At 44.1% G+C, this 72,089-nt stretch overlaps 1 protein-coding gene and 1 long non-coding RNA gene across 2 annotated transcripts; both read left to right on the plus strand.

The window, feature by feature from the left end:
* The first annotated feature begins 7,980 nt into the window (after positions 1 to 7,980).
* On the plus strand, positions 7,981 to 9,583 carry LOC123723979 (uncharacterized). The gene is made up of 3 exons (XR_006758867.1): positions 7,981 to 8,025; positions 9,202 to 9,302; positions 9,471 to 9,583. It is a non-coding gene; the product is annotated as an uncharacterized lncRNA (long non-coding RNA).
* Positions 9,584 to 16,816: 7,233 nt separating this feature from the next.
* si:dkey-288a3.2 (protein phosphatase 1 regulatory subunit 37) lies at positions 16,817 to 46,478 on the plus strand. The gene is made up of 6 exons (XM_045694903.1): positions 16,817 to 16,886; positions 17,698 to 17,853; positions 18,301 to 18,413; positions 45,610 to 45,751; positions 45,927 to 46,093; positions 46,473 to 46,478. Exons 1-6 carry the CDS (start codon positions 16,817 to 16,819, stop codon positions 46,476 to 46,478), a joined length of 654 nt encoding a protein of 217 aa, XP_045550859.1.
* Positions 46,479 to 72,089: the final 25,611 nt, after the last annotated feature.

Genomic DNA, 72,089 nt, shown 5'->3' on the forward strand with positions numbered 1-72,089 from the left:
TTGTACTTGTTGCTGGCCATTTGATAGCTTTAGAACAGATTGGGTTTCACTTGCATCACATGGCACTGGCTCATGAATAAGATATGGACACATGAGTAGCCCTATCTTGTGTCTAGCCTGAGCCTCTCACTGGAAGTGTTGCACTGGAAACCTAAACTTTGGGAGAGTTTGAATCCTGTTGTCACTAGACAAGGAGTTTATTCAATGCCATCGCTTTTATAACAAAACGTGTAGTTTGATGACCTGTGAGCTACGACTGTATAAAACAAGAATGGCCCTTGAGATGTCCAACGATAAACGGATAAAACTCGGAGCGCTCTGGTGACTCGAATCCAATTGCGCCCCTATCCAAAAAAGATCCTCCCCAACCGGGAAATTCATACTGGACGTTTGGAAGCGGAACGAACGATGACTAGACGCAGTGACAGCGATAATGACGGAGAGACTTCGTCCCCGTCTCCGTCCTGGCGCCCAAAGAAATGTAAAGGTGAAAAGCGTGTGTCTTTCCCTCCGGATGAGGAGATAGTGTCAGGCTTCGCTGAGCGCAAGGACACGATCAATGGTGAGCTGATGTCCTCTACCTCTTCTCTCCCTTGATGGCTCTGAGGGAATAAGGGAGGGATAACTTTTAGTGATTGATACAGGCCAACTTAGGTATGGTATAGGCCAGTCGGCATAGGCTAATGTTGTTCTGTGTAGTGTGGATGGCTGATGTAAGGTAGACCTAGCACTAATCAGTTTCATACTCCGCTCATTGGACATTTTGACATTTTACATGGTCTCAAGATCAAGTCTCCTGATTTGTATTCTGGTCCTCCCCTCTTTCCCTCCCTGATTCCCCACCCTCCTATATTTATTAGTGATTTGCATAAACATGGTAACCAACACAGAATCACAGCAGTATCTCCTAGTGACCTAAATGTTTTGAAGTAAATTAATTAATTACTGTAGATATGTTTTAATTAATGGCAAGGATTTAAGCATCCTGAGGGCACACACACACACACACACACTTTTCTAATCAGATTCAAGATAAGTGTTTTTATTGGTTTAGAGGGAGCTGTCATTCTCTGGATATACTTACATGATGTTTACAGAACCATTGGAATGACTATGGAGGCCATTATCATGTTATGGTTGTAGTGAAGAGTGGTGTGAAATACATTGTTTGTGAGCAATATAACTTTAGTGTGACACAAATGATGTATCAAGTTTGAGACAGTCAGTGAGTCAAGTGTTTCCATCTGCAAGTCCTATAGGCCTAGCTACACCTGTTAGGCTCACTCCATAAGGCATCTGGGATGAATTTGATCGCTTGATTGGTTGATTTATAAGGCAGATAGTCATCCTCTCTGCCCTTCCCACTTCCAAATGACTGACATCTTCTCCCTTCCCCACAGTCAGTCAATCAGAAGTGCACAGGCTGCATCCAAAATGGCACCCTATTCCCTATAAGTGCACTACTTTTGACCAGAGCCCTATAGGCCCTGGTCAAAAGTAGCACACTAAATAGGGAATGGGGTGCCATTTAGGATGTGGGACAGTTTACCATCCGTATGGCCTAAGCACTTTGGAGTGGGAGCTCCCAGTTCATTGGGACAGAGAGACATTAAGGTGGGTAATGAGTGTATTCTTCTATTTTAGTTGACAGCCTCACCTTGGCAGAGGTAATTGAGGCCTACAAGAGGAGCTGCGACAAGCACCAGGTGGAACCTAAACCCAAGATTCTGGAACAACTTGAGGTGCATTCCACAGAGATCCTATTAAAAGATTAGTTTCATGTAATTCTATGGTACATCCGTAAAAAAAGATGCTTCTAGAACCAAGACTGCTTCAAAGTCATATTTCATATATATTGTCCCTAAAATCTTTTATTTCAACCCATTTTTGCCAGTAATTGAAACCTGGTATGGGGTCTTTTTAACCTTCCCAAAATAATCCCCAAAGAATCATATATATATTTTTTTTACAGATACAGTACATGTTGCACTGTGGTACATTAGTAGTGAAAAAGAAAGACAATTCTCATCAGTTCATATCGGTATAATACCCAGTGATATGAATAATCTCTGACTATACTGATTTGTGGTGAGAGGATACATTTTTTGTAAAGTAAGACAAGATTTTACCACAGATAGGCAGAGATACTGCGGTCCCTTGGCTTTATAGCAGACACTCACAGTAGTAGACACACAGTGTGACTGCTCATATTAAAATTCCAAGGGTAATTTGGATCAGTTCGTTCAATCAGCCTCAATCAGGCTTATTGCACAAAAAAATTAGAACTGCATCTCTTGTGCAAACAAGAGGCTAAGAGCAGGTTAACTACTACATTGGATTTAAGTTAGTGGCTTTGTAAATAATAGCACAGCTGTAAACAAAAACAAATAAACATGGGCTAGTGGGGGTGTACACACACACTTACACACACACACGCACACACACGCACACACACAAACTCCGACATGTATAATTTATTGTATGTACTTACTTATTATACTTGGACCAGCAATGTTAAGAACATCAGTTTCCCTCCTGCATAAATGTAAGATTAGATCAAGGAGAATTCTTTGTTGGAAATTAGAGACTTAGCAGTGCTTATATTAAGCACACACACTCACACATTCCCACACTGTATTATGTTGGACGCACTAATGAACCCAATTGCGTTCGAAATGAATGTAGGTGGTCCTCCTAAAAGAGTAAAATATGTATGGTTAAGGAGTAGCTAAGAGGAGAAATATTTAGCCGAGAGAGAGAGAGGGCTGAGAGTGAATTCATAATAAGAGTATGCAAAATGAGAGTGTGAGCTTAAAGAGCATATTTATTAAATTAGGTATTTTCAGCAGGGTAATCCCCCTGAGGTTGGCCGTTGAAGACTATTTAAAGCTTTTATTGTACCCGTGGGCTTTCGCTGTTTCTTTGAAATGTTTTAAGTGGATAAAACAGTATTGCTTTTGGTTACATCTTCATAAACAATAATGGGTTTCAGCTCAGGGCCCAGGGCTGCTTTAGTTAAACACAGACTCTCTTACTCTTTCATTTCATTTTCCCTCTGAAGTCTGGAATTTCATGAAGCTTTATTTTCTGGGTTAGATCCTGTGATTATTTACATAATTCTGATAAGTCCTATCAACATAGTTAAGCCCTATTTAGGCATGGGGGAGAAAGGTTCACTTTTCAAAATGCTGCAATCATTCAGATTCAAATTGAGACACTTGACTTTAACATGAAGGACTGTTGTAATTTTTGTTTGAATGGCTCAATGGCAGCCATGTTTGCATCAATAAAGTACCTTACTCTAATAGATTTCCATTCAAATTTAGCAAAAAACTATTTCTCAAGCAAGAATTTTGCTAGGACTGTCTGGGAGTGGTCTGAGTGGGGAGGGGAAACTTAAAACTAGAAGTTATTGGCTGAGAGGTTTGGAACTCTCTTTGTAATTGGTCGATTAACCAATTTATCTCATGGTGATGTCATCATTGATGCTGAAGCCCCCGCCCACGCAAATCTGATGATTAGATGGTCCTGTGTAGATTATATTTTCAACCAGAAACTATCAGGAAATAACACTGAAGACATTTCTTCTCACTTTTACAGTGTTAGTTTTATCAGCTGTTGTACAATATGATACAAAACACAGGAACAACCGAATGTTGACTGCACTTGGCCTTTAAAGTATGATTTGTTTACTTTTATGTTCATTCATTTCAAAAGCACCTCCTTTTATTAGTGTCCTGTATTCATTTGGAGCTCTCACCTACAGTACAAGGGTGAAATTCAGAAATGTTTTAATATGATTCCAAAATACTATAAGACTCAAATCACATTGACCTAAATAGGATTTAGTATTCTCTCTGGGTTGTAGGCACCAGGTGGAGTAGCCTAAGCTAGGAATTAGTTGCTTGTTGTTGAATCATTTAATGAATAGATATCGGTTATTTCTCTTGCAGATTTTTCAGTTGAGTGGACTGAGGAGAAATCAATTACCTCGACATAAATTCCCTATTTATTGAAGGATGAATTATCCCTCCCGGTGCAAAGCTGCCAACGTGACATTCTATTGCTGTTAAATTCATAAGGTTTAATTCACAGAAATGTCGTTTTTGTTGTGTGTGTGTGGAGCTAAATCCATCCCAAAAACATCCCCCCCCTAAGGAATTTAAAGACAAGAAAAAATATTTGTGCATTAGATGCAAACCCTGCTGGTTTCTCATTCTCTTGATTAGCGTTAATATTGTTCTGCTGTAGCGGCCTACCTACAGTACGGTACGGTAGCGTTACAACATAATCCTTGGCTGCTGCCAGCCAGTGAGCCTCTCACAGCACAGAGGGATCTCTCTCTCTCTCTTTCTCGCCTCATGTAATTCTAAAGAGAAACACATTAAAACAATTAAATGCATTAAATGATTGTTATTGTGTCTCCCCAGGTGTAGAGAATAGGCAGATGAGAGGTAAATGTCACTAAGTAAGTGTTGCACTATTTCCAAGGCTGTTGTTAGTGCTTCAGATGCAAATAAAAGCTGAGAGAGGTGAAAGGGATTTGAATGTTTCCGACTGAATGCAGGCTTATCAAAAAAGAAAACAGGGGAACCGGACATATGTCTCCTCGCTCATTACAACAAGCGATAAGAGGTGACGCTTACTGGGGCAATGCCCTAACCACAGCTATCTGAACGCAGGAGTGGGAGAGCCTGAAGAGAAGAGTGCTTCCTTTCCTTAGCTGGGCTGGAGGCCATTGGGAACCTACACAGGCTCACACTCAAGATTGTAATTTGGTAACGCTCAGACAAACTTTCACTAAAACATCCTTTTTTTTAGAAGTGAAAGGATCGGTGCCTCCTCTCAATACACATTTTAATTTGAGGGGAGCCCTCTAATATGGTTCATTTTGGTTAAATTAAAATACATTCAACAGCGGACAAAATAGCTTTGAACATTTTGGAAAATAGATTGTGATTTTATAAGTAACCAAAAATGTTATATAAGTAGTATTACTCCTATTTTAGAATAACAGCAGTATTAGTATTAGTGATTATTGAATTTATTTGCAGTTGTAATATTGCTGTTGCAGCAGCACCATCTTGCTAAGATCTGACACATCCCGAGATCAGGCATAGGTTTTGTAAATAGCTTACATTTCAAACCAAACGGTTCCCATTTGAGTCAATTCTGTCATCTGTGTGTACCCATCTCTCCCTCTCCCTCCTGTGCTCTCTGTCTCTCTCTCTCCCTCTCTCTCTCTGAGCCCTGTACCTCAGCATCCATCAGAAAAGCACAGCGTCTCTGATATGCAATAACCCTCTGTCTGCCCAGCGATACGATACAAAGTCAAAAACATCTAAACACATCTAAACACCATCCAGTCTAAATAACTTCCCAACACACACCCTCTGGACTTTACTGATACACACACCACACACACAACCCCCCCCCCCGGGGACCTGGCTGATGCTGTGCTTTCTGTAGTATGGAGATGATATTTGTGATGATATTTTTAGCTCTGCTACACACCACAAAAACACCCTCACACACATGCACGCAGGCACACACACACACACACACACACACACACACACACACACACACTGGAAGAGCGGAAGCATGCAGAGTCAGGTGGTGAATATAAACATTATATTTTACATCTAGCATTTAGGGATACAATACATAGGTACTTTACATGAAGACTCATTAATAATGTTACCAAATGTACTATCACACATTTCAAAATCATTACAGATGAACAAAGAAAGACAGTGGGAAATATTTTCAAAGTCAATTAGAATTTTGTGTACTGTACGTTACATTTTTTTTTAATGATAAATGAAGTTACTAATTTTGTCTCTTCTCTTTCTAGACACTGCAGGTTTAATTGCTAATTGTTAACTGTGAATGAATACATTTGCATATTAATTAGCTCCCAATTTACATTTTTTATTTGCTGCCTTCAAAGGGTGTGAGATAAAAGGTTGTGTTATTTTAAATAATTTATCCTTTATTGCAGAAAAGATGCTGAATGGAAAATGTGCTGGTGATTTTAACCCCTAAGAGCTTTAACTGTAGAAAAGTGCTCAGAAAAAAAACTACTTTTTTTCCAACTAATTAAATGAGTTTAAAAAAAAGAGCTCCAGTGAAACATTTGTTAATACAAAGGCAGAGCGCGGGACTGGGATTCCTGGACCGACGACGGAGTGATGAATGGCAAATGCACCAGAGATGACTTCGCTAGAAGTCAAGTTTATAAACCATATCCCTCTCTGCCTGGGAGAGGGAAAGCTTTTCTTTTTATCCCTTCATTTTGTCCCTCTCCCTCCTGATACATCAATAGGTTTGGCACTCGGTCCCTTCGTTTTTCTCCTCCACGCTAGGCAGCACATCTCAGCAGCAGAGCAACAGGGAAAAGGAAGGGGGCTCACAAGTTCAGAAATTCATTAAGATGGAAAAAAAGCAACTACTCTCTCTGTGTGTGTGTGTGGGTGGGTGGGTGGGTGGGTGGGTGTGCACTTGCACTTGTGTGGTTGTTTGTGTGATCGGTGGGGTGGGCCGGTGGTTGCACAGCCTCAAATTATTTTGTCACATCGCTGTACTCTATCCCAAACAGAATATATACAGTATATTGACCGACCACACTGTATAATACTTTCATGTCTCCTGCTCATCAATAAAATCCTCTCTTCAGGTTATTCTGCCAAGTACTCAGAAGAGATGCTATCATAAAGTAGAACAATATCATAACTCATACTGCTATAATGTTATATCAGGGGTTTTAATAAATTGATATGCATGCTTTGTTTTGTGGTGGTGGTTCCTCTATAAATAAAATATTTCTCAGAGGGATACACATTTCAGAGACAGACAGATAGGGAGTACTGTTTCAGGGCATAGCAGGCCTACATGATGCTGTTCATTCCAGGCTCTAACCTATTAGACTGTGTGTGTGTGTGTGTGTGTGTGTGTGTGTGTGTGTGTGTGTGTGTGTGTGTGTGTGTGTGTGTGTGTGTGTGTGTGTGGCCTTTTCTGCCGCCAACATTGTCTTTGGCACAATATGTGTTGTACGTTATTTTTCGGCGAATGTGACACGTCACTCATGTGTCTTGCGTTATTCCTTGTATTGTTTTGGTGTGTTTCTGCACACTGACAATTTCAAAGGAAATGTGTAATTAGAACAAATAATACGCCTCTATTTACAAAGTGTAATTTATTCATGTTATATTGATTAATGTAGTTTGGTTCTGACTGAGAAAATTTTTAAGGGGTCTATTGTCTCTCCTCCCTGCTCCTAGACAGAAAAATATAGGAAATCATTCCTTCAAGGTATTTTGTACTCTCATGTCCCTTCAACAATGAATCATATTTAAGGATTAAATAAAACAGGCAGAATATGAGAATAAGCCGGTGGCATCTTCACACAGTGGGATTTGGCAAAACGAAGACGGCGTGCGTTCGGTTCCTCCACTTGATGTGAGGGAGAAACAGTTGAAATGATCGCATTCCTTCCTTTCCAGAGAGAGAGAGAGAGAGGGAGAGACGAGGGAACATGCTATCACATTCTTTTTTAATCTGCATGTAAGGAGAGATTCTCTTTCGCTCCTTGGCTGTTGTGTTCTGGTTGTCAGGAGAATAAAAGATGACAATTTCCACGATACACGCAATTATGTCACCTTTGGAGATTGATGTAGTCAAAACAGATGTATGTGGAACAGTGGCTTGGCAAATGAACGCCTCAACAGATGACCAGCTGTTGCTAATTAATATACACTGGTTAATTAGGACATGGTGTTGCCATCAATAGTAAACTGTGTGAAATCCATAATTTATGCTCTCATGTTGCTGTTGTGGTGGTGGCAGTGGAAGCTAGAGCTTCTAACTCTGAACAAAGTCAGAGAGCCATGGAGGGATGCAGAGGCCTCATGTTAGAGGGGTACATTAACTGTATTGTTTATGTTAATGAGAAATGCTAAATTTTCTCTCTCCATCAGCAGGTTACCAGTTTAAATGGCAGGGCCCCATGTCTGGATTTGAAAGGTAAGCTAATGTGAAATGTTTGTTCTAACTTTATTTACAACATAGGATATGATTAATATGATATTTTATACAGTGAGTGGTATAGTGCTTGTTGAATGTAAAATGAATGACTATTACAGCCATTACAACAGTGTAAGATTGCAATATTACAATACTAGAAAGTTAGTAGCCCGAAAGACATCACATTCCAGTACATTATACAGATTATTTCTAAGTAGCCATCGGTTTACTGTAACATACATTTACAGTGCCAGTAGAATTTAATCACTCCTCTGATGTTGTGAAGCTTCAGTTTGGGGTTAACCCCTGCCCCCCTTTGATGAGTGTAACAGGAGAGCTGCCACCCCAGTGGGGATGTGTGATTCCAACATGGGGTCATCTTGTTCCCCCCCCTCCTCAGTTGTCACGCACTGATGACATCACACTGGGGTGATGACACCCTGCATTAGTTATTATCTTCCCCAACACAGAGGGGATTAGATAGAGGGGATTTCAGTTCCTCCCCTTCCTTGCGGTTCCCCCTGTTCCTACGGTACTGTTAAGTGATCATTGTTTAAACAATTATTATTATTATTTTTTTGAAATGATTATGCTAATGATGAATAAAGAAGGATGTGTGAGCTGTGAGACAGCGATGTGCTGTTTGCTCCCTCCCTCCGCGGTCATGGAGATAAGAGTTTATGAGGGGAAGGAAGGAAGGAGCTAGGGCCTCTAAGAGAGGCGGACTGATGCTGCGGCCATCAAAGTCTCTCTCTTTGTTCAAAAGTCATCTGGTGTTGAATAATCAGACACCCTTTGATTCATGACTGGGAGGGAGGGAAGGGGACAGTGGATGGGATCTTGTTAGAGAGAGACCGTCTTTCGCCTTTTAACTCTGAGTCGTCGCATCACACTGTGCACTAACTACCAGTCACATAATCTGTGGCGACGCTTTTCTTCTCTCAGAGCTTACTGTACAACTTTAATTCAGAAAGTAAACAATTGCACAGATAAAGAGATGATTTACGTTTTCTAAAGGAGGGGTAGGAGGGGAAGGTTGTTTTGTGTGCTCTAGCCTCCCTGAGTTTCCTAAAATTCCAATCACAAAATAACATTGACTCCTGACTGGGGACATGGCAATCTGACTGTTAGCAAAAAGTCCCAATTATCTTCTGTTTGATTGCTTTCCCTACTCAGGTGAGCGATTAGACCACCTTTCCTGCGAGGCTCTGGAAGTCATACTGAAATCACTGAGCTTTGATTTCATCAATCTGCAAGCGGCAGAGCTGGAGGAAAATGTGAGTTTTATGAGCAAAAACTTATTTTTTCATTTTTTCTTTCCAATTGGGTTTTGTATTCAGCTGTCCCTGTGTATCGGATTTTACTCTCCATCAAAGGAACTGGGAACTCCATTACTATGTTGCTGTTGAATTTAAACCTCGCTCCCTTTTCTTTTTTTCTTCCAGGGAGCATCATCCTTGCTGGATATGATTTTGTATTATGAATCTACCCCCCATCTTGACATCTCTGACAACACCGGCATGGGGATATCTGGTTGGAAGGCCCTCTCTCATTTGATAAAGCAGGTAAATGTAGTTCAGTGTAATGTGTTTCTATGTGTGGATTTAGGCCAGGGGTGAGAGAGTGCACATACTATAGGAGGGAATGTATTCTAGAAGTAAGACGAGTGAGTATTGAGGGCAAAAAAAAGTATATTCAAGTTCAGCAGTTCCCAGAGAAGCTGCCTAGCTTTGTTAGCTAACACACATGCATGCACACAATCGCGCACGCATGCACGCGCCATTACCCACAGTCAGTACCTCAGACTTCATTACCATGGGCATCTGATTAGCTAGCAGAGCCAGGAGAAATGATCCTGCAGATCCCAAATGCTATTTTTGAAGGCCTGCCTGCCAGCCTGGTCGTGTCCTTGGGGTGATAAACCTCTCAGGGCCCATGTCAGGACTCAAAGTATGCAGGGAAAATCTTCGCAAGCATCTTACGTTAGCTGACTGTGTCTGAGAGACAGACAGATAGACAAACAGATGAGGGATCTATAAGTAATTTGCCAATGACAAAATAAGCCCAGATGACAACCTCTACCATTCCTTAGAGTTTCAGAGTGCTGGATGGAATTGGATAGTTATAGTGTAAATTTATTTCAATGTTTGTTCAATTAGTGATAGTTCTTAGATGAAAGAGAGGTGAGGTTTTGCCGCGTGGTGAAATGGACTTCAAGGGTGAGACCAAAAGCCGGCTCTTAGGCAGTATTACTCAAGATCAATCAAAATCACCTTGGTGTAGAGCGAGAGATGGAGGATGCAGCAGGAGAGAAAAAATCTGGACACGTTTGATGTGCCGACCAGACGGACAGAGAGATGGTGGGGGGGATGGAGACTAACAATGGCCCCCAGACCTGCCGCTCTCCCTCCGTCACTCAGGACTGTTTTCTTCTCATCCTTTTTTGATATTCCCCCTCTCCTCTCCTCCTTCAGACAGGCTAGTGGTTGCTGAGGAGAGGTGATGCATGGAGGCCAGTCCCCACCAGGGGCACAGCCTAGCCCTTCAGCCACACTCTCGCTCTGTCACTCTCTCCACCGCTCTCTTTCTGTCAGTCAGTGTTGTTTTGCCTTACTGGCATTCCCCTCTTCCTCTAGTGTTTGAAGGTGAGGTAGAATACGGAGTTCAGTCCACACTTAGGGCACGGCCTAGCCCTTCAGCCTCTCCTCCTTCCCTCCCTGCCATCTTTTTCTGACAGGTTCTGGAAGTGTTTGATCAGAAGTAAAGTACAGAGGCCAGTCCATAACCTAGCATCTCAGACCCTCACTCTCTCTTACACGTCTCTCTCGCTCTCTGTCCCTGTCGTACCCTGTCCTTCCCTCCATCTCTGTTTTTCCATCCCCTCAGTTTTGCTGACTTTCTCTCCCTTTATCTTTGTCCTCTATCTCCCGTCCATCTCTCTCTATCTCTCCCCACCCCACTCTCTCTCTCCCTCTGTCCCCCGCCCTCTCCCTTTCTCCCTCTCTGTGATGAGATCCTTGTGTTTGTCTCTCTGTAGAGTGTGTGTCTGTTGAGGCTGGATGTGTGTAACGTGGCCCTGCTACAGTATCCAGCCCAGGTCCTGTCAAGAGCCCTCCTCAGCAGCAGACTCACCGTGCTGCACCTCCAAAGCACCTGCCTCAGCGGCAGACCCCTCTTCACGCTTGGTATGCCCTGCACGTATGCATAAACGCATACACACACACACAGCTTTGTTTTAGAGAATTATCAGGACTTTTTGGGGAGTAAAAATGTTTTCCCATTCAAAAATATATTTTCAAAACTCTAACCTTAATCCCTAACCCTAACTCTTAAACCCAAACCCCAAACCTAAGACTAAAATAGCATTTGAAGAAATCCAGGACATGGAAAAAAAGTCCTGACTTTTCCAAAATGTTATTATTTTCCTACCTTGTCAGGACATTGTGGTGACTTGTCAGGACATTGTGGTGACTTGTCAGGACATTGTGGTGACTTGTCAGGACATTGTGGTGACTTGTCAGGACATTGTGGTGACTTGTCAGGACATTGTGGTCCTGATAAGGTAGCGAAACATATACACACACACACACACACACACACACACACACACACACACACACACACACACACACACACACAGTCTTGTACAACTAACCTTGTGGGGACACACAATTCAGTCCCATTCAAAATCCTATTTGCCCTAACCCTAACCTTAACCCGAAAACCTAACCTTAACCCTAAACCTAATTCTAAACCCCCTAGAAATAGCATTTGACCTTATGGGGACCAACAAAATTTCCCCATTGGGGCGGCAAGTAGCCTAGTGGTTAGAGCGTTGGACTAGTAACCGAAAGGTTGCAAGATCGAATCCCCGAGCTGACAAGGTAAAAATCTATCCTTCTGCCCCTGAACAAGGCAGTTAACACACTGTTCCTAGGCTGTCATGGAAAATAAGAATTTGTTCTTAACTGACTTTCCTGGTTAAATAAAGTCCCCAGTTGGTAACATTTTTGTTTGTTTACTATTCTTGTGGGGACTTCTGGTACCCACAAGTATATATAAACATGTACACACACACACACACACACACACACACACACACACACACACACACACAATCTGTTATTTCTGAGTTCTTCCTCATGGCCTGATAGGGCTCAGTAGTATCTCCTGTGTGTGTGGGTGTGTGTGTGTGACTGCATATGTGTGTTTTTGTGTGTCTGTTTGTATTTCGTGTGTGTATGTGTGTGCACTCTGTGTTGTCCATGCTCGGACGTGGCCAGCAGGAACAGATGACGGAGGACAAGGAGCGGAGGAGCAGATTTTGGCCCTGTGACCCTCACAGTGGGACTGGCCCGGGATTAGATGTCCTAATCTTCAGCCTGTCACTTTACACACCGCCGCACCGATCCACACCGTCACCGCGGCCAGAGACACTATCCTTTCTACCTAGGACTTTCTGTAGCCAGATACGAGGACCAGTAACCAGGCCTCAGAACAGTTATTTCACCGGGCATCAGGTCTTTCACCAGAGATGCTAAACACATTTTGCCCCGCATTTGGTCTTCACCGAGGTCCAGAGTGCCGCACTTACGATTAATTGTATTTCCTCACTGTTAAAATGTGCAAAAATAACTTTATCCATCGCTTTTTTTCCCTCTAAAAGCCCCATATCCCCAAAAAGTATAGTGTATAAAATATTAGGAACACCTTCTTAATATTGAGTTGCACCCCCACCTTTTACCCTCAGAACTGCCTAATTTTGTCTGGGCATGGACTCTACAAGGTGTCGAAAGCATTCCACAGTTGTGTCAAGTTGGCTGGATGTCCCCTTTGGGTGGTGGACCATTCTTGATACAAATGGGAAACTTTTGAACGTGACACAAACCGGTGCACCTGGCACCTAATACCATACTCCGTTCAAATGCACTTAAATCTTTTGTCTTGCCCGTTCACCCTCTGAAGGGCACGCATACATAATCCATGTCTCAAATGTTTCAAGACGTAAAAATTATTCTTTAACCTGTGGATTTAACATGTGACATCACTAAGGGACATAGCTTTCACGTGGATTCACATGGTCAGTCAATGTCATAGAAATCTCAGTTTATAATGTTTTGTACACTCAGGGATCTCACCATAAGGTCAATGGTGACTTTAAAACAGAGTTTAATGGCTGTGACAGGAGAAAACTGAGGATGGATCAACAATATTATAGTTACTCCACAATACTAACCTAAATGACAGAGTGAAAATATGGAAGCTTGTACAGAATAAAAATATTCCAAAACATACATCCTGTTTGCAATAAGGCACTAACATTAAACTGCAAAGAATGTGACCAAGAAATTAACTTTATGTCCTGAATACATAGTGTTATGTTTGGGTCAAATCCAACAACACATCACTGAATAGCACTCATCATATTTTCAAGCATGGTGGTGACTGCATCATGTTATGGATATGCTAGTCATCGGCAAGGACTATAGAGTTTTCTTTAGGATAAAAAGAAACAGAATAGATTTAAGAACAAGAGTTGCTTACTAAGACGTCATTGAATTTTCTTGAGTGGCCTAGTTACAGTTTTGACTTAAACCAGCTTGAATATCTATGGCGAGATTTGAAAATGGCTGTCAAGCAATGATCAACAACCAACTTGACAAAGCTTGAAGAATTTTTGAAAGAGCAATGTTCAAATATTGTACAATTCAGGTGTGCAAAGCTCTTAGAGACTTACCCAAAAAGACTCACAGCTGTAATCACTGCCAAAGGTGATTCTAACATTTATTGACTCAGGGGGTTGAATACTTATCTAATCAAGTATTGTTTTGTTTTCCATTCATATTTTACTTTCTTTTCTTTCACTTTGACAGATTATTTTGTGTAGATTGTTGACAAATGAAATCCATTTAACTCCACTTTGTAACACAACAAAATGTGAAAAAGTCAAGGGGAGTGGATACTTTCTGAAGGGACTGTGTATATATACAGTACCAGTCGAAAGTTTGGAGACACCTACTCATTCAAAGGTTTTCCTTTATTTTTACTATTTTATACATTGTAGAATAATAGTGAAGACATCAAAACTATGAAATAGCACATATGGAATCATGTAGTAACCAAAAAAGTGTTAAACATATCAAAATATTTATTATATTTGAGATTCTTCAAAGGAACCACCCTTTGCCTCGATAACAGCTTTGCATACTCTTGGCATTCTCTCAACCAGTTTCATGAGGTAGTCACATGGGATGCATTTCAATTAACAGGAGCACCTTGTTAAAAGTTAATTTGTGGAATTTCTTTCCTTCTTAATGCATTTCAGCCAATCAGTTGTGACAACGTAGGGGTACAGAAGAAAGCCCTATTTGGTAAAATACCAGGTCTATATTATGGCAAGAACAGCTCAAATAAGCAAAGGTAATAAGAATAAGACATGAAGGTCAGTCAATAAGGAAAATTTCAAGAACCTTGTTCTTGAAAGTTTATTTTAAGTGCAGTCGCAAAACCTATCAAGCGCTATGATGAAACGCCACAGGAAAGGAAGACCCAGAGTTACCTCTGCTGCGGAGGATAAGCTCATGAGAGTTAACTGCACCTTAGATTGCAGCCCAAGTAAATGCTTCACAGAGTTCAAGTAACAGGAAAAATGGTTTAAGGACAACAAAGTCAAGGTATTAGAGTGGCCATCACAAAGCCCTGACCTCATCCTATAGAAAATGTGTGGGGAGAACTGAAAAAGTGTGTGCGAGCAAGGAGTCCCACAAACCTGACTCAGTTACACCAGCTCTAACAGGAGGAATGGGCCAAAATTCACCCAACTTATTGTGGGAAGCTTGTGGAAGGCTACCCAAAACGTTTGACCCAAGTTAAACAATTTAAAGGCAATACTACCAAATACTAATTGAGTGTATGTAAACTTCTGACCCACTGGGAATGTGATGAAAGAAATTAAAGCTGAAATAAATCATTCTCTCTACTATTATTCTGACATTTCACATTCTTAAAATAAAGTGGTGATCCTAACTGACCTAAGACAGGGACTTTTTACTAGGATTAAAAGTCAGGAATTGTGAAAAACTTAGTTTAAATGTATTTGGCTAAGGTGTGTGTGAACTTCCGACTTCAACTGTATTATACAGTATTGTGCAAAAGTTTTAGGCAGGTGTGAAAAAATGCTGTAAAGTAAGAATGCTTTCAAAAATAGACATGTTAATAGTTTATATTTATCAATTAGCAAAATGCAGAGGTGAGTGAACAGAAGAAAAATCTACATCAAATCAATATTTGGTGTGACCACCCTTTGCCTTCAAAACAGCATCAATTCTTCTAGGTACACTTTTTGAAGGAACTCGGCATGTAGGTTGGCCCAAACATCGTGGAGAACTAACCACAGTTATTCTGTGGATTTAGGCAGCCTCAGGTGCTTCTCTCTCTTCATGTAATCCCAAACAGACTTGATGATGTTGAGATCAGGGCTCTGTGTGGGCCGTACCATCACTTCCAGGACTCCTTGTTCTTCTTTACGCTGAAGATAGTTCTTAATGACATTCCCTGTGTGTTTGGGGTCGTTGTCATGCTGCAGAATATATTTGGGGCCAATCAGATGCCTCCCTGATGGTATTACATGATGGATAAGTATCTGCCTTTACTTCTCAGCATTGAGGAGACCATTAATTCTGACCAAATCCCCAACTCCATTTGCAGAAATGCAGCCCCAAACTTGCAAGGAGTGCTTCACTGTTGCCTGCAGACACTCATTCGTGTACCGCTCTCTAGCCCTTCGGCAAACAAACTCCCTTCTGCTACAGCCAAATAGAGTCGCTTGGCCTTATTTCCACGTCGGAGGTATGGCTTTTTGGCCGCAAGTCTTCCATGAAGGCCACTTCTGACCAGACTTCTCCGGACAGTAGATGGGTGTACCAGGGTCCCACTGTTTTCTGCCAATTCTGAGCTGATGGCACTGCTGGACATCTTCTGATTGCAAAGGGAAGTAAGCACGATGTGTCTTTCATCTGCTGCAGTAAGTTTCCTTGGCCGACCACTACGCAGTGGTGGTCCTCAACGTTGCCCGTTTCTTTTCTTCTGCAAAAGAGCTTGGACAGCACATCTGGAAACCCTGTCTGCCTTTACATTTCTGCATGGGAGAGACCTTGCGGATGCAGTATAACTACCTTGTGTCTTGTTGCTGTGCTCAGTCTTGCCATGGTGTATGAATTTTGACAGTAAACTGTCTTCAGCAACCTCACCTTGTTAGCTGAGTTTTATTCCTTCTACACAGCTGTTTCTGTTTCAGGTAATGCTTTTGTTTCAACCTACATATTGAATTGATGATTATTAGCACCTGTTAGGTATAATTGTTTAATCATATGCCTACAAAATCCCTGACTTTGCAGCATTTTTTTCACACCTGCTTAAAACTTTTGCACAGTACAGTACATTTTTTACTCACACCAGCCACAGGCTGGACTGAATAGGCTCGCAGGCCGGAGCAGTATGTTTGATACCCATGTGCTACACTGTGTTCGTACCACTGCACTCAGGCACAAGAGGCCAACACTGCCCTCCAGCACACAGCATTGGACTTCCAATAAAGGACTGGACTTTCCCTTACAGTAATATTACCTTGGTCAGGAGCAAGATATACAAATACCTTAACTTGTAAAATTCTCAAAAAGAAATTATGTTGAGGGGTATTAACATTTACTTCGGTCATATTTCTGTAATTTACTTATTTGTTTTTTATCATTTTTACCACGAAGCCTTTAGCCAAGTACAGTTTAAGGTTAAGATGAAAGCTTTCACCAATGTCACACTCTACGGCTCCATGGTGATGGCTTTGGTCCTGCTGTCCTTGAACGGTGACCTTCATTGATTGGCTGGTGTTTCATCTCTGGGACGTAACCTTGACGACCGAGGGAGGTGTTCCTCTTCTGTAAGCAGCGGGGGGCTGGGCCGGTGTACTCTAGTGATCAGGGAGGAGACAATGACCTGTAAATCTGTAAATGAGCCAGAGGAAGAGACAGGCACATACACGTACACGTACACGCTCTTCCTTCTCACCACTGAGACAGAGACCCTATCTCTTTAAACCCTCCTGGATCCTTTTGATATTTTTGGGCCGTGCATCCAGCCTCGTCGCCCCTGCCTACCCCCCTGTCCTCCCCCGTTCCCTTCCATCCTTCTCTGCGGGGGGCCCAGCTGTGGATCATTGCCTTCGATCGAAGGGGCCCTGATTGCGGCGCTCGACGGGCCGCGCGCCGTGGAGTCGTCCAGATCAATCCAGCGATCCCTCCATTTGGTTCCCACTGTGCATGATGACAATGTTGGCATTCCACATGCAGCCCAAAGGGCCTGATCAAATCTACTGCATCGATCCGCTAAGGCTGGGCTGCGTGACAACCCGCCAATGCACACACACTTCACTGTACAATTTACTGAGAGATAGTGTGCAATAAAATTATGCTTTGAAATATTTTTGGTAGAATAATGGGAGATTTGTGCTTTTGAGAAACGCTAGTTGACTCTTGAGAAATACTATAAATACAATAAATACAATGGTTTAGTCTCAAACGTTCTTAAGCTAAAGTAGGTTATTTATTAGACTAGCATGATTCTTTACCATCAAACTTTACTTAAAAAGTAATATTGCTTTGGTTTCTTTGTCCATAGTGGCTGCTTTGAAGAGCAACAGAGCACTCCGGGAGCTGTACCTGTCCAACAATAATCTGAACAGCGAACAGGACTCTATGCAGTTAGGAGACCTGCTCAGACACAACAGCTCAATCACTACTCTGGACCTCAGCAACAACACCATAGCAAACTCAGGTGCACTTAAAGAACATATTCAGTATGAACCAGATACAACAGTACCAGTGGAGGCTGCTGGAGGGAGGACGGCTTATAATAATGGCTGGAACTGAGCGAATGGAATGGCATCAAACACATGGAAACCATGTGCTTGATGTATTTGATACCATTCCACTAATTCCGCTCCAGCCATTACCACGAGCCCGTTCTCCCCAATTAAGGTGCAACCAAGCTCCTGTGAACAGTACCATCACTACCCTGGACTTCAGCAACAACACCATAACAGACTCAGGTGACGGTCCTGGTACTGTCAAAGAACAGGACCATTTTCACTCTGTATCACTCACAGAGATTGAGGTAGCAGTAAATTGTTTAATTCCCCTTGTCATTTATGTAAGCCCTTTATGACTAGCCTAGTGCACTGTAGTCTTAAGTGTTTCATTTCTCTTTTCTGGTCTTGTGCAGGACTGGAGGAGATCTGTGAAGGTCTGAGAGTTCAGACAAATGGACTGAAGGTTCTGATTCTATGGAACAACCAGATCACTAACAATGGACTGGTCCATCTAGCCAAAGTTCTGGTGAGGAACACAGATCTTATGTTGATCCTGTATCATAAATTAGCTGTGTTTATACTGATTGTAATTTCACTGTGTTGATCCTGGATTACCATTTTTAGCTCAACCCCAGCCTTAGCCTTTGACTCAGATTTAGCCTTTCCCTTTGGCAACATAAACTGCACCTTTGTCATTTGAGTGGTGGCGATTTGGAAATCAAAAGGGTATACATTAAAAGCCTTGGCCCACTGGCATATTCAAAGAGAACTCACCCAGGCCAAAAATAAAGTGCCTCTCTCTCTCTCTCTCTCTCTCTCTCTCTCTCTCTCTCTCCGTTCTGCACCACCAACAGTTTGATTAAATAATAGATATGCGTTTAGAAGTGGCTATCATGCTGCCTGCCACTAAGAAGGAGAAGTAGAAGTCTTGGCAAACCATAATGACGATAATTAGACCAATGGCTGGTCTTGTCAAATATGACACAGGAAAAGCTGTTATTAACCTTTCTCGTTTGTTGTATTTCTCTTTTCCTTTTGTCCTCTGGGCTGTCTCTGTTGAAAGAGAAAGAGAACAGAGTGAGAGCGGGTTATTTGGGTCGGACATGGAACCACTTTGGTGTCACAGAATGTAATTGGGTTGTAATGTTATCCAGAACACACATTTAGTGTAGTGACAAATCACTATACAGTATAACTCCCTTTTTCTGTGAGTTTTATATTTGTTGTTGGTATAGGTACTCCGGTTTAAGTTCCTCCTTTTATGCATTTTTAGTCATTTTTTGCTACTTAATGGACTAGGTCAAGGATACTCTACTACTTTTTGAGAAGGTTCGTTCACACAAATGTCCTATCTGGCAAATGTTCTGATGGATATTGTCATTTATCGGCGTAGCAACAAACCACCACCTCACGACCCAAAATTTTCACACCCCTCTTTTTGGCGGAGTGAATTTTTTTAACGTTTTTAAGCAAATTTCTTTCAATTCTACACATTTTTTCATGTCTTATGTGTGTTCATATGATACCTGAGCGACTCAACAAAATCAATGGGAATCGAAGCTGGCCTTGATAACTACAAGATTTAGATAGCTGGTTAGCCTAACTTACCTAACTAACATTGGCTAGTTATACATAGATTATAAATAGCTCTCTAAAGTAATGTCTTAATGACATAAGAGGAAAGCTGCCATGCACTACAACATTTAAAAATTGCACCTTGTACATTCTACTAGTATAACTCTCAATAACATTAAATTGAAAGCCCGACTGAGTTGTTAAAAAAAGTTGTTTTTAAGTTGGGACCTGCGGTCCGTACCAACCCCGTTCTGGGTCCAGATTCGGACGGCGGTCCGCCTGTTCAGTATGGCTGGACTACATCTTCACAATTTATAGTTCTGGGTGTTCACTCTGTTTATTCCATTTGTTTTGTCATCTGAAACGTCAAAATCTGTCTTAGAATTTTTGGTTTTAACTGAAGCCCTGTATTGTGTTTTCCCCAAAGCTCTCTTCTCCAAACCTACAGTGGTTTACATGCGACAGGCCTCATCCATGCTTGACTCAAACCCTCAAACAACCAGTCAAGTCTTTAATTGGTCGCTATTATCCCCTGCGTTCCCCTTCAAGCATCTCCTCTCTCTGGGAAAGGTTTCAGTCGTCCATCGGACGTGTCGTGCCTCTGTGTATCCCTCTCCCCTCTGCACATCTCTGAGCTGGCATTAGCACAGACACAGCAAGGGCCTCTTGAGTGTGCCACACACACACAGCGAGGGGCTCTTGAGTGTGTTTGTAGTCACCACTGTACAAATTAACTCTGAAGACGCACTTCCTCAGGTCTGCTGTTGCCAGCATCTTTCCACCCCCGCATTCATTCATTACCTCCTCAGCCGGGTGACCAAAGGAGTGGAACGGGGGGTGGCAATGAGGTACGCTGGTGTATCGCTCCTCACTCTGACTGTAGTATACTATAGTATTCGCTGTAGTGTGATTGCGGATATGACCGTAGTATACTGTAGTGTTTTTGCTGACATGACTGTAGTATACTGCAGTGTTTACAGTAAATACTGTACAGACATGTCTGCAAAAACACTACAGTAGTCTCATGATGCCATACCTCCAGAATCACGTCATGGTCACGCCTCTCTTGGAGGTCTGGAGAATTTGTTTTGCAAAAACATTTTGAATGGCCCACTGGCTCCCAACGGCAAGATTTTGATTGGATGTGACATTTCAAGAACCCTCCCCCCACACACCCGTAGAAGGGGTGCTGTGTGTTATGTGCACCACTGTTTACCGTCTGGGTAGTTGTTGCCTATGCTAGTTTCATTAAGTGCTAGTTTTTAAGTTATAACTGTGGGCGACAGTCTGCGATTTATATTTAGTGAAATTGAAAGTGGATTACGCTGGTAAAGTCAAACGTCACAACATGGTCTATACCGCTCTGGTGGTAAACCTTTTTTTTTACAAAATTGTTTTTTTTCCTCCATTCATCCACATGGCTGATGGCGGCGCTTTGCTACGACCAAAAATATTGTGAATATTGTCCATTATTTTTTTTTTTTGAGCCAGTGGGAGAACCTATTCAAGTAAGTAAATACATGTTTTTAGATGTTAATGTATTATTAGCTAGCTGGCTGGCAACAGTAGGCCACTTTGTAGGCTAACTCAACTGAGCTGCTAGCTAGCTAGCTTGACACACTGTTTAGCTAAGTGAATTAAAATGTAATCAGCTAGCTAACTTCCCATTAGCTAGCTATCTTGATGTAATCATTGTAAATTAAAAACAGTCTCCAAATGCATTTGTAGATAACAGCCATGGAAGAGGGTGACATTGCAGCTCCAGCTGTCAGTAAACAGAGAGTGTAGGCTACTGGACAGGGCAGGTATCTTTGTGGGATGACATTATGAAAAGTGTATCCAACTCCAGTCCCCAAAGGGGAAAACTTTGAGGACAGAGATATAATAGTAACATATTATTTAGTGCTTTCTAATTTGAGTATATCTGTCGCCTGTTTGTGATTTTTTTTTCTGTCCTCAGATATGGAAAGCTGTGAAAGCCTGTTCGCAGATGGAGAGTGCTCCCAATGAGTATATCCTATTTGCCATGGATTATATGTGTAGGCCTACCTATGTTAGCAAATGTTGCATACAAAAATACAGTTAAACATCACACACAATGTCTGCCAACCCAGTAGATCAGGGATCAGTGGAGCAAGATTGTAAGGTTGTGGTGGGTTTTTGTTCATCTGAAAATATGCTTTAGTAATATTAGCATACTTGTTATTGCTCAATTATCTTTTGTTGTTTAGACTAAGATTTCTGATCTTTACGTATGTGCCTATTTGTACATTTTGAAGTGATGAAGTGTTGATTTTTTTAAGTGAAGTGTTTAAATTTGTTTTAATTGTTAAACTATTATTCAAAATGAATTAGTGTCAATGTTGGTCAATCGCATATGACAATCCTGCAATAAAAAGGGGAAGGGGTTCTGTCTCTAATGTGTATGTGTTGTAGTGCTGAGCGATTAGTGCTTTTTGAGGTTGGTTCGATTATTAAGAAATAATCAAGTTTTTTGATTTTGGTTTCAATCTTTTTTTTCATGACTGCTGAATACCAACTATCAAATCACTTAGATCGTGCATTGTCATGTAGAAATACCTTGCACGAAGCAAATGCTCCTCTCAATCGAGAATTCTTCTGTCTCTTTTACGCAGCAGGCATACAACACAGACTGGCCAAGTAGGCATGCAATGGATTATGGCCATTGCAGTTAATTACCACATTTTCTGCGCTAAACTACGTAGAATATTAGTCTGGAAACCAACTCCCTACTACATCGCACAGTTCTGGCTTGATCTGTTTTATCTCTAGAGAAACTTTGCAATATGCGCATTGAGCTCACAGAAAAAAACAGAACGAAATGGAATTCAAATATATATATTTTTTTTACCCCCTTTTTCTCCACGATTTCGTGATATTCAAATAATTGAACCGACATCAGTCAATTAGTTGTTCACATGTTGTTGTTTTTTTCATAATGTCTGTTAATCGCTCAGCACTACTGTGTTGTATTCTGAAATGAACATTTCCTTTTTGTCTAGTTTGTCAGATTTCCAATCTGTTTTATTGATTGTCACCCTCAGTATGTCAGCTATCTGAATCCATTTATCAGCTTATCATATGGCAGGCATCGCCAACGCAGCCATAGGCCTATAGTAAGATGGCATTACTGGCCTTATGGGCATCTGTCATCTGAAGCAGAGAATAGCAAAACTCACATTTGTTTACATTTTGAGCTATATATTCTCAATTTAAAACTTCTTTGGGATAGGTGGGACATTAGCGTCCCACCTGGCCAACATCCGGTGAAATTGCAGAGCGCAAAATTCAAATTAAATTACTATAAATATTAAACTTTCATGAAATCACAAGTGCAATACATCAAAATATAGCTTAACTTGTTGTTAATCAGGCCAAGGTGTCAGATTTCAAAAAGGCTTTACGGCGAAAACAAACCATGTGATTATCTGAGGACAGCGTCCAGCACACAAATGCATAACAAATCATTTTCAACCAGGGAGTTGTGACACGAAAGTCAGAAATAGCGATATAATATATGAATTACCTTTGAAGATCTTCTTCTGTTGGCACTCCAAAATGTCCCAGTTACATTACAAATGGTCCTTTTGTTCGATAAAGTCCTTTTTTGTATCCATAAAAACTCAGTTTAGCTGGCGCGCTTCAGTCAATAATCCACTCGGTTTCCCTCTTTCAAAATGAATCCCAAACGTTACCAATTAACTTATCCAAACAAGTCAATCAATGTTTATAATCAATCCTTAGGTACCCTAATACGCAAATAAACAATCAAATTTATGACGGAGAATCGTTATTGTCTTTACCGGAGATAAACAAAAAGAACGCGCTGTCTTGGCCATGGAAATTACAGCCAAAATGGGAGCCACTTAGAAAAACTACAACTTCTCCCTCATTTTTCCAAAAACCAGCCTGAAACTCTTTCTAAAGACTGTTGACATCTAGTGGAAGCAATAGGAACTGCAATCGGGGATGATTTTGCCCTATTATAAAAGTGCCACGCATTGAAATCAGTGGTATGCTGAATTTTTATTTTATTTTTTATGGTTTGTCCTCAGTGTTTCACCTGCCATTTCAGTTCTGTTATACTCACAGACATTATTTTAACAGTTATAGAAACTTTAGAGTGTTTTCCATGCATATCCTAGTTTCTGGGCCTGAGAAGCAGGCAGTTTACTTTGGGCACGCTTTTCATCCGGATGTCAAAATACCGCCCCCTATACCAAAGAAGTTAAAATGATACCAGTAGACAATGTACAGTGAGGGGAAAAAAGTATTTGATCCCCTGCTGATTTTGTACGTTTGCCCACTGACAAAGAAATGATCAGTCTATAATTTTAATGGTAGGTTTATTTGAACAGAAAGAGACAGAATAACAACCAAAAAATCCAGATAAATGCATGTCAAAAATGTTATTAATTAATTTGCATTTTAATGAGGGATATAAGTATTTGACCCCCTCTCAATCAGAAAGATTTCTGGCTCCCAGGTGTCTTTTATACAGGTAAGGAGCTGAGATTAGGAGCACACTCTTAAAGGGAGTGCTCCTAATCTCAGTTTGTTACCTGTATAAAAGACACCTGTCCACAGAAGCAATCAATTCATCAGATTCCAAACTCTCCACCATGGCCAAGACCAAAGAGCTCTCCAAGGATGTCAGGGACAAGATTGTAGACCTACACAAGGCTGGAATGGGCTACAAGACCATCGCCAAGCAGCTTGGTGAGAAGGTGACAACAGTTGGTGCGATTATTCGTAAATGGAAGAAACACAAAAGAACTGTCAATCTCCCTCGGCCTGGGGCTCCATGCAAGATCTCACCTCGTGGAGTTGCAATGATCATGAGAACGGTGAGGAATCAGCCCAGAACTACATGGGAGGATCTTGTCAATGATCTCAAGGCAGCTGGGACCATAGTCACCAAGAAAACAATTGGTAACACACTACGCCGTGAAGGACTGAAATCCTGCAGCGCCCGCAAGGTCCCCCTGCTCAAGAAAGCACATATACATGCCCGTCTGAAGTTTGCCAATGAACATCTGAATGATTCAGAGGACAACTGGGTGAAAGTGTTGTGGTCAGATCAGACCAAAATGGAGCTCTTTGGCATCAACTCAACTCGCCGTGTTTGGAGTCAACATGGAGGTGGAAACATTATGCTTTGGGGGTGTTTTTCTGCTAAGGGGACAGGACAACTTCACCGCATCAAAGGGACGATGGACGGGGCCATGTACCGTCAAATCTTGGGTGTGAACCTCCTTCCCTCAGCCAGGGCATTGAAAATGGGTCGTAAATGGGGATTCCAGCAAGACAATGACCAAAACACATGGCCAAGGCAACAAAGGAGTGGCTCAAGAAGAAGCACATTAAGGTCCTGGAGTGGCCTAGCCAGTCTCCAGACCTTAATCCCATAGAAAATCTGTGGAGGGAGCTGAAGGTTCGAGTTTCCAAACGTCAGCCTCGAAACCTTAATGACTTGGAGAAGATCTGCAAAGAGGAGTGGGACAAAATCCCTCCTGAGATGTGTGCAAACCTGGTGGCCAACTACAAGAAACGTCTGACCTCTGTGATTGCCAACAAGGGTTTTGCCACCAAAGTCATGTTTTGCAGAGGGGTCAAATATTTATTTCCCTCATTAAAATGCAAATCAATTTATAACATTTTTGACATGCGAATTTCTGGATTTTTTGTTGTTGTTATTCTGTCTCTCACTGTTCAAATGAACCTACCATTAAAATTATAGACTGATCATTTCTTTGTAAGTGGGCAAATCAGCATGCAAAATCAGCATACAAAAACATATACAAAATCAGCAGGGGATGAAATACATTTTTCCCTCACTGTATATGAGGCAAACCATATACCAGATGTTGTACATGGCTTTTATGTGCTGACAAATACAATTCTTTAGTGCAAACCCACCCATTGTAAATTTAGCTACAGTATGAAAATATTGAGATGACAATTTGGCTACAGGAGATGAGCATTACAGGTAACATTTTAGTTCATTCATTTTAGCAATATTGCTTGCAAAATGATTGCTGTTGTTCCCATAGATAGACCCCTTAAACAAAGATTGCGGTTTTGAAAGTGCAATAAAAGTGCATTAATTGCAGTCGACTGGTAACTGCAGTTGAAATGCAATTATACTGCAAAAGTACTGCAGTAAAAAATATATATTGGATGCAGTATTTGTAGCGTACTGAAGTTATACTGCACTCCAACTGCAGTTATACTGCACTCTGACTGCAATCTTTTTTCGTACTGGACAGTACATGGTTGCACTAGTATCACTGACCCTGGATAAGCTAGCGACTGGGCTAAGATAGCTAACATTTTAGGTCAATAATATGGTGTTAACATTATGTTGGCTTTATAATCGAGAGAGAAATTGAACTAGCGAGTAAGTTCATTTTTGCCTAGGTAGTTTACAAGGTTAGCATACTTTTCTCAAAACAAACCTCTTTGTAGCTAGCCAGCTACTTTTTGTCCTACTTTAGAAACATACACATTTATAATCTTTGATGTGGCTACCATTGTAGACCATTTCTCCCCTCTTGCTGCAGCTTTAACTCATCTCGAAATTATGTGAAAACCAGCAACGCATTTGATTCGTGTGACAGGTTTGCGAGTCGTTATTGATTTACACTGGGTTCCAACCAATCTTTAGCTGATTTCTGCCATGGAACTTCCCCAGGCTTCCCATTTTAGGGTAGCCTGGTTCACGACGAGGCTATATTTACTGTAGTTTTTTTGCGGACATGACTAGTATACTACAGTATTTACCATAGTGTGTTCGCAGACATGATTGTAGTAACTACCAGACTACACCTCAACCAGAACATAAGACAGGTTGGTGACAGGCCAGGTCAACATTCTGAGCAATTCAACGGACCAGACAACACATTAGCAAAAATATATTTATTACAATTGTAACATCTAAACGTTAGACACAGGTTGTAGGTGACAAACTCATTCCATGGAGGGTCGAGCGTCTGCGGGTTTGTACTTGATTGATGAATTAAGGTCACTAATTAGTAAGACACTCCCAACACCAGATTGTCTAGGGCTTAATTGAAAGGAAAACAAAAACCTGCAGACACTGAATTAGTTTAATGGGCCTAGAACAGGGTTGTCAAAGGGAAACAGTACAGAAGCAGATATAAAGAACAAGAAAAGTTGATTAAAACTTAGACCAGGTATTCCAAAACTGGGGAACATGTGAATATATATTTTTATATATATATATATATATATATATATATATATATATATATATATATATATATATTTTTTTTTTTATATATATATATTTTCCAATGGGGCTATACATTTGTGTGAGGTTTTTTCCTCGCCTGAGTAGCCTCGTTTCACTCCCCCCCCAAAATGAAACCATCTAGTGTTCAGCGAAATAACAACACAATGTGAAATACAGATAGTCTAGTCAAATAATTAACATCCAATCACATTAACCGTTACCCTCTTGCGGGAATTCCACTAATGGTCTGTACAGTGCCTTGCAAAAGTATTCATCCCCCTTGGCGTTTTCCTATTTTGTTGCATTACAACCTGTAATTTAAATTGATTTTTATTTTTATTTCATGTAATGGACATACACATATTAGTCCAAATTGGTGAAGTGAAATGAAAAAAGAGCTTGTTTCAAAAAAAATCTAAAAACAGAAAAGTGGTGCGTGCATATGTATTCACCCCTTTGCAATGAAGCCCCTAAATAAGATCTGGTGCAACCAATTACCTTCAGAAGTCACATGATTTGTAAAATAAAGTCCACCTGTGTGCAATCTAAGTGTCACATGATCTCAGTATATATACACCTGTTCTGAAAGGCCCCAGAGTCTGCAACACCACCAAGCAAGCGGCACCACCAATCAAGCGGCACCATGAAGACCAAGGAGCTCTCCAAACAGGTCAGGGACTAAGTTGTGGAGAAGTACAAACCAGGGTTGGGTTATAAAAAAAATATCCGAAACTTTGAACATCCCACAGAGCACCGTTTAAATCCATTATAAAACATGTTAAAGAATATGGCACTGCAACAAACCTGCCAAGAGAGGGCTACCCACCAAAACTCACGGACCAGGCAAGGAGGGCATTAATCAGAGAGGCAACAAAGAGACCAAAGATAACCCTGAAGGAGCTGCAAAGCTCCACAGCAGAGATTGGATATCTGTCCATAGCAATCCACAGAACTGGGCTTTATGGAAGAGTAGCCAGAAAAAAAGCCATTGCTTGAAGAAAAAAATAAGCAATCACATTTGGTGTTCGCCAAAAGGCATGTAGGAGACTCCCCAAACATATGGAAGAACGTACTCTGGTCAGATGAGACTAAAATTTAGCTTTTTGGCCATTGTCACGAACCGGCTTGAAGTCCGTAACAAAAGGGAGACAACGTGGAGATAATAAATATAATTTTGTTATTCCTTAACTGAAGTAACGTAAATACAATTAGCAATAGTGTGTGTAGTCAGTAATCAGTAGTGTAAGTGAGTGGTTGCGTGCATAAATGTGGTAATGAGGGGTGTTGAAAGGTGGCAAAGCAAACACACAAAATGGCCATAAAAATGCCACAACCAAAATCTAACCGTGTGTCTGCATGGAGCGTCTCCTCAATAAATGGGGAAGAGGTGTATGCGATCTTAGTATGCGATTGTAGGTTTTCCTCACACCCATATGTCCAGCAACATCATTGTGAGAAGTTGTAAACACCAACTCGCGAAGCTTAGCTGGTACAACAACCTGACTAATCGCCTCCCTCACAAAACAACTACCATGAGACACCCACTTTCTCATCAGGTCATCCTCTTGGAGAAAATAGCCATGGGCAACATCTCCCAACTGTTCCACAGGCACAATTTGGGAACGCAACTCTTCTAATGTGGAGTCAGCCCGTTGCTCCTTGATTAGATCGGAGCGGGGTACAGATAACGGGAAAGTAGTGACAGATTTCTGTGTGCCATTCTCGTTAGCCGGCCCAGTGACCAGGTCGCCACGGCTCATGGAACGAATCACTGCACACGCAGAGAACACCTCTGGGGAAACTCTGCGCACTCTCATCAGGAATCCCTGCAAATGACGGATTAGTGGAAACCACTAGAGATGGAAACAGGACAGGCCATACACGCTCACCAGCCAAGTTATTCCCAAGGATAACGTCGATACCCTCAGTAGGCAACGAAGGACGCACCCCCACAACAACCTCACCTTTCACCAGTCCACAATCCAACATCAGTTTATTCAATGGAACTGACAGTGTTCAAACATATTCCCCTAATTAGAACACTATTCCCCGAATCAGTCTCAGCAGAGAAGGGTAACACAGACTCCAACACAAATGACTCAGAGGCACCTGTTTCTCTCAGGATCTTCACTGGCACTAGGTCGTTACTTCCTAAAATAGACACAAAACCCTCCGTAATGAAAGGTAAATAGTCTGGGTCAATATGGACTTTCACATGCCCCTGGGCATGAGACAGTGTGGCAGGAGTGAACTGATGTGGGACAGCCACTGCTAAAGCCATAGGCTTAGATTTAACGTAAGCGCAAGTACTGAATTTACCATTAGCCCTGAGAACCGGACATTCGTTTTTCCAATGACCTGAACCTTGACAGTAGTGACACTCTTGACCAAAGTCAGCTTTACCATGGGAGTCAGGCTCAACCCTAGTTGAATGAAACTCTGCCCGTGAACCAGAGTACACCTCTGGGGAAAGTCTGCGCACTCTCATCAGGAATCCCTGCAAATGACGGCTTAGCGGAAACCACTAGAGATGGAAACAGGACAGGCCATACACGCTCACCAGCCAAGCTATTCCCAAGGACAATGTCGATACCCTCAGTAGGCAACGAAGGATGCACCACCACAACAACCTCACCTTTCACCAGTCCACAATCTAAAGCCATAGGTGAGCGAGGCCCAAATCTTTCCGAACGCCCCCACTCACTCCGAATATGGGGCTCTGCAAAGACAATTTTGTGAGTCAAAACATACTTGTCTGCCAAAACCGCAGCTTCAGCGACAGTCTTTACTTTTCGATCGTTAATGTACGTGGTTATACGATCAGGGATTGTGTCCTTAAATTGCTTTAGCATAATCAGATCACACAGCCCTTGGAAAGTCATAACTGCAGAGGCAGAACACCATCGATTAAACTGTGAAGAAAACTCTTGCGCAAACTCAACATGAGTCTGTTGATCATCCCTTTTTAAAGTTCTAAATCGTTGGCGGTAAGCCTCAGGAACCAATTCATAAATCTGGAACACAGCCATATTAACCTTATCATAAATGACATTGTCAGCTACACTAAGAGCTGAATATGCTTCCTGCGCTTTACCAGTCACCACACACTGCAACATTAAAGTGCTGTCGGAATCAGGCCAACTCCTAGCGTCAGCAACACGATCAGACAACGGAAAGAATGTCACAGGGTCCTTCTCATTAAATTTTGGCAACAACCGTAAGTTCCCAATAATATCAAATGTGTCCGGGGCACGACCGAAAGAGGAGCGACCCCTAAGAAAATCTGGGTTACCTTCCCAGAGCAAACTCTCCCGAGAGCTTTCCTTCCCTAACCAACTCTAACCGCTCTTGTTGCAGCTTGATTTTAGCACGCTCCAAATCCTGTTTAAATTCCAATTCCTTTTCATACTTTAGCTTCTCACGATCATGCTCTAGCTTCTCACGATCATGCTCTAGTTGTAACAGAAGCAGTTATTTCTGTTGTTCAAAAGACAGACCGCTAGGTCTAACAGATGGGGCGGCCATTGTAACGAAACAGGGAGATGGCGAGTCCTCGGCAGAGGCTGCCCAAGTGGCAACTTCAATACCCCTCTCCATCAAATTGGCTTTCAATATCAACCTAACAGACTTTTTTAGATGTTCATCACTAATTTCAACGTTGTAGTGTTCAGCGATCTTCAACACCTGTTCTTTAGTACATAATTCTAACAGTTCCTCTGATGGAAAGTGAATAAACTTGTCTACGTAAGACGCCATAGTCACAAGTAAATAATTTTTTTTTAAATCTTTCTCTCCCCTCTGCTGAGCACACCAGACTGGACCACAAGAGAAATGACAATCACACTAAATGACCATCACACTGGGCACCACAGAAGAGAGATGAGATATATATGGAGCTTCCCCAAAACCTACAATAACTCAACCCTATTCTTTGAGCGGATTTGCGGTGGATAAATACACACTGTAGCACGCTGGCAAGGGAAAAAAACACCCAGCACGCTGGCAGATTCCCCCAAGCCACAGATGTGCCCCCGAGACAACTGCTCAGTCCACGGACACCACACAAAAATAAAAAACCAAATAACCATGCCCAACGTATTGTAACAGCTGTCTTCAGAAATGGACCAAGGCGCAGCGGGAATGTGGATACTCATAGTTCTTTTAATAAACTTAAGTAAAGCATCCACAGGCAAAAACAATAAACGATACTCACGAAGACAGGAACAGTTTTGCAGGCACACAACATGCAGTGCAAAAACAACTACCCACAACCCCAAAGAAAAACACACACTACTATATAGGACTCCCAATCAAAGGCAACTCAACACACCTGCCTTCAATTGGGAGTCCAATCACCCACACAACATTTAACACACACAAACCCCCTGCCACATCCTGACCAAAACTAACACAATTACGCCCTCTGCTGGTCAGGACGTGACAGTACCCCCCCCCCCCCCCTCAAGGTGCAGACCCCGGAATGCACCTAAAAGAAAAAACAAACCCCCAAACAACAAAAAATATCCCCCTAAACAATAAGGGAGGGAAGGGAGGGTGGCTGCCATCAACGACGGCACTGTGCTACACCCTCCCTCCCCAACCCACCTCTCCTGGAGGTGGCTCAGGTGCAGGACGTGGACCTCGCTCCACCTTCGGCGGGCCACTCGGGCTGGGCCGGAGGACAGGCGGGGCCCTGGGGCTGGGCCGGAGGACAGGCGGGCCACTCGGGCTGGGCCGGAGGACAGGCGGGCCCCTCGGGCTGGGCCGGAGGACAGGCGGGCCCCTCGGGCTGGGCCGGAGGACAGGCGGGCCTCTCGGGCTGGGCCGGAGGACAGGCGGGCCACTCGGGCTGGGCCGGAGGACAGGCGGGCCACTCGGGCTGGGCCGGAGGGCAGGCGGGCCACCCTGGCAGCTCCGGGCAGTCGGGCCGCTCTGGCGGACCCGGGCAGTCGGGCCGCTCTGGCGGACCCGGGCAGTCGGGCCGCTCTGGCGGACCCGGGCAGTCGGGCCGCTCTGGCGGACCCGGGCAGTCGGGCCGCTCTGGCGGACCCGGGCAGTCGGGCCGCTCTGGCGGCTCCGGGCAGTCGGGCCGCTCTGGCGGCTCCGGGCAGTCGGGCCGCTCTGGCGGCTCCGGGCAGTCAGGCCACTCTGGCGACTCTTGACTGGCGAGGCTGGGCTGACGCACTAGACGCCTGATGCGTGGGGCTGGTACTGGACGTGCCAGCCTGGAGACACGCACCTCCATGCTAGTGCGTATAGCGGGAAACACCGGACCGTCGAGGCGCACTGGCGGTCTTGAGCGCAGGGTTGGCATCACCACTTCCGGCTCGATGCTCACCTCACCCTGGCACATGCGGGGCGCTGGTACAGGGCGGACTGGCCTGTGCGTAGGTATAGACGAGATGGTGCGTACCTCTGCGTAACATGGCGCCCTCCACCTCATACGCACCTCCCTGTAATCACGGGTAGCTGGCTTACGGCTCTTCCTTTCCTGGCCAAACTACCCGTGTGCCCCCCCAAAAAAATGTCTTGGGGGTGCCTCTCGGGTTTCCTACCCAGCCGTGTTCCCTCATACCGCTGCCGTTGGTTCCTCTGTCCTGCTGCCTCCACTCTCCTGAGTGCCTCCACCTGTTCCCATGGGAGGCGATCCCTTCCGACCAGGATCTCTTCCCAAGTGTAGACTCCCTTGCCGTCCAGGATGTCCTCCCATGTCCATTCATCCACCCGATGCTCCTTCCTCTTCCGCTGCTTGGTCCTTTTGTGGTGGGTAGTTCTGTAACAGCTGTCTTCAGAAATGGACCAAGGCGCAGCGGGAATGTGGATACTCATAGTTCTTTTAATAAACTTAAGTAAAGCATCCACAGGCAAAACAATAAACAATACTCACGAAGACAGGAACAGTTTTGCAGGCACACAACATGCAGTGCAAAAACAACTACCCACAACCCCAAAGAAAAACACACACTACTATATAGGACTCTCAATCAAAGGCAACTCAACACACCTGCCTTCAATTGGGAGTCCAATCACCCACACAACATTTAACACACACAAACCCCCTGCCACATCCTGACCAAAACTAACACAATTACGCCCTCTGCTGGTCAGGACGTGACACGTATTCCAAAGTGAAACACGTTGCTAAGCCTAACAGGGAAAAAATAAAGGCTATAGCTCCGGGTAGCAAGTGTCAAGTGCCTACCCAAATCACCCACTGAGGTACACAGCCGATTGCACTCACCTCCTCGGACCGATGTTCCAACAGCAAGTAGAGCAAGAGTTTCCAGACTGGGCAGGGTTCTGGAAACTAAACAATGTACTCTCTCCAACGCAGCACACAACAAACTATCCACCGCAGTGGCAAGTTTACCTAACAAACAAAGGCAACCAATACTGGGCCTACCTGTCACCGAATATGTCGTACTCTTCGGCGAATATGTCGTATGTGAGAGAGAAGGACCAAGGTGCAGCGGGAATATGGATGCTCATATTTTAATTTAAAAAAAAGGAGTAAAGCATCCACTGAAAAAACAATAAACACAACAGTGACAGTCTTACAGGCATACAAAACGCAGTGCAAGAACAACCACCCACAAACCCCAGTGACAAACAACTCCCAATCAGGAACAACGATTCCCAGCTGTTCCTGATCAGGAGTCACAAGACACACAAGACTGCCACGTCCTGACCCCCAAACTACTACAACAGCTCCATCTGCTGGTCAGGACGTGACACTACCAAACATTACAACTCAAAAGCTGCAACAAAAGTTGCAAACAAAGCACCTACAGAGTTCTCAAACATTAACTCCACATTTTCTCCCAAACACAACACACATACAACGCCCAACGACACTAGTATTAGTCCTTCATAATGCAACAAAGTTCTATACGCCGAAATGTCTAGGAACCAACCTTATGATCCCGGACGATCCCCCACTTGTCATGAACCGGCTCGAAGTCCATAACAAAAAGGGAGACAATGTGGAGATAAGGAATAACAAAAATATATTTATCAACTGAAGTAATGTAAATACAATTAACAATAGTGTCTGTAGTCAGTAATCAGTAGTGTAAGTGAGTGATTGTGTGCATAAATGTGGTAATGAGGGGTGTTGAAAGGTGGCAAAGCAAACACACAAAATGGCCACAAAAATGCCACAACCAAAATCTAACCGTGTGTCTGCATGGAGAGTCTCCTCAATAAATGGGGAAGAGGTGTATTTATCCCGGGACACACCCGAGCCCAAGTGTGTCCCACTTCGCTGATGACCCTCCCGGCTCCGCCCACCGACATCTTATTAAGGAAAACAAGAGCAAAGAGAAAGAATTTGACAGACAGAGTGGGAGGGTCGTCACACAATCAAGGAAAACACTATATCTGGCGCAAACCCAACACCTCTCATCACCCCAAGAACACTATCCCCACAGTGAAGCATGGTGGTGGCAGCATCATGCTGTGGGGATGTTTTTCATCGGCAGGGACTGGGAAACTGGTCAGAATTGAAGGAATGATGGATGGTGCTATATACAGGGAAATTCTTGAGGGAATCCTGTTTGTTTCCAGAGATGTGAAACTGGGAAGGAGGTTCACCTTCCAGCAGGACAATGAGCTGAAAGCATACTGCTAAAGCAACACTCAATTGGTTTAAGGGGAAACATTTAAATGTCTTGGAATGGCCTAGTCAAAGCCCAAACCTCAATCCAATTGAGAATCTATGGTATGACTTAAAGATTGCTGTACACCAGCGGAACCCATCCAACTTGAAGGTGCTGGAGCAATTTTGCCTTGAAGAATGGGCACAAATCCCAGTGGCTAGATGTGCCAAGCTTATAGAGACACACCCCAAAAGACTTGCAGCTGTAATTGCTGCAAAAGGTGGCTCTACAAAGTATTTACTTTTTTTTGGGGGGGTGGGGGTATTTTGCATCTTCAAGGTGGTATGCATGGTGTGTAAGTCAAATGATACAAACCCCCCAAAAATCGTTTTTAATTACAGGTTGTAAGGCAACAAAATAGGAAAAATGCCAAGGGTGTCACGACTTCCGCCGAAGTTGGTGCCTCTCCTTGTTCGGGCGGCGTTTGGCGGTCGACGTCACCGGCTTTCTAGCTGCCACCGATCTATGTTTCTTATTTTAGCTGCCACCGGTCTATTTATTCCCTATTTAACCTTTTGGTTCCCACATGGTTTTATGCGTGTTTGTTCTTTGTTTAGTGTTCAAGGCTTCTGTGAGCTGGTGTGTTTTCTTTATTTTTGAGTAAAGTACGTCTTTTACTCAGTTATGTGTCCTGCGCCTGACTCCGTCCTAACCGCTGCACACTGACACTTGACAAAGGGGTGAATAATTTTGCAAGCCACTGTATGTAGCCAAACGTAGTTGCTGTTCATTCCGTTTGCTCAAAAATGGATAAATGGTTAAAAAAAGCAGTACTACCAGCTGTACTACACCTGCACCTGTCGACAACACAGGTTGTTCTGCTTCCACGAGCACATCCAATGCTAGCATCAGTAATTCTACATTTGTTGTTAGCCCAGCTAGGATGGACACTGACAGTTGTGAATCGGATGCAGTCGAAGAGCTACTGCCCCCTTACCCGGGAAAGCACCGAACAACAGACAGGGACTTTTGACGATAGACGAGGCGCAAATATGATGAGAACTTCATTGATTTGGGGTTCACTTATATTGGGAGTAGTGCCTTTCCTCAGCCACAGTGTGTTATATGTGCAAAAGTACTATCTCACAACTTGATGAAACCTTCACTCTTGAGCAGACATTTAGAAATAAAACATGCCAATTTGAAAAATAAGCCACTGGAGTTTTTTGAGCGAGAATTAAGACAACTTTCGAGTAGTAAGACATGTATAAAAGCAAAATATACCATTAATAAGAAGGGGCTAGAAGTGTCCTATATGATGAGCTACCGAGTGGCTTGGACAAGCAAGCCCCCTACTATTGTGCAGGACTTAATTATTCCTGCTACTGCGGATATGGCTGGGACAATGCTGGGGGAAAGGCCGAAAAAAATATACAGACAATGCCTTCATCAAACAACACTGTTTCACAACGCATCAGTGACATGGCAGGAGATGTTTTGAAACAATTACTGCTTTGCATACAAGCCAGTGAATTAAATGTGTTACAGCTGGATGAGTAAACAGATGTGGCGGGCCTGGCACAGCCCCTGATATATGTACTTTACGTTCATGAGGGGTCAATTAAGGAAGACTTCCTCTTCTGCAAACCACTGGAAACCAGGACAACAGGCGAGGATATTTTTAAAGTACTGAACAGCTTTGTGACATCATGGACTTTGGTGGTCAAGATGTGTTTGTATCTGTACTGATGGCACAAAAGCTATGACAGGGAGATATAGTGGAGTGGTAACGCGCATGCAAGCAGTTGCTCCCGACGCCACTTGGGTACACTGCAACATCTACCGAGAGGCTCTTGCTGCCAAGGGAATGCCTGACAGTTAGCAAAACGTTTTGGACACTACAATGAAAATGATTAACTTTGTTAAAGCAAGGCCCCTGAACTCTCGTGTATTATCTGCACTATGCAATGATATGGGCACCAACCATGTAACACTTTTACAACATACAGAAGTGCACTGGTTATCAAGGGGCAAAGTATTAACACGTTGTTTTTAATTGAGAGACGGCCTTAAAGTTTTCTTTACTGACCATAATTTCCACTTGTCTGACTGCTTGCATGATGACGAGTTTCTCACACAACTGACCTATCTGGGTCATGTTTTTTCTCGCCTGAATGATCTGAATCTAGGATTACAGGGACTCTCCGCAACTATATTCAACGTGTGGGACAAAATTGAGGCTATGATTAATATGTTGGAGCTCTTCTCTGTCTGCATTAACAAGGACAACACACAGGTCTTTCCATCATTGTATGATTGTTTTTGTGTGCAAATGAACTCAAGCTTACGGACAATGTCAAATGTGATAGAGCGAAGCACCTGAGTGAATTGAGTGCGCAATTACGCAGGTACTTTCCCAAAACGGATGACACAAACAACTGGATTCGTTATCCCTTACATGCCCTGCCTCCAGTCCACTTACCGATATCTGAACAAGAAAGCCTCATCAAAATTACAAGATGCGGTTCTGTGAAAATTGTATTTAATCAGAAGCCACTGCCATATTTCTGGATTGGGCTGCGCTCAGAGTATCCTGCCTTGGCAAATTGCGCTGTTAAGACACTGATGCCCTTTGCAACCACGTACCTATGTGAGAGTGGATTCTCGGCCCTCACTAGCATGAAAACTAAATACAGGCACAGACTGTGTGTGGAAAATGATTTAAGACTGAGACTCTCTCCAATACAACCCAACATTGCAGAGTTATGTGCATCCTTTCAAGCACACCCTTCTCATTAACCTATGGTGAGTTATTCACAGTTTTCGATGAATAAATAAGGTTTTATATGTAAGATGGTTAAATAAAGAGCAAAACTATTGATTATTATAATTATATTATCATTTGTGCCCTGGTCCTATAAGAGCTCTTTGTCACTTTCCACAAGCTGGGTTGTGACAAAAACTCACACTCATTCTTATGTTTAATAATTGTATCGTATAGTGTGTGTGTGTGTGTGTGTGTGTGTGTGTGTGTGTGTGTGTGTGTGTGTGTGTCTGTGTGTGTGTGTGTGGCAGGCTTACAATGATGGCAAAAAACATTTGAGAGTGTGCTGACCCAGGTGCTAGATGGGGAACGCAGCTGGAGGTTGAATGTTTGAAGGGGTACGGGACTATAAAAAGTTTGGGAACCACTGACTTAGACAATTAGATTTGCATGTTTGACAGAGAACACACATTAACAAGAGTTCACCAAAATTACTTAGATCTGTTACTTCCACTAGATAGGTTTCTGAAATCCAGTGCTTTGCTTTCAGAGATTCAGATGACCAACTTAACAAGATGATCAAAAACAGTGTCAAACAATACTGCACTTCTGATGGTAGAGAACAGTTAACCACTGCATTTACATAAACAATAGTTATTTTTGAAATACAAATGACTTTACAAAGTCAACTTATTGGAGGGCGCTACCAATAAACTGCCTGGACAAACCAGCAAAGCCTCTCCAAACAAAACAACTGAAAATGGTGGCTTTACATAATGAACATCTTGAATATTGTCACACATGAATAAACTCACTGATGGTCAAACTCAACACATACCATTCAGAACAATAGAACACACCCCAAACGTTTCTTCAAGACCGCATGGTCACAAAATAAACAAAATGCACCGCCACCGTACAACTTACACAACCACAAATGACCTTCCAGGTATACAGCTTTCACCTGAATTCTTCTTCTTCGATGGGGTTTAACGGAGGTTGGCATTCAATGTTAATGGTGCATTACCACCACCAGCTGGACGAGTTATTGAATAAGAAACTTAAAAAAACATTCTGGGAAAGGTGGATAACAGCATCATACAAAATAAAACACGCCAACTAAAAAAAAATAAAATTATATCAACATCATACTTCTTCAATCATAGTCCACTCCAAAATACATCCCTACACACGCTTAGGGGCCTGTGATGGGCGGACATTCACCGACAGGATTTCTTGCACCGCCTCGGCTGTGAAATCACGAAGACCCCAAAAACGTTCAGCGGCATTCACAATGATTCAAATTTTCTTAGACTTCTTCTCCGCTTGTGCTGTACAGTTTATGACCATTGCAATAAATCATACAAATCCACCTTTTTAACATGTAGCGTTTCACTAACCCTCGGTTGATGAGAAACCTTCTGGTCTTGGTGGCTCTACTACCGTTACTTCTTCCCCGCCACTCGTTCCTTTAAATTTTCTCACCGCCTCCAGATAGGAGACACCATGGACACTCCTTACCCTTGCCACCTCCTTCTCCAGGGCACGCCAAGAATTCAGGGGCATGTTCACCTCCACAGTTGCAGCATTTCCCTTCATCTGGTATACGATATTCTTCTCTTCTGCACACACTTGACACATGACCAAATCTTTTACATTTATCACACTGAAGGGGCTTGTGCACAAAAGCTCTTACAGGGTATCTCATGAATCCTAACTTTATATGAGAAGAGAGAGACTTCATCAAGGAATAGTAGCATGAGTGAAGTGAACTTCTTTTCTCCGTCCACCATACAGGTCAATCGATGTGCACCAACCACTACATCGATGTCTTCAATTATATCCTCTGCCTTTCTTTTTTTGCGCCACCCCAGAAATAACCCCCTTAATTGGCGCCCTGCTACGAATATCCATGCAGGAAACATTCCACTCCGATATCTTTTTGAGTTTCAACACACGCTTCTTCTGCTCCGCAGACCAAAAAATTAAATAAGACCACTTCTTGTAACTCTCACCGACTCCACACTTTGTTCCAACACATTCCAGATTTTCATGGAGACATTAAACGGATTTACCAAGTAGCATTCATCCAAAACCCTGACTCTGACCAAAAACGAGTTTAGTGGTTTCCTATTTTCCAACATAGCTTTACTTCTCCTTTCCTGCCACTGTAACCCACTCATTTTCACTTTCTGTACTATTAGCTTCACTCGATTCACTGGCAGTTTCAAACAAAACCTCAGTTTCCGCCATCTTCCGTCCTCTCTGCCCTCCCCAATATTTCCCGGCCTCTTCAATATGGTGTAATTGTTTTTTTTGTTTTTTTATTTAACCTTTATTTAACTAGGCAAGTCAGTTAAGAACAAATTCTTATTTACAATGACGGCCAACCTGGACGACGCTGGGCCAATTGTGCTGCGCCCTATGGGACTCCCGATCACAGCCAGTTGTGATACAGCCCGGGATCGAACCAGTGACGCCTCGACCACTGCACCACTCAGAAGGCCTCTCACCTGAATGCGACCAAGGTGTGCTTTTATACATTTCCTACATGTCCTTCCCTAATAAGGGTGTACAGGGAAACACTGACCAAAACTTTGGTTCCTAGCCTGTCACGCAATATTCTTCAGTTGCAAGATTGTAACTGAGTGAGGTTTAGGTGAGGGTTATGGTGATGACCATCTACTGTGGGACTCCAGTTAAAGAGCAGGCGGAGGAAGAGATGCAGTTCAGTTTAAGGGTCTTTATAGATTCAGGTAATGGAGATTATACATGGCAGGGAATGATTGACAGTTGACATGAGACTCATCTTGAATTGAGACTTGGTTGGCTTTGTATTGAATATGGTTTATCTAAAAGGAGACACCGATAATAACAGGCATAAACAGCAATGAACGTACATAATTAATCGGCTGTTAATGGCAATAATCAATGACAATATGCAAAGGCAATAAGCATATAAATGGGTAAAGCTATGCATAAATGTATAGCAGCAGTGTCACGTCCTGACCAGTAAAGTGGTCTTTTGTCATTGTATTCGGTCAGGGCGTGGCCACCCTCCCTTTCCTCCCTTTAGGTTTGGGGTTGTTTTGTAGGGTTTTGTGTTTTGAGGTGCAGTCGGGGTCTGCACCTTGTGGGGAAGGGGGGGGGGGGCGGGGGTACTGTCACGTCCTGACCAGTAAAGGGGTCTTTTGTCATTGTAGTTGGTCAGGGTGCGGCAGGGGGTGTTTGTTTTGTGTGTTTTGGGGTTTTTGGTCTAGGGGATTTTGGTTCTAGTTTTCATTTTCTATGTTTCGTTTTCCAGGTTTGGCCGAGTGTGGTTTCCAATCAGAGGCAGGTGTCTTTTGTTGTCTCTGATTGGAAGCCATACTTGGGCAGCCTGTTTTCCTTTGGGTTTTGTGGGTGGTTGTTTTCCGTTTTGTGTAAGTACCTGACGGAACTGTCGGTTGTCGGTTTTGTTATTTTTTTGTAAAAGTGTTATCTCATTAAAATTAAAGAAGATGAGCACTATACCTGCTGCGCCTTGGTCTGTCCTTTACGACGCCCCTGACAAGCAGTTAAAAATGAATTGCTAGAAAGGGGGTACAATAGCATGCGGCATGGTAGGCCGATGCTATAGCGGGCTAATTTATCAATGGCTACATAGCATAGCATGGCAAGCTTACAAAATCTAAAATAAACAAAAGTAACAAGCGTAATTGGGTCGCTGAGCTATGATCCACCGGGTCAAATAAGACTGGAGGTGTGGCTTAAGGGGGACGTGGCTTTCACAACGAATGAGAGTATTTTCACACACATTTTTTATTAACATTATTTAAATATTATAACAAAGTGGTAACTATCCCAACATTGGATGTGCATAGGTACTTAAGGAACTGATACTCTTGTGTAAGCCTTATTAAAGCTACAAAAGTGTCAGTGCTCAACCTTAACATGTGTTGACAATACAACAGAACAGATTAACTGGAATGACATCATGGGTGGCCAAAAATAACTATCTGAAAGCCATGCCTCCAAATGGCTGGTTCAAAATAACCTAATGTGTGTTCTGTCCAATATTTACCCAAATTCGTTTGTTTTTAACCCAGCATATTTTTGGGGGGAGTGTAATGAGCATCACAAAGGCAATTCAGAAAAAGTGCAACAATTATTAGCGCGTCCATTAGCACTACTAGTACCGAAGACAACAGATCAATATTGTAGCTCTCAAACTCTAAGCGGCATTCTGCTATCTCCCTACAGTTTTCAGCCATTAGTTTCGCCCACAATATTTCATCAGAGAGAAAGAATCCTTCAAATAAAAAAGAAAACTTACTGTAGAATTTTTGCACAGATCCATACAGCCATTGGTGCCTCAATCCAACGAAACTACACTTCCGTTACACTTCCCAAGTCACACGCTTGAGCTAATTAGCAAATGCGGTCGCCTCGTCTTCCGTCTGTTTTCCGTGAAAACAAGCACTGTAACATGGAGATATGGCCGTGTGGGTACACTAACCTAACCTAACCTTTCGTTATTTATTTTTAATGGTTTCTCGATGATATGTAAGATAAGGTCCTTATGCTTCCAAAACCGTACCGCAAGCAATGCGTGCAAATGTTTAGATTGAGAATAAGGACTCTTAACAAAGCTCCCCCGTACATAAGGTGCCTTCGTCCAATGACTTATGTGTAATTTAATGGAACTGAGAGTCATGATCAAGGGCTAGGAATTCTGTACAAAGATTCAAAACCAACTGGCAGTTCCTTTTGGGTTTACCAGTATAAATCAACAATTATCAGACAACCAGTAATACATACCCAGATAGTGGCTTGCTCTACTCAGGCAATCATAAATATGGTAGGTATTTCAAATTATCCTCTTTGATGATATGTGACTTAAAGTCCTAAGTATTTATGATTGAGTAGAGCAAGCCACTATCTGGGTATGTATTATTGGTTGTCTGATGATTGTTGATGATTTATACTGGTAAAGCTGGTTACTGTGCTCTGTGACGTGGATGCGGGGGAGGGCATTCGTGTCAGGTGTGCCCTCTAGAAAGCCAGTATGAGTGTTTGCACTCAGGCTAGAATGGAAGGCGACCGGTGCGTAGGAGAAAAAATATCTGTAGATTTCAAAAGGTACTCGCACTGAAAACCATGAAAAAGGCATAACCCTAGGAGGCCGAGATTCAAAAAATAATGCACTTAATTTTATCCATGCTCGAAAGAATACAAAAGGTGAAAGTACAAAGTGCGAAAAAAAACTAAAACGAAGCATATGTTTCAGCCTTATGCCTTCATCAGTGCTGTACACACAAATTAGGAAGACACGTACTTAAGGAGACACACCTGCTGTGCGTAACAGGCGCAACAGGTGCAAGCAGATAGTTGATTAGATACTGGAGAATAGGGAGTCAATAAATATTAACAAGGAATATGTAGAAGAATATAGAAAATGGACAATTCAAATGTCACATATTATTGGAAAAAGGCTAGGCTACAAAACAATATCAGAAGCAATAGATATAAAATACTCAAGTAGGTTAAAAATCTCAGCAGTCCCCCCCAGAGTGCTGGGGGGGACTGCTGGTGCTCATCCATATTGTGGCGGCTTGAGAAACATGGTCAATGGCACAGAACTTAAGATCAGTCACAGCATGTTTAGCCTCATGAAAATGTCTAGCCACTAGTAATTTCAGGTCATTTCTTCTGATGGCACTGCGGTGCTCATTGATGCGTAACCGTAGTTGTCTGCACGTAACCGTAGTTGTATTAACTGTAGTTGTCTGCGGGTAATGCCAGTGTATTAACCGTAGTTGTCTGCGGGTAATGACAGTGTATTGCAAGCCACATGGCAGTACTGTAGATACACAACAATACTGGTTCTTGGCCTATCACGCAATATTCTTCAGTTACAAGATTGTAACTGAGTGAGGTTTAGGTGAGGGTTATGGTGATGTTGGTGCCCATCTACTGTGGGACTCCAGTTAAAGAGCAGGCAGAGGCAGAGATGCAGTTCAGTTTAAGAGTCTTTATAGATTCAGGTAATGGAGATGATACATGGCAGGGAATGATTGACATGAGACTCATTTTGAATTGAGACTTGGCTGGATTTGTCTGGAGTATGGTTTATCTAAAAGGAGATAGAGAAAGGTGCAAATAATAACAGGCAAAATCAGCAATGAACATACATAATTTAAACAGCTGTTATGGGCCTAGAACCTGTCTAATGTCTTAGATGTTACAATTGTAATAAATGTTTTATATTTTTGCTAAGGTGTTGCCTGGTTTGTTGAATTGCTCAGAATGTTGACCCAACTCAATAGGTGGCCTGTCACCAACCTGTCTTATGTCCTGGTTGAGGTGATCCACTCATTGAACAGTAACTGGCGTAGTCTGGTGGTTCTGCAATTTTAGCTAACCCTAGTCAGCAGGTGTTACTACAGTCATGTCTTCAAAAACACTACAGTGAATATTATAGTGTATATACATTTAGACCATAGTATACTTTAGTATTTTTGGGGGGGTTGGCTGTGAATGTCTAACATGTTTGAACTAGGACCACAATGGAATTAATTACTTAATTAATTAACTTTGTTCTCAACAAATCTCTAACTGCATTGTATCCACGTTTGTGGTTGTATTGTGTTTTTAAATAGATTTTGACTATCAATCAAGGGATACTACAGTGTGGAGTATAGTATTCTACAAAATTCTATAGTTGGCACACCACGATCTAGGGGGAACCTCAGGAAATCCCCGGCATGAGCTCCCTAAGGACATACTGTTCAAATCAAAATGGCATTGTTAAAGCTAGCTAGCAGTCCAATCGGAAAATTCTCAATTAAGCACTACGTGACAAAGGATATTACAGATAAATGATAATGCCCGACAAGCCGGTGTTTGGAGGAAATATTGACACAGGAGTTAGGGCAATATATCCTACAAACACTGGCCCTGAGGGCATTATCACTTTTATACAACGGGTTACCAACATCTTCAAATAATGATTGACATATTTTCATGAATGTTATTTTGATTTATTTATTCATACTATTTCCTCCTTCCACAAGATATAGTCCCAAAACAAATCTTGGGTTGCTACCCAAGCTGGCTGAACTTTCGTTCTATCGGTTCGGTTGCGAAGACGCGACCCAGTCATTCAGTCTTTTTGTTCTGTATCTATGGAAGCGACCCAGTCGTTCAGTCTTTTTGTTCTGTATCTATGGACACGACCCAGTCGTTTATTCTAAATGTTACATTGCCATACTGGCTGGCAACATTCTTAACCCTTGCTTGCTAGTTAGGCAACTATGGCTAACAACTACGGCTCGCCAGAATAACAGCAAAGTAGCTTCATTTGCATTTGTTTAAGCTGTTTTCTAATGACATTTATTTGGATACATCCATAACAATGAGCTAAGGAGGCGCGATTTCGCCTGGCATAGAAAATGTGCTCACCTGTCAGGACACTGTTGTTCAGAGGAGCTAGCCAACAACAAAGCTAACACAATCACTTCAAACTGAAGCTGGAAAGACTAGCTGTACTTCGTTTCGTTTGACCTTTTTTCAATTTACATTTCTTTGTATATATCCATAAAAATGATGCCAGCTGATTCATGATTTCTATTGGGTGAGAAACATTGCCTGCCTGTCTGTCTCATCGAGACTCCCGAGACATTCATTACTATGGGACAGCTGGAGATCGAATTTGAATATTGAAACAATGTTGCAAATGTCGGAGAGACAGCAAGGTTTACACAAATCTCTGCTGTTGAAAACTAAATGTTACTCTAAATGAAATGTGAGATGGTGTATAGATCATTTTTATAGTGGAGATCAAGTTCATAAATTGCCTGGCTGGGCTGATGAGACAGAGGATTGAGCAGTCAGATGGAACAGAGTAAATAGGCATTTTAACGTCATAGATTTAGCCGGTGGTAACTTGTGGAAAGACACTGGCTGGAATGCGGTTTTAACCAATCAGCATTCAGGATTAGACCCACCCGTTGTATAATGTAAAGTATTCTACACAGTATACTACAACATTCTAAAGTAAGCACTACATGATCAAGGAAACTACAGCGTGTAGTATGGTATTCTCCAGTATACTACAAAATTCTACAGTAAGCACTACACAATCGAGGGTTACTACAACGTGGAGTATAGGATTCTACACTGTACTATAGTTTACTATATAATTCTATAGTAAGTACTATAGTGAACTGTAGCATTTTTTTATGTGGACAGGAAGAGATTAAACATCCTGTAACAGATTCATAAACACCATAAACAACTTGCTGCAAAATATCTAAAAATGTAGTTGAATGTGCAGATTTATTGTCCCTGCTTCACTAGTTGTGGTTCCTTAAGAATGTCAGAATTGTCATATTTTATTGGATGTTATATTCAGGTAGAGGATATAGGCTATGTGCCAAACGGTTACCTATACCCTAGTGCACTATATAGAGAATTCGGGACGCACACAGAGTATGATCTGTGGCCTTGTGTTTGTGCTGTATTCCAGCCTATCCTAAAGACTCTGGAGACATTGAACCTGGGGGAGAATAACCTGCAGAACAGAGGTATCCACACACTGAGGGAATCTCTGATGATGAACCACTCACTTCTGCAGCTAGGCCTGGAACACACACACATCACTTGTGAAGGTACTCACTTTTCACAGTCGTCACTCATGTTATTTTGTGTGTTTGCTATCTCTTCATACTACTGTGTTACTATAAGTGTGTGTGTGTGTGTGTGTGTGTGTGTGTGTGTGTGTGTGTGTGTGTGTGTGTGTGTGTGTGTGTGTGTGTGTGTGTGTGTGTGTGTGTGTGTGTGTAGGTGCTGTGGCGTTGGCTGAGTTTCTAGCTGAGAGCCGTCACATCCAGCGTCTGGACGTGCGTGACAACGAGGTCAGGGCTGGAGGTCTCATGGCCCTCTCTCTGGCCTTACGAATCAACCACAGCCTCACCTCACTGGACCTGGACCACACACCCAAACAGGAACAGGTACATCAGTCTCAAGCATCTCAAATGGCACCCTATTCCCTATGTAGAGCAGTACTTTTGATCATAGCAACTTTTCCCTATATAGTGCACTACTTTTGACCAGGGCCAGAGTCAGACACTAAAATGTCATCCATGGCGATTAAGTGTTGCGATATGTCTTCAGCGTTGTTGCCTTTTTGTCCTCTGTGTGAGGAGGACAAAAGGAGACGCAGAGCTGAGGAGAACGACGCTGCCACAACTTAAATATGAATACTTTAATCCACAGCCGTTGGTTGGTCATGTTAAAGTTCACAATTAGAAGTCAGATAAAGACAACTAAAAAGTAACGCATGGTAGTACGTCAGTGTTGCCTTTTTCTCCTCTGTGTGTGTCTGTGAAGGCCTGAGGAGAACTATTCTGCCACTACCTTAATACAGGCCCCTGCTGGATTCACAAAATAATTACCCGCACTTGCCATCTGTTTGTCATGATTTTATCTCAGCTAACTTATTTGCATATTAAAGCATTAATTAAAATCTCCAAGGAACGGAATTCTTACTTTAAAATTAACTCCAATGGCTTCGTGTGGATGGGGCTCTAAACTTGTTTTATTTTAGTGTTTGCAGTTTTATTTTGGTGTTTACTCATTTAATTCAAATTCTATTCAATTTCTTCCCCGGTGACAGAAGTCAACTGGATATACAGTATATGCCTGTTTATGTGGGTGAAAATGGGAAGCTATTATTTGAAATGATGATAGGTTAACGTACTGTGCATACTGTGAATGTGTACCTATACCAGGCCAGGTACTGTATCAATTTTAATGGGGACAGAAATAAATTCCTTGTTGGAGAAAAGCATTTCATGCCTAGCATCAGACACACAGCCTTATGATTAACATTTCTGTTGTGGAGACAGGAGTTACTGTGGTTTCAGTCCGGGATGTTTAAGGCATGGTAATAAGGAATATTTTTGCGCTGTGCCGTCGTAAGGTTTGGAGTCACACAGCTGGGATTTGTCTTGGCGGTCGTGCTGATCCAGGTGGGAAGAGTGACGATTGTATTAAAAAGCAAATCTTTCCATCAGAAAGCAGCGGGGGGCCAGATCAAGTGTTCCTCACTCAGTCCCGCTGTATTCCCCGGGTCGCAAAGAAATGTGAAAATTTCATTTTTCTAAAGGAAAATGACTGGGTATGTGTGTGGGAGTGTATGTGTGTCTGTAAAAGAGTGGGCGTGTGATGCCGTTGGTCTGCCCGTATGTGGTGTGTGTGTGTGGCTATGTGTGTGTGGTTCAATTGTGGATGCGCATATTTAAAAGACAAAAAAGGTGGCGGGGCCTGGGACTCGGAGGGATGGGAGGAAATCTGGGTCCTTGCATCTTTGTTTACAAGCGTCAGATTTTTCATGTCTGTTGCCGCGCTGCTCCATTTGATCATTGGCCTGTTTGCTGTTAATTATTAATTATTTACCCATCTAAAATATTCATTGAGCCAGCAGCCTTATGAAAAGCAACATTCAGAGCGTGTAGTTATCTGTAGCCGCTGCTTCCCTGCCTACAAGGCTGCAAGGTGAAGAGAGGCTGTTTATCCTGCTTATCAACCTGCCTAATAAACAAACTACATGGGCTGCGTACCAAATTGTCCACCTTTTCCCTATGTTGTGCGCTATATAAGAAATAGGGTGCCATTTTGGACACAGACATCTTGTCATCAAACTTCATTTAGCAGCTGCCGCTTAATCGCTAGTTTGATGTTTGGATATTTTGTTTGTTGGTCAATATCCCGTGTGGCTCAGTTGGTAGAGCATGGCGCGGGCAACACCAGGGTTGTGGGTTTGATTCCCATGGGGGACCAGTCACTACTATCAGTCGCTCTGGATGAGAGCGTCTTCTAAATGATGTAAATGTGGAATGGCTCTGCCCTACAGTTAAGGGCTACAGTGAGGAAGTTGAATGTGTAGACTAGGTTGTCATTGTGAAAGGGTGATAATTAGGAGAACGGGGGGGTGGTCTAGGGTTACTTGAGTTGGGACTCTGTGGGGAAAGATACAGAGTGGAGGACACAGCCTTTTGGAAGCTGTTTTAGAATGCTGTGTGTTGGAAAGTTATTTTGTTGCTTTGTGTGGTGGCATTGGGGCGTTGGTAGAGGGGTACAGGTGTGAAGGGAGGGGGATGTGGAGGGGGTCTCTGGGGAGCTGTTTTGGGGGGGGCCTCTTTATCACACAGGGGTGCAGTAAGAAAGGGAGGAGGAGGCAGTCATTGGGGAAGATGTTTTTTGGGGGCCCCTCTCCTTTGGCTTGGTCAGTCTCGGTGGCTGGTTGTTTGACGGCTGGGATGGGACAACCTGTCCATGCATGTAGTCAGCACTCAGGTTCAGGCTCAGAGGGGTGATGGGCTGCATCATCATAGGCAGAGCCAGCCCAGCGCTCCAGAGACCACAGCAGAGGTCGCGTCCCACATGGCATATTCCTACGGGCCGTGGTTAAAAGTAGTGCACTAAATAAGGAAAAGGGTGCCATTTGGGACACAGGCTTATGCCACCCGACCCACCCAGAACCACAGAGATGATGCCTCAGAGATGGAGCTCTCACACAGAGAGCGAACTGGCATTCAGACCCTCCCTGCTTTTCACCGCATCGCTGCAATAAGAGAGGCACGGAGGCTTTAACGAGGACTTCTGACTTCTGCATATTACCCTAACTCAACAACTATCAAAAGACTACTCCGACCACTTTTTCGGACATTGCTATAATCACGAAGCCGTCTACTGCTGAACTCCAACTGTAACCATCACCATTAGAGCTGCTAGTAGTGCATCAGAGGATAGAGCCTCTCAAACAGAAAATGAACCAGTGTCTCTCAAACACAAACACAACAACAAACTCGTAGCTCGCTGCACTCCTGATGTATTTTCAGGGAAAAATAGGCATATTTGCCAGCTGTGTAATTTACTGCTGCTCTCATTTGCATATTAAAGCCTTAATTAGCCCCTCTGAGCGTGTGTGTGTGTGTTTTGAGGTGGGGGGGGGGGGTAGTGTAATCATCGGACGTGTAGTCACGGGGGAGGACGATGTGTTTGTGTCCGGGGGGAGGTGGAGAAGGGGGGGAGTGGGCACGTGTGGGAGGGATCCGGGAACGGGCCAGAACAGAGGCAGACTGCACAGTCGTAGTCTTCTGGGGGTCTCTGTTGACCATGTACTGCGTGCCGTATCCCTTTGTTCCCCCTGCTGCTCTGGGGGAGAGGAAGGAGGGTGAGGGTCTGTATGTATGAAGCAGGGGTTGCGTTGCGCCGTTTCGGAGCTCTTTCCGGGCCCTTTGATGTGTCACACTTGGTCTATCTTGCTATGATTTTAATGGCTCCTCCTCTCCTCTCCAACACTTCTCAGCAGTCAGAGGTGTGACCCACACGTTCACAGGAAGTACAGAGGGCTGTTTTTTTGGTTGTGGAAGACAGGGAGATGGAGAAGAGAAAGGAGGTGTTGGGAGAGAGGGTGGCAATATGCATGAGAAAACAAACTCAATTGCACATTTGGTCTTTTCAAGGCTGGCACGAGGGTGTTCTTGTTAATTGATTAGCTCTTATATGTTTTCCTTCTCCCTCCTCCCCAGATGACACCATATGTGTATGGTTATTGTCACGTTTTCTTAGGAGCAGGATAGGGGCAGAGTCAAGAGCAGGAGACTGAGGTCCGGTAGTACAGAAGTTTTATTCCACCGTTGAAAATAAGGTAGCCGAAAAAGCACAGGGTGTGCATAACACCCAAAGAGGAGAATCGTTCCAAAACGATAACGCACGGGGCGCAGCCCGGCAAACACAATACAGAAATGCAACACGCTGAATACTAAGGCAGCGCTAACTACCGTCTGCACTCTTAGTGACATACAAACAATCCCGCACGAATTCCCGAACACAAAAGGACACACTAAATACCCCCCCACTAATGACAGACAAGGAACAGGTGCGGACCTAGACAGACAAAACCAAAAGACACAGAAACATAGATCGGTGGCAGCTAGTAGGCCGGCGACGACGATCGCCGAGCGCCACCCGACCGAGGAGGGGCGCCACCTTCTGTGGATACTGTGACAGTACCCCCGCTCGCTGACGCCGGCCTCGGGGACGACCCAGGGGGCGAGGCGCCGGTCGATCCGGACGGAGACGGTGGAATTCCTGCAGCATAGCTGGATCCAGAATGTCCCCCACCGGGACCCAGCACCTTTCCTCTGGGCCGTACCCCTCCCAGTCCATGAGGTACTGCAGGCCCCCTACCTGACGTCGGGAGTCCAGGATGGCCCGGACTGTGTACGCCGGGGCCCCCCCGATGTCCAGGGGGGGCGGAGGGACCTCCCGCACCTTAGCGTCCTGCAGCGGACCAGCTACCACCGGCCTGAGGAGAGACACGTGAAACGAGGAGTTAATACGGTAATATGAAGGAAGTCGTAACCTATAACACACCTCGTTTATTCTCCTCAGGACTTTGAACGGCCCCACAAATCGCGGACCCAGCTTCCGGCAGGGCAGGCGGAGGGGCAGGTTCTGGGTCGAGAGCCAGACTCTGTCCCCCGGGTTAAACACGGGGGCCTCACTGCGGCGGCGGTCAGCGCTCTCCTTGTGTTGTCCTATCGCCCGCTTCAGACACTCCTGGACAGCACTCCAGGTCTCTTTCGAGCACTGTACCCATTCCTCCACCGCAGGAGCCTCCGTCTGGCTCTGCTGCCATGGCACCAGGACCGGCTGATACACTAATACAACCTGGAAAGGTGACAGGTTAGTAGAGGAGTGGCGCTGAGAGTTCTGGGCAATCTCGGCCCATGGCACGAACCTCGCCCACTCCCCTGGCCGGTCCTGGCAATACGACCGCAGAAACCTGCCCACATCCTGGTTAATGCGTTCTACCTGCCCATTACTCTCGGGGTGAAAACCCGAGGTCAGGCTGACCGAGACCCCAGCCTCTCCATAAACGACCTCCACACCCTGGACGTGAACTGGGGACCCCGATCAGATACGATGTCCTCGGGCACCCCATAGTGCCGGAAGACATGGGTGAATAGGGCCTCTGCGGTCTGTAGGGCCGTAGGAAGACGGGGCAAAGGGAGCAGATGGCAGGACTTCGAGAACCGATCCACAACAACCAGGATTGTGGTGTTCCCCTGAGACGGTGGGAGATCCGTGAGGAAATCCACCGAGAGGTGAGATCAAGGTCGCTGTGGAACGGGGAGGGGCTGTAGTTTCCCTTGAGGCAGGTGCCTAGGAGCCTTGCACTGGGCGCACACCGAACAGGAAGAGACATAGTGTCTAACATCCTCAACCAAGGTGGGCCACCAGTACTTTCCCTTCAGGCCCCGCACTGTCCGTTCCCCCCCAGGATGACCCGAGGAGGGTAGAGTGTGGGACCATCGGATCAGGCGATCGCGAACACCAAGCGGAACGTAATTCAGACCCGCGGGACATTGAGGTGGAGTGGGTTCTGACTGACCCGCGCGCTCGATGTCCGCATCCACCTCCCATACCACCGGTGCCACCAGACAGGAGGCGGGGAGTATGGGAGTAGGATCGATGGTCTGCTCCTCGGTGTCGTAGAGACGCGACAGTGCGTCGGCCTTCCGGTTCCGGGAACCTGGAATGTATGAGAGGGTAAATTGAAACCTCGTAAAGAACATGGCCCACCTGGCTTGACGAGGATTAAGTCTCCTCGCTGCCCCGGATGTACTCCATGTTACGGTGGTTGGTCCAGATGAGAAAAGGGTGACGTGCCCCCTCAAGCCAATGTCTCCACACCGTCAAAGCCTTGAACACGGCTAACAACTCCCTGTCCCCCACATCATAGTTGCGCTCTGCCGGGCTCAGCTTCTTAGAAAAGAATGCGCAGGGGCGGAGCTTCGGAGGAGCGCCCGAACGCTGCGACAGCACTGCTCCTACCCCAGCCTCGGACACATCCACCTCCACTATGAATGGCAAAGAGGGGTCCGGATGCGCCAGCACCGGAGCGTCGGTAAACAGAGCCTTCAGACGACGGAAGGCTCTGTCCGCCTCTGCCAACCACCGTAGCCGCACCGGACCCCCCTTCATCAGTGAGGTAATGGGAGCCGCCACCTAGCCAAAACCCCGGATAAACCTCCGGTAAAATTGGCGAACCCCAAGAATCGCTGCACCTCCTTCACCGTGGTTGGGGTCGGCCAATTACGCACAGCCGTAACGCGGTCACATTCCATCACCACCCCCGTGGTGGAAATGCGATATCCCAGAAAAGAGACTGCTCGTTTGGAGAACTCATTTCTCAGCCTTGGCGTATAGGTTATGCTCCAGCAGCCGCCCAAGCACTATACGCACCAGAGCCACATGCACGGCGCGTGTGGCGGAGTAGATCAAGATGTCATCGATGTACACCACCACACCCTGCCCGAGCATGTCTCTGAGAACCTCGTCCACAAAGGATTGGAAGACAGCGGGAGCATTTTTTAACCCATACGGCATGACGAGGTACTCATAATGGCCAGATGTGGTACTAAATGCGGTTTTCCACTCGTCTCTATCTCGGATACGCACCAGGTTATACGCGCTCCTGAGATCTAGTTTTGTGAAGAAGCGTGACCCTGTGAAATGACTCCACTGCCGTAGCAATGAGAGGTAGCGGGTAACTGAAACCCACCGTGATAGAATTTAGACCTCTATAGTCAATGCACGGGCGTATACCTCCCTCCTTCTTCTTCACAAAAAAAGAAGCTTGAGGAGACGGGTGACTTGGATGGTCGAATGTATCCCTGTCTCAAGGACTCAGCGACGTATGTCTCCATAGCCGCTGTCTCCTCCTGAGACAGAGGATACACGTGACTCCTAGGAAGGGCCGCATCAGCCTGGAGGTTTATCGCACAATCCCCTCGTCGATGAGGGGGTAATTGGGTCGCCTTCGTTTTACTGAAGGCGATAGCCAAATCGGCATATTCTGAGGGAATGTGCACGGTGGAGACTTGGTCTGGACTTTCCACCGTGGTCGCACCGATGGAAACTCCTATACACCTACCTGAGCACTCCCTCGACCACCCCTTAAGAGCCCTCTGCCTCCACGAAATCTGAGGGTTGTGAGTGGCTAGCCAGGGGATTCCCAGTACCACCGGAAATGCCGGGGAGTCAATGAGGAATAGGCTGATACGTTCCTCATGGCCCCCCCACGTCACCATAACCAGTGGCACGGTGACCTCCCCCACTTGGCCGGACCCTAGCGGTCGACTATCTAGGGTGTGCACAGGGAAGGGGTGGTCCAGCTGAACCAGGGGAATCCCTAACTTCTTGGCTACCCCACGGTCCATAAAACTCGCAGCTGCACCTGAATCAACTAGTGCCTTATACTGGAAGTGAGGGGAAAAATTGGGAAAACAAACTGAGGTGTACATGTGGTCAACAGGGGGCTCTGAGTGTGCCTGGTGCTGACTCACCTGGGGGGTCGATGTAGTGCTCTGCCTGCCATCCAAACTCCCGGGTGGACCTCTCCAGCACCGGTCCGCAGTGTGTCCTTTGCGCCCACAGTGGGTGCAGGAGAGGCCCCCCCCCTCCGGTCCTCCTTGAAGCAGCTCCTCCTATCTCCATGGGCAGTGGAGCAGGAGGGCTGGGAGGTGGAACGAACAGGCTCTGACTGGAACATCCCCGGGCAGCCAGCAGGTTGTCCAGCCTGATGGACAAATCCACCAGCTGGTCTAGGGTGGTGGTGTTGTCCCTACAAGCCAGCTCCTGGCGGACGTCCTCTCGGAGACTGTATCTGTAGTGATCTATCAAGGTCCGCTCATTCCACCCCGATCCAGCGGCGAGAGTCCGGAATTCCAGGGCGAAGTCCTGAGCGCTCCTCGTCTCCTGTCTCAAGTGAAATAATCGCTCACCCGCCTCCTTGCCCTCCGGGGGATGATCGAATACCGCCCAGAAGCGGCGGGTGAACTCCGGGTAGTCGCCCCGAGCCATCCCAGACCGCGTTGGCCCATTCCAGGACTCTACCCGTGAGACACGAGACGAGGACGCTCACTTTCTCTTCGTCAGAGGGAGAGGGGCGGACGGTCGCCAGGTATAGTTCTAACTGGAGCAAAAACCCGTTGCACCCCGCGGCCGTCCCATCGAACTCCCTGGGAGGAGTAATCCGGGCTCCACTTAAGCCCGCTTCAGTGGGTGTCGGTAGGTGCGCAGGATGAGGAACCGGAGCTGGTCTGGCTGGGGAAGCACCTCTCTCCCAGCTCCCCAACCGGGCTAGCACCTGGTCCATAGCCGAGCCCAGGCGGTGGAGGATGCTGGCGTGTTGCGACACCTGCTCAGTCATGGATGGCGCTTCTGCTCCTGCTGACTCCATCGTATCAGGTGCGGGATTCTGTCACGTTTTCTTAGGAGCAGGAAAGGGGCAGAGTCAAGAGCAGGAGACTGAGGTCCGGTAGTACAGAAGTTTTATTCCACCGTTGAAAATAAGGTAGCCGAAAAAGCACAGGGTGCGCATAACACCCAAAGAGGAGAATCGTTCCAAAACGATAATGCACAGGGCGCAGCCCGGCAAACACAATACAGAAATGCAACATGCTGAATACTAAGGCAGCGCTAACTACCGTCTGCACTCTTAGTGACATACATACAATCCCGCACGAATTCCCGAACACAAAAGGACACACTAAATACACCCCCACTAATGACAGACAAGGAACAGGTGCGGACCTAGACAGACAAAACCAAAAGACACAGAAACATAGATCGGTGGCAGCTAGTAGGCCGGCGACGACGACCGCCGAGCGCCGCCCGACCGAGGAGGGGCGCCACCTTCTGTGGATACTGTGACAGTTATTATGAGGTCATGAACTACATAAGCTCAAAAAAAAGAAACGTCCCTTTTTCAGGACCCTGTCTTTCAAAGATAATTCGTAAAAATCCAAATAACTTCACAGATCTTCATTGTAGAGGGTTTAAACACTGTTTCCCATGCTTGTTCAGTGAACCATAAACAATTAATGAACATGCACGTGTGGAATGGTCGTTAAGACACTAACAGCTTACAGACGGTAGGCAATTAAGGTCACAGTTATGAAAACTTAGGAAACTAAAGAGGCCTTTCTACTGACTCTGAAAAACACCAAAAGAAAGACGCCCAGGGTCCCAGCTCATCTGCGTGAACGTGCCTTAGGCATGCTGCAAGGGTGCATGAGGACTGCAGATGTCGCCAGGGCAATAAATTGCAATATCTGTACTGTGAGACGCCGAAGAAAGCGCTACAGGGAGACAGGACGGACAGCTGATCATCCTCACAGTGGCCAGACCACGTGTAACAACACCTGCACAGGATCGGTACAGCCAAACATCACACCTGCGGGACAGGTACAGGATGACAACAACAACTGCCCAAGTTACACCAGGAACGCACAATCCCTCCATCAGTGCTCATACTGTCCGCAATAGGCTGAGAGAGGCTGGAGTGAGGGCTTCTAAGGCAGGTCCTCACCAGACATCCCTGGCAACAACGTCGCCTATGGGCACAAACCCACCGTCACTGGACCAGACAGGACTGGCAAAAAAGTGCTCTTCGCTGACGAGTCGCGGTTTTGTCTCATCAGGGGTGGTGGTCGGATTCGTGTTTATCGTTGAAGGAATGAGCATTACATTGAGGCCTGTACTCTGGAGCGGGATCGATTTGGAGGTGGAGGGTCCGTCATGGCCTGGGGCGCTGTGTCACAGCATCATCGGACTGAGCTTGTTGTCATTGCAGGCAATCTCAACTCTGTGCGTTACAGGGAAGACATCCTCCTCTCTCATGTGGTACCCTTCCTGCAAGCTCATCCTGACATGACCCTCCAGCATGACAATGCCACCAGCCATACTGCTCGTTCTGTGCGTGATTTCCTGCAAGACAGGAATGTCAGTGTTGTGCCATGGCCAGCGAAGAGCCCGGATCTCAATCTCAATGAGCGCGTGTTTGACCTGTTGGATCGAAGGGTGAGGGCTAGGGCCATTCCCCCCAGAAATGTCCGGGAACTTGCAGGTGCCTTGGTGGAAGAGTGAGGAAACATCTCACAGCAAGAACTGGCAAATCTGGTGCAGTCCATGAGGAGATACACTGCAGTACTTAATGCAGCTGGTGGCCACACCAGATACTGACTGTTACTTTTGATTTTGACCCCCCCTTTGTTCAGGGACACATTATTCAATTTCTGTTAGTGACATGTCTGTGGAACTTGTTCAGTTTATGTCTCAGTTGTGGCATCTAGTTATGTTCATACAAATATTTACACATGTTAAGTTTGCTGAAAATAAACGCAATTGACAGTGAGAGGACGTTTATTTTTTTGCTGAGTTTACATAGGGGGTATGCAATACATACAGTACCAGTCAAAAGTTTGGACACACCTACTCATTCAAGGGTTTTTCTTTATTTTTAAAATTTTTTACTTTGTAGATCAAAACTATGAAATAACACATATGGAATCATGTAGTAACCAAAAAGTGTTAAACAAATCTAAATATATTTTATATTCTTCCACCCTTTGCCTTGATGATGGCTTTGCACACTCTTGCCATTCTCTCAATCAGCTTCATGAGGTAGTCACCTGGAATGCGTTTAATTTAACAGGTGTGCCTTGTTAAAAGTTAATTTGTGGAATTTCTTACCTTCTTAATGTGTTTGAGCCAATCATTTGTGTTGTGACAAGGTATGGGTGGTATACAGAAGATTTTTGGTAAAAGACCAAGTCCATATAATGGCAAGAACAGCTCAAATAAGCAAAGAGAAACGACAGTCCATCATTACTTTAAGACATGACTGTCAGTCAGTCCGGAAAATTTCAAGAACTTTGAACGTTTCTTCAAGTGCAGTCGCAAAAACCATCAAGCGCTATGATGAAACTGGCTGTAATGAGGACCGCCACAGCAAAGGAAGACCCAGAGTTACGTCTGCTGCAGAGGAATAGTTAATTAGAGTTACCAGCCTCAGAAATTGCAGCCCAAATAAATGCTTCACAGAGTTCAAGTAACAGACACATCTCAACATCAACTGAATCAGGCCTTCATGGTCGAATTGCTGCAAAGAAACAACTACTAAAGGACAGCAATAAGAAGAAGAGATTGGCTTGGGCCAAGCAACACGAGCAATGGACATTAGACCGGTGGAAATCTGTCGTTCGGTCAGATGAGTCCAAATTGGAGATTTTTGGTTCCAACCGCCGTGTCTTTGTGAGACGCAGAGTAGGTTTCCAGGTGAAGCTGGTTGAGAGAATGCCAAGAGTGTGCAAAGCTGTCATTAAGGCAAAGGGTGGCTAATTTGAAGAATATAAAATATATTTTGATTTGCTTGACACTTTTTTGGTTACTACATGAATCCATACGTGTTATTTAATAGTTGTGATGTCTTCACTATTATTCTACAATGTAGAAAATTGTAAAAAATTAATAAAAACCCTTCAATGAGTAGGTGTGTCCAAACTTTTAAATTGTACTGTATGTTTCAGACTGAACTGTCAAAGTGTCATATAGCTTTGACTCTCACTGTCCTAACCCAAGTGCATTCAAACACACGTGGTTCATTCATTCAGTGTTTTTATAATGACCAAAAACACAGAAAATTCTGCAATTTATATCATACCGCTCTGCGTTAGAGTGGGGTTTAGTGTGTATATACACTACCGTTCAAAGGTTTGGTGTCACTTAGAAATTCCCTTGTTTTTGAAAGAAATGCTCATTTTTTGTCCATTAAAATAACATCAAATTGATCAAAAATACAGTGTAGACATTGTTAATGTTGTAAATTACTTGGGAACTATGAGCTGAAAACTCTGCCTAGAAGGCCAGCATCCCGGAGTTGCCTCTTCACTGTTGAGGTTGAGACTGGTGTTTTGCGGGTACTATTTAATGAAGCTGCCAGTTGAGGACTTGTGAGGCGTCTGTTTCTCAAACTAGACACTCTCATGTACTTGTCCTCTTGCTCAGTTGTGCACCGGGGCCTCCCACTCCTCTTTCTATTCTGGTTAGAGGCAGTTTGCCCTGTTCTGTGAAGGGAGTAGTACACAGCGTTATATGAGATGTTCAGTTTCTTGGCAATTTCTCGCATGGAATCGCCATCACTTCTCAGAACAAGAATAGACTGATGAGTTTCAGAAGAAAGTACTTTGTTTCTGGCCATTTTGAGCCTGTAATTCAACCCACAAATGCTGATGCTCCAGATACTAGTCTAAGAAGGTCTGTTTTATTGCTTCTTTAATTAGAACAACAGTTTTCAGCTGTGCTAACATAATTGCAAAAGGGTTTTCTAATGCTCAATAAGCCTTTTAAAATTATAAACTTGGATTAGCTAACACAACGTGCCATTGCAACACAGGAGTGATGGTTGCTGATAATGGGCCTCTGTACGCCTTTGTAGATATTCCATAAAAGATCAGCCGTTTCCAGCTTCAATAGTCATTTGCAACATTAACAATGTCTACACTGTATTTCTGATCAATTTCATGTTATTAAAATGGACAAAAATTGTGCTTTTCTATTCAAAAACAAGGACATTTCTAAGTGACCCCAAACTTTTGAACGGTAGTGTGTGTATATATATATATATTTATATATAGCTGAAGTTGGAAGTTTTCATACACCTTAGCCAAATACATTTAAACTAAGTTTTTCACAATTTCTGACATTTAATCCTAGTTAAAATTCCCTGTCTTAGGTTGAGAGGATCACCACTTTATTTTAAGAATGTGACGTGTCACAATAATAGTAGAGAGAATGATTTATTTCAGCTTTAATTTCTTTCATCACATTCCCAGTGGGTCAGAAGTTTACATACACTCAATTAGTATTTGGTAGCATTGCCTTTAAATTGTTTAACTTGGGTCAAACATTTCGGGTCGCCTTCCACAAGCTTCCCACAATAAGTTGGGTGAATTTTGGCCCATTCCTCCTGACAGAGCTGGTGTAACTGAGTCAGGTTTGTAGGCCTCCTTGCTCGTACAAGCTTTTTCAGTTCTGCCCACAAATGTTCTATAGGATTGAGGTCAAGGCTTTGTGATGGCCACTCCAATACCTTGACTTTGTTGTCCTTAAGCCATTTTGCCACAACTTTGGAAGTATGCTTGGGGTCATTGTCCATTTGGAAGACCCATTTGCGACCAAGCTTTAACTTCCTGACTGATGTCTTGTGATGTTGCTTCAATATCTCCACATAATTTTCCTTCCTCAGCCTCCCCCATTTTCCTCCTTCTATTTTTGTTTCATTAGACCAGAGGACATTTCTAGAAAAAGTACGATCTTTGTCCTCATGTGCAGTTGCAAACCGTAGTCTGGCTTTTTTATGGTGGTTTTGGAGCAGTGGTTTCTTCCTTGCTGAGCAACCTTTCAGGTTATGTCGATATAGGACTTGTTTTACTGTGGATATAGATACTTTTGTACCTGTTTCCTCCAGCATCTTCACAAGGTCCTTTGCTGTTGTTCTGGGATTGATTTGCACTTTTCGCACCAAAGTACGTTCATCTCTAGGAGACAGAACGCATCTCCTTCCTGAGCTGTATGATGGCTGCGTGGTCCCATGGTGTTTATACTTGCGTACTACTGTTTGTACAGATGAACGTGGTACCTTCAGGCATTTGGAAATTGCTCCCAAGGATGAACCAGACTTGTGGAGTTCTACAATTTGTTTTCCGAGGTCTTGGCTGACTTCTTTAGATTTTCCCATGATGTCAAGCAAAGAGGCACTGAGTTTGAAGGTAGGTCTTGAAATACATCCACAGGTACTCTTCCAATTTACTCAAATGATGTCAATTAGCTATCAGAAGCTTCTAAAGCCATGACATAATTTTCTGGAATTTTCCAAGCTGTTTAAAGGCACAGTCAACTTAGTGTATGTTAGCTTCTGACCCACTGGAATTGTGATACAGTGAATTATAAGTGAAATAATCTTTCTGTAAACAATTGTTGTAAAAATGACTTGTGTCATGCACAAAGTAGATGTCCTAACCAACATGCCAAAACTATAGTTTGTTAACAACAAATTTGTGGAGTGGTTGAAAAACTAGTTTTAATGACTCCAACCTAAGTGTATGTAAACTTCCGACTTCAACTGTATGTATATATATATATATATATATATATATATATATATATATATATATATATATATATATATATGCATATATGCATAAGTAGGGGTGTCGGATGGCAGCGCCTCTGTGGGCATGTCCTGGTGCTCTACGCTCAAATGCCCCCGAGTCACCAGTCACCCATCGTAGAGCCCAGAGAGCCTGACGCCCGCTCATCTGAATACCATGAAGCTCTCTGTCTCGCTCTCGATCGTGCTCGCTTGCTCTCTCCCCGCTTTTATCAGGATCTCACCATCCACTGAGAACCAAGCCATCCCTTTCACTTTCAAATGGCTGCTGCCTGCCTTCTCAGCTGCTGAGAAGGAAGAAATTGGCCGGTCCACGCTGGCTGAGGAGGATTTGGATATAAATATGGATAGTTTAATGTCTTCATTTCAGTCACTTGCCCCATTGAGGGTGAGTGCTCCACCACAACCACCCTGCTCTTCATCCATACGATGTCCCCCTGTCTGATCGTCTGTCAGGGAGAGGAGCAGCGGGGATCTTGGTGGTTGGCCGATGGAGGCGGGGAGGAGAGACACTAACGGCTGAGTACTCGGCTGGGCCGGCCCAGTGGCAGAGAGAGAGCGGAAATAAGTTGAGACACTTTCCCTAGGGTGGAAGACGATAGGAGAGTGGGAGAGGAGTGGTAGGTGAGGGAGAGAGGAGAGTGGGGGAGGGGAGATGAGTTGGCAGGTTACCTCTGTGGCTTTTCCCTCTCACTCTCCTCAGACACCCCTGGAGTGGTGATAATTCCCCACACTTCCTCCAGGTCTCCTTCACCTTTAGCTCTGCTGGGATGGACTGTCTGATAACAGATCAATACTCAGCCCTTATGATCAGCACTTAACATGTAGTGTCCCAGTCTGCAACTATCAACCAATTTGTTTATGAAGATTTAAATGAATTAATGTTAAAAACAGGACACAGACTCTGAGAGCCATGCAGCGATGATTATATGCGTCCAAATAGCACCCTATTCCCTATGTAGAGCACTACTTTTGACCAAGGTCATTTCTTTCTTTCTTTCTTTCTTTCTTTCTTTCTTTCTTTCTTTCTTTCTTTCTTTCTTTCTTTCTTTCTTTCTTTCTTTCTTTCTTTCTTTCTTTCTTTCTTTCTTTCTTTCTTTCTTTCTTTCTTTCTTTCTTTCTTTCTTTCTTTCTATCTCTCTGTGTCCTTTCTTTCTTTCTGTCCTTTCTTTCTTTTCTTTTCTTTCTGTCCTTTGTTTCTTTTGAAAAATCACTTTCAAATTCTCTGTAAATTATGCAATTGTTTGACACACATGGACTGGAGTACTGTGCTGTATACTGTAGCATGTGTTTCTCCAGATTGTCCCAGGATTTTCTCACATAAGTAGGCGGTGGTAATATTGCTAACAGATCCCCAGTATAGACAGTATCAGGGAAGCACACTGCTGTGAATTAACTCTATCACCTCTCCACAAAGGCATTGTTAGTGTGACTGTTTTTCCCCTTCTCCCCTTCTCCCACCCACCCACCCACCCACCCACTCACTCACTCACTCACTCACTCACTCACTCACTCACTCACTCACTCACTCACTCACTCACTCACTCACTCACTCACTCACTCACTCACTCACTCACTCACTCACTCACTCACTCACTCACTCACTCACTCACTCTGTTTTAATCCTCTTGAAAAACTTTTCCTGTGTGTGTCCTCTGTCCCCTGTCCCACTGTCCCCCCCATCCCATACCTCTGTCCCCTGTCAGCTCTAACCCCTGTGGTCCCGGCCGGGCAGACGTCGTTGAGGGTAGATAATTGGATTTGTTGTCACCTCCAGTAGCTGCCAGTTCCGGGCGCCGGGCGTCTGCTCCGCTTAGCGATGAAGACATCAGTGTGACATGGGCCCTGCATGGGAGAGGATCAGCTGGAGTCCTGGACAGCCACTAATAAAGTGCTGGCCAGCCAGTCACGGACAGACAGGCTGGGGGCAGCTGTTACCCCTATAGTCCCCCCACAGTCCCCAAGCCAGGCCTGAGAGGGGGGAAAGGAAGGGGAGAGAGGGGGGGAGAGGGGTCAGGTCTGTTCCCCGTACACTCCCTACGCCAGGCCTGAGAGGGGGGAGAGAAAGTGGTAAGAGAGGGGGGTTGAGGTGAGGGGAGAGGGGGTTGAAGTGAGGGGAGGATAGTAGTGGACAAGCATTAATCATAGCAGATGCCATGATGCCCCCATGATGCAGGTGTCCCTCCACAGAACAGACAACACTGCTTGAGAGGTCATGGAATTCACTCCTCACCATTATGTGGTTCAGGAGCAGTGTTGGGATGAGAACATCCACTGTCAGTGTCATGGTATTCACTCATCACACTTCACCTGTCCACTCATCCATATTGTACGACTCAACCGTACCAGAGAATACATCATTATGTTATTCACCTTTGTTAACCATTCCACTGAGTACCCGCTTGTTGTCCCCTAGTTTACCCCTCTGAATCGCGTGTGGTGTGTGTGCGTGTGTGCGTTAACATGCAGTGTGAGGCCCTGGCTCTAGGAGGCCCTGGCTGTATCCTAGTTCTCTGCTCCCTGGCAGGTTATGTGTGTGTATGCCCGCGCATGCGTATGCTAGTGGTGTGTGTGTGTGTATGTGATGGGCAGAGGAGCGTGGCGGACACTGGTGGCACAGTGATCGGCACCTGTTTGGCTCAGGCGTGGTGTTTGTGAGCTCAAGGGTGGGTGGGTAGCGGTGGGGTGGTGGTGGGTAATGACGGGCGTGGCATGCGGAGCGTGTGGAGCATGCAGAGGGCCAGGTGAGGAACCCCAGAGGTACTCAGTAATTAACAGACTGGTGCTCCATCATGGCTGCCCCATGCCTGAACCCGTCAGGGACCGCCGCGCCCTGCTGTCAACACCGCTTTTATTAAATTCAGCTCTGAGGAGAAGAGGAAACTGAGTCCCAATTCCCTATATAGTGCCTTTCTTTGGTCAAAAGTAGTGCACTATATAAGGAATAGGGTCCCATTTGGGATGCAACGTCTATGAATGAGACCGCATGGCTTGGGCTGTGCTGTGCTCTGACCTGATAGGATAGGATGAGGCATGTGGAGGCCATTTTGATAGCCATCATGGGGGTTTGTTGCTGAGAAAAGACTCTTATTGAACAATGTTTACATACAGTATCATTAATTGTATGGACATAGTGGCTACCCAGGAGTTGGTTTAGATTTGAACAATCTGATTGGTCCTGGCTGTGCTTTTGGGAAGTGTTTGTTTGTTTGTGTGTGTGTGTGTGTGTGTGTGTGTGTGTGTGTGTGTGTGTGTGTGTGTGTGTGTGTGTGTGTGTGTGTGTGTGTGTGTGTGTGTGTGTGTGTGTGTGTGCGCGTGTAAAATTGTACCCGTGCCTGTGTATTCGCGTGCCTTGTGTGTGTAATTGGGGAAGAACTGGGTTCTGCAGGCTTAGACATCCTCTCTCCCAGGGGATCAATTACGCAAGGCCTCGTTCAGCTCTTTCTATTCAAATGAACACCTGAAGAACCCGGCCCTGCCTGTGTGTGTGTGTGTGTGTGTGAGCGCACACAGGGTCTCGCTGTTCCATGGAAGCCCAGGATACCGCCGGATAAACGCACACCCAATACAAAAACTCATCAACAGCAATTTGTATGCTTTTAGGCTGGCAGCAGAGAGTGGTACCTTTTTCAAATGTTGTCTTTCCCTTTGACTCCTGCCCTATTTTTATCTCACCTACATAGGGAAACAGGTAACCCACCATTGAAGTAGTACGTACGACATACTGCTCCTCTATAGTGAGTATTCCTTTGGGAGTTGACCCTTACTGTGCACACATTGACTTGCCCTGCCAGTTGAATCTCCCATAGATTAAATGAGTTAAGGAGAAATAGTATATTGTAATCAGTAATCAGTGGACCTGCAGCAACATGTGCTGATTCAACATACTGTATAGTTCAAACCAACATACATTTGTTGAAATATGAAATAAATATTTTTCTAATCAACAAATTTTTTCTGCTAGTACTGACTTTCATGATAGCTACTGTATTGAGGAAAAATGTGCTTACTATGACTGAGATACGTTGTTGTCTCACCTAGCTACCTCAAGGTGAATGCACAAACTGTAAGTCACTCTGGATAAGAGCGTCTGCTAAATGACTAACATGTCAATGTAATAACTGCGGCCCACAGCAATGTTTACACCTGACATAACAGGGCAAGTTGTGGAATGCTTCCCATTTACATTAAAAGGGCTGTAAGCAGTGTAAGTATATGCCTGGGCAGCTGATTGGTTTGTGAGTTGTGGTGATTCATTTGTACTCCCTAGGCACCTCAATCCCTGGGTTGTTCTGTGAGGGCTGCAGCCCAAAAACGAGGCCCAAGCGGAGCATCATAGCTCTGCTATGTGGTTTAAGAGAGCTTCATTTTTTTTACACTGGAGGCCTTTCTCTGTAGCAACATTCTGGAATAAGGTTGAGAAAGTGGGGCTACAGCACCATGTCCTGTCCTCAAACTATCCACCAACATAACTATTAAAGCATTACACTGCGGATTCTCAGAGTTAAACCATAGTTCTTTTTTTTTTAAGTCACACTGAAAGCACATAGAGGAGCGTTAGAGATGTATGTGATGATGATGCAGAGAGAGAGAGAGAAGGACGGTGAATGGTGGTGCTTCCTCTCCCTGCGTCTTCCTGGGTGTCAGAGACTCAGTGCCCCCCCTTTCTCACACCTTCTCACCAGTCTCCATCCCCTTGGAAGGGTTACGCTCCCACTCCCACGGCACCGGCTCTCACACCTGCGGCGACCTAGCCCTGCCATCCGTCTCCACGACAACCTGCGTCAGGCGGATTACGGCGCCTGCCACGCTTCCGTACAGATGGCGCTTTACCGGCAGCGATGCCGGACGGTGCATAATCTTTGTACACCGCAACAGAAGAGAGAGGGAGAGAGGGAAAGGGTGAGAGGGAGAGACTGTGAGGGAGAGACTGAGAGGGAGAGACTGAGAGACAGAGAGGGAGAGACAGAGAGGGAGAGACTGAAAGACTGAGGGAGAGACTGAGATACTGAGAAGGAGATACTGAGAGGGGGAGACTGAGAGGGAGAGACTGACAGGGAGCGAGTTGAGAGGGAGAAAGTGAGATAGAGAAATACAGAGAGGAAGGAATGAAAAAGCAAAGCAAGATGCAGAGAGAGCAAAAGAGACAGAAAGAGAGTGAACTGCTCTCTCTCTCTCTCTCTACAGTGTGCCCTACACTAGTGCTACTGTCATACCACCTGAAAAATGAACAAAGGCATTTAAACAACAACACTTAATTCCTCTTTTTCTCTCTCCATTTTTAAGCCTTTAATGAAAATGTCACAGTGCAAGAGACCAGCCGAGGCAGGGTGCTCTGTTTTATCTAAGCAGTATGGCTTTTAGAAGAGTCTGTAATCCAACCCCTCTCCAAAAACACAGAGACAAAACTAATGGGAAGGCAATTGGCAAAGTTTACCCTCAGGGAGTCCATTTTTAAAATGTCACGGACAGACGTGAAGCGTTTTAAATAGCCTGGATGCATATTCACCTGTAGAAACACAATACCAGGTACTATGATTTCTGGGCTAATTCATTAAACACCTGTGAAGGCATGTTGTGGATGGAAGCCAAAGGAATCAGTCAGTCGTCGGAGGAGGAGAGCGAGCAAAACAAAAAGAGTTTTGTATCGAGAATAAGCCCTTCCACGCCCACCCAGAGCTTGCTTTAACAGCACTGATATGTAAATGTAAAATAAAAAAATACAACTTGCAGAGATCAATTAAATGAGCTGTAGCTACAGCCGATGGTGCTTGAGCACGGCCCGAGGTCACAGCGGTGGGCTCTGTGATCATTTGTGTGAATCTAGACCCTCTTGACACACACAAACACGTACGCGTGCACACACACGCGCGCACAAACAGAAACACACGCGCTCTGTGATAATGTGTTAATCAAGACACTTCATAAACCTTGTGTCCTCCCCTCCCTAATGACAGGTAGGAGTGTGAGCACCGCTGTTAAAGAACAGATAAAAACTCACAATGGTGACACATGTAGAGAGGGATACATGCAGGAGCTCACCAGACAGACAGAGGGAGGAGGAGGAAGACAGGAAGGAGGACTAAGGTCGCTAAATTAGGAGAGAGGTGTTACTCTAAGTTCTCATCATAACACTATGGAAACTCTGGTCAAGGTGTTCGTGTGTACGCAAATGTCTATGTATTTTAAATCTATTTACATTCATTCTCTTCTTTTTATCGCCGTGACTATTTCTCTCTATTTATCCATTCCTCTGCGTCTTTCCAAATAGAAAAATCCTCACAATATAATTATTGCATCATAACTTCCCCTAATCTGCTGATGTTATAATTATATAATGCCCAGAAGGAAAACACTACAATCAAATCAAATGTTATTCGAATCAAATGATTCGTAGACTACAGGTGTAGACTAACAGTGAAATGCTTACTTATGGGTCCATTTACAATAATAAATGCTGAAGTTAAACATAAGTGTGAGAATTAAACCCAACCAATCTTTTTCCTAATTGCTATAATAAATAGGCTGGCAGTAGAATTCACTCTGTTTTTACCTCCTTATTTCTACTGGGGTGATGCATTGTAAATACTGTACAGTACTTACTGTAACCACAATCAGAGATTCAGGTATTTCACTCAGGTGTTTGAGCATAGAATATTTTACAATTGATCCACTGCGTTCTATTGAATGAAATGCCTAATAAGTTGTGAAATACAGATTGTTTAGTGTGCACGTCATGTTCATGTGCAAATTATTACCTGGACAGGTGCCAAATATGACATGTTTACAAGGAAAGTACAAGCTTGATTTGATAAATGTAGTGGATTTCCAGACTTTCAAAGTTCAGGCAGGCAGAGTTGTTTTAAATGTAAAATATGTTTAAAACATCCAGCTTCGTATTATCCTCGTAAAGATGAACATGCAAACACTTTTTCCCCGAGTAGTGTCTATCTCCCTGTCTCTGTCTCTCTCTCTCTATTTCTCTCTCTCTCTATTTCTCTCTCTCTCTCTCTCTCTCTCTCTCTTTCTCTCTGTGGTTCTCCTGAGTATCCATTCTGTATACAATAGTGACATCTTCAGTTGAGTTGGGAGAATAGAAAGAGGCAGAGGCAGCAGCCAGTCTACCTGGTATACAGTACTACAGTAGACAGAGATACTGTAGGACAGTAGAACAACACCTCACTCTATTGATGTAACTGCCCCAGAGAGACCAGGAGAAGAAAAACTAAATGCACTGATAATTATAGCAATTTATGTTAAGAGAAAAAGGGCTTGGAAGATGCTTAAAGGGCATTCATTAACATTTACATATCGACAACATTAGTCGCCTTTAGAGAGAATAGAAGAGCAATTCCACAGCTTTGTCTTCTAATACGCCTAACGCTGAGATAGGGCAGAAGAAGGTAGAATACATCCGGTTTGATGAGTAAACATGGTTAGATGGAGAGGTTTATTTATTTAAATAAAGAATCAGCTTGGTAGAGAAACGACTGTCTTAACTTAATCATGCATTGTGAAAAATATTCTAATATTCTAATTTCATTGCCTCTGAAATGTTCTGCTATAAACGTTTGAATTTTATATACGGAAAGTTTGTTTTACTGTGCAGAAAATAGTTATGGTGTAAATTATCATTATTGTGAATATTTGTTTTAGTTGGAGAGTAAATGTTAAACAGCAGTGTTTATATTGCATTATTTTAGTGTACCCAATACCACCACATCCTAGGACAAATGCCACAGAAAAATGCCACAGAAAAAAAACAATATATACGCCTCGAAATGTAAAGCACTTGCTTTGTTGATCTGCTTTAAGAATATTACTTTAAATAAAATACAATACACTACTTGCATATACTTGTAACTGGTATCTGAAATGTTTAGTAATTTACATATATTAGCATATAAAGTAATTGGCACAGATGCCAAGGAAGCAGTGGCAAACAGATTAATTGTCATGCAGCAGTCGCAGTGACATAGTTAAAAATGAGCTCCTTTTAAGAAGCCAATTATCATAGAATTTCCAAAGTAGCCTTTTTTCATCAGTGATTCTCTTCATAGTCTCATTCTCACCCACACACCCACAAACACATGCCACACACACATGCATACACAAATGCAAAATATGCATACTGTAGTATTACCATCGAGCCGTACTTAAATGTATTAATATTGTAAAGGCACAGCCTTCGCTCTCAAGTTTCGCCTTTGAAATTTCGCCTCTCACCATCCTTGTTTGAAAACACACGCGTTCGTCTTTGTATAAAGAAAGAGAAGAACAAACACTGGATCCACACATGTTTATTATAGTGAGACTACATTATGAGTTTCTAGAGATGGAATGGAGTATGTAAGGCTTCTGAGGTTTCCTGTCTTATAAATACTCTGCTTTTAACACGCTACAGTACAACTCTTGATCTAAAGACAGGTACTGTATTGTTAGTCGTATTTAGAGTCCATGAGAATTGGGGTATTTTCTACCTCACGACCTGTGCCTGTTTACTAGTATATACAGATGTAGGATCCTAATTTCAGCCAGCTAGCTTCGGCAGGAAAATAATCCTGCAGCAACAGGAAATGTTAATTATTGTGTGGATTATAATTCATGGACGATTTTGTAGGGGTTGATACATTTTCATTAGGGAAAATCAAGTCTGAAATTACAAAGTGGAAATTACAAACTTTAGTAGCCTTTTTAAACTCATACACTACAAGTTTGCATTTCCTGTAGTGTAGGGAAATCAAATTAAGATCCATGCTTTTTTAGTAGTAACTCTCTCTGGGCACGTCTGGGTCTCATTGTCAGATGACACCCAAACTTCACATTTACAATATATCAACATGATGATAATAAACTATTCTATCCCATTCCACTTCCATATTCTAAAGACAAATTCCAGAATATATTTACAGTACATTCCAGAATGTCTGGGAATGGCCTGCAGGGTCTCTTTCTGCAGCCGACTAAGTTGGGGATTGAATCAGTCCATGTGTAAGGTTTTCCATGTGGGGTTATAGATTGTGGTGTGGCCAGCCTACAGCAGCAGCAGCAGCTCTAGTTCATACCCTGTAATAATTGGACGGTGCCTCCATTTACAGGTCTGTCTGAGGGAATGCACAGCTAACAAATGAGTTAGTTTAGTTGCCAAGACCACTGTTCAGGGAGAGGGGCTTAAGCGGCTCCTGTTCTCGCTGCCATTGTGCGCTGGCCATCTTAAATAATATTGAGATTACACCAGGGACAAAAGCCCGCGGAGGATCCTTTTGTGGCGAGGCAGACATGTAAGGAGGGGAACAATACCCATAGTGAAGAATGACACACAGTGGTTGTTTGACAATGTAGTACTGTGATTACAGAGGAACAAAAGTAACTAAAATACAAATAAAATACATATTTGTGGAGTGTGATGAGGTGGAGGTGGTGTATTTTTGATAAAAGTTTGTTTTGTATTGCGATGCAGAGGAGCGGTTTGTGTTTCAGCTCCTCTTCAGTTATGAGTGTGTGTTTGTGTTTGTGTGTTTGACGCGCACAGTGAAGTCACTCAAGGCCCCCAACCTTACACACACACACACGTTACCTTAGCCTAAGCTGCACCAGGGGTATGGCCTAGTCAGCACGTCCCCTCTCTTGGCCCCTGTATGCTGTCGGTGTGTGTGTGTGTGTGTGTGTGTGTGTGTGTGTGTGTGTGTGTGTGTGTGTGTGTGTGTGTGTGTGTGTGTGTGTGTGTGTGTGTGTGTGTGTGTGTGTGTGTGTGTGTGTGTGTGTGTGTTTGTGTCTGTATATATATATGTGTGTGTGTATTTGGATTCCTTAATGACTTTATAATTCCAGGCCAGCAGGAACCTGCCTTTATGTCTATTAGTTTAGTAGCCTGGCAAACAAAGGGAGTCTGTGCCCGTGGCACCGCGCCAGCAGAAGCTTCAGCCGTAAAAAGCACTTGTCCATCTGTGTTGCCTTCGTTCTCAAGCTCGCTGTGTAGCACTCTCTCTTTTTCCTCCTCCTCCTCTTGTCTCTTTCTTTTTTGGGTGGATGTGAAATGCTGTCTACTCCTCCTATCCTCCTCCTTTCCTTTTTTCATCTCTCCTTTTTTTTTGTGGGGGTGTGAAATGGTCTCTCGTGCTCTGTGTCGGTTTAAGGAGAGAGGAAAAAAATAAACCCAACGAGACATCACCATCTCTATCCTGGTGTTCTACTCACTCTGTCTGAGGCTATTGATCTCTCCGACGACCAATCGAGTGCAAAAAGAGTGTTTACTGGGATGAGAGAGACAGGATAAGCCCATTCAAGTGGGTGAGGGGGGGATGGATGGCATTGTTGTTTGTAGACACACACTACTGCTGTGTGGAAATGCCTGTATCACAGTGCCAGTATGGAAGTCTATAGTATGGAATGCATGGTTGTTTTCACAATACCTTCACTATTGCGTTAATTAAGTACTGTGAATTATTCAGAAATTCTTCAAATTTTATTTGTCACATGCGATGAATACAACAGGTGTAGATTTTACAGTGAAATGCTAATTTATGAGCCCTTTCCCAAAAAATGGAGAGTTAGAAAGCATGATTTAAAAAATAATAATAAAAAAAAGGAAATAGTAACACAATAAAATAACAATAACAAGGCTCAATACAAGGAGTATTTGTATTTTGTACCGGTACCGATTCAATATGCAGGGGTATGAGGTAGTTGAGGTATATACATGTAGGTAGGGGTAAACGTGACAAAGCAATCAGGATAGATAATAAACAGAGTAGCAGCATTATATGTTAAGAGTATGAAAGTGTGTCTATGTGTGAGGGTGTGTGTGACGTCAATATGCATGTGTGTGAGCGTGTGTGTGAGCGTGTGTGTTGGAGTGTCAGTGTAGTATGTGTTAGTGTGTGGGTAGAGTCTAGTAAGTGTACATAAAGCAAGTGCAAGAATGTGGGGTGCGAAAAAAAACTGTTCAGCAGTTTTATGGCTTGGAGGTAGAAGCTGTTCAGGAGCCTTTTGTTCCCAGACTTGGCAGTCCGGTACCGCTTGCCGTGCGTTAGCAGAGAGAACAGTCTATGACTTGGGTGACTGGAGTCTGACAATTTTTAGGGCCTTCCTCTGACACCACCTGGTGTAGAGGTCCTGGATGGCAGGGAGCTCAGTCCCAGTGATGTACTGGACTGTACGCACTACCCTCTGTAGCACCTTGCGGACGGATGCCAAGAAGTTGCCATACCAAGCGGTGATGCAGCCAGTCAAGATGTTCTCAGTGGTGCAGCAGTAGAACTTTTTGAGGATCTGAGGGCCCATGCCAAATCTTTTCAGTCTACTGAGGGGGAATAGGCGTTGTCGTGCCCTCTTCATGACTGTGTTGGTGTGTTTGGACCATGATAGGTCCTTAGTGATGTGGACACCGAGGAACGCTCTCGACTCTGCCCTCCATTTCCTGTAGTCCACGATCAGCTCCTTTGTCTTCCTGACATTGAGGGAGAGGTTATTGTCCTGGCACCACACTGCCAGGTCTCTGACCTTCTCCATGTAGTCTGTCTCGTTGTCGTCGGTGATAAGGCCTACCACCGTCATGTTGTCGGCAAACTTAATGATGATGTTGGAGTCGTGCTTGGCCACTCAGTCGTGGTGGAACAGGGAGTACAGGAGGGCACTAAGCATGCACCCCTGATGGGCCCCCATGTTAAAGGTCCGTGTGGCTGATGTTTTTTTTCCTACCTCCATCACATGGGGGTGGCCCGTCAGGAAGTCCAGGATCCAGTTGTAGAGGGAGGTATTTAATCCCTGCGTCCTTAGTTTAGTGATGAGCTTTTAGGGAGGGCACTATGGTGTTGAACACTGAGCTGTAGTCAATGAACAGAATTCTCAGGTAGGTGTTCCTTTTTTCCAGGTGGGAAAGAGCATTGTGGAGTGCAATAGAGGTTGCATCATCTTTG

This window comes from Salmo salar, chromosome ssa01 (genome assembly GCF_905237065.1).
Source record: "Salmo salar chromosome ssa01, Ssal_v3.1, whole genome shotgun sequence".
Classification (NCBI taxonomy): domain Eukaryota; kingdom Metazoa; phylum Chordata; class Actinopteri; order Salmoniformes; family Salmonidae; genus Salmo; species Salmo salar.

Coding starts and splice junctions, on each gene's coding strand:
- si:dkey-288a3.2 (XM_045694903.1), top strand. CDS start 16,817: ATGAAAGCTTTCACCAATGTCACACTCTACGGCTCCATGGTGATGGCT. Junction 17,854..18,300: donor CAACACCATAGCAAACTCAG/GTGCACTTAAAG, acceptor GGTCTTGTGCAG/GACTGGAGGAGATCTGTGAA. Junction 18,414..45,609: donor TCCATCTAGCCAAAGTTCTG/GTGAGGAACACA, acceptor GCTGTATTCCAG/CCTATCCTAAAGACTCTGGA.